We start from the raw sequence: 71,305 nt of genomic DNA, 5'->3' as shown, positions 1-71,305 counted from the left end.
GAGAATTTTGTCCCATTCCTCCTGACAGAGTTGATGTAACTGAGTCAGGTTTGTAGGCCTCCTTGCTCGCACACGCTTTTTAAGTTCTGCCCACAAATTTTCTATAGGATTGAGATCAGGACTTTGTGATGGCCACTCCAATACCTTGACTTTGTTGTCCTTAACTTTGGAAGTATGCTTGTCATTGTGCATTTGGAAGACCAATTTGAGACCAAGCTTTAACTTCTTGACTAATGTTGCTTCAATATATCCACATAATTTTCCTCCCTCATGATGCCATCTATTTTGTGAAGTGCACCAGCCCTCCTGCAGCAAAGCATCCCCACAACATGATGCTGCCACCCTCGTGCTTCACGGTTGGGATGCTGTTCTTTGGCTTGCAAGCCTCCCCCTTTTTCCATTATGGCCAAACAGTTCTATTTTTGTTTCATCAGATCATATGGACATTTCTCCAAAAAGTACAATCTTTGTCCCCATGTGCTGTTCCAAACTGTAGTCTGGCTGTTTTATGGCGGTTTTGGAGCAGTGGCTTCTTCCTTGCTGAGCGGCACTTCAGGTTATGTCGATATACTGTAGGACTTTTGTACCCATTTTCTCCAGCATCTTAATAAGGTCCTTTGCTGTTGTTCTGGGATTGATTTGCACTTTTCACACCAAAGTACGTTCATCTCTCGGAGACAGAACACGTCTCCTTCTTGAGCGGTATGGCGGCTGCATGGTCCCATGGTGTTTATACTTGCGTACAATTGTTTGTTCAGATGAACGTGGTACCTTCAGGCATTTGGAAATTGCTCCCAAGGATGAATTAGACTTGTGGAGGTCTACCATTTTTTTTCTGAGGCCTTGGCTGATTTCTTTTGATTTTCCCATGATGTCAAGCAGAGAGGCACTGAGTTTGAAGGTAGGCCTTGAAATACATTCACAGGTACACCTCCAATTGACTGAAATTATGTCAATTAGCCTATCAGAAGCTTCTAAAGCCATGACATAATTTTCTGTAATTTTCCAAGCTTTTTAAAGGCCCAGTCAACTTAGTGTATGTAAACTTCTGACCCACTGGAATTGTGATACAGTGAATTATACGTGAAATAATATGTCTGTAAACAATTGTTGGACAAATGACTTGTGTCATGCACAAAGTAGATGTCCTAACATTTGTTAACAAGAAATGTGTGGAGTGGTTGAAAAACGAGTTTTAATGACTCCAACATAAGTGTATGTAAACTTCTGTCTTCAACTGTATTTAGCAGTCTTATGGCTTGGGAATAGATGTTGTTCAGGAGTTTATTGGTGTCAGACTTGATGCACCGGTACTGCTTGCCATGTGGAAGCAGAGAGAACAGTCTACGGCTTGGGTGGCTGGAGTCTTTAACATTCATCCACTCACACACAACAAGTGAGGTAGACTCAATCATGTACACTTTTACTGACAGTTACTGCTTTGTGTGATGCATTGTTGTCTCTACCTTCTTGTCCTTTGTGCTGTTGACTGTGCCCAATAATGTTTGTACCATGTTTTGTGCTGCTACCATGTTGTGTTTCTACCATGTTGTTGTTATGTTGTGCTGCTACCATGTTGTGTTTCTACCATGTTGTTGTTATGTTGTGTTGCTACCATGCTGTGTGTCATGTGTTACTGCCTTGCTATGTTGTTGTCTTAGGTCACTCTTTATTTAGTGGTGTCTCTCTTGTTGTAATGTGTGTTTTGATCTATATATATATATTGTATTAATTTGTATTTTATTTTTTATCCCAGGCCCCCGTCCCCGCAGGAGGCCTTTTGCCTTTTGGTAGGCCGTCAATGTAAATAAGAATTTGTTCTGAACTGACTTGCCTAGTTAAATAAAGTTTACATTTTTTTTATTTTTATAAAGGGTAGAGAGCCATGGCGTGCTGAACAACACATACTATCTATACTCTCTCCCACTAAGAGGAGGGATCAGGGACCAGTGTCCCACGCTGCTACTGTGTTATATAATAAGTCATGGCCCTAACCCAACCCTCTCCTGCCTGGGGTCATAGGTGTGATTCTAGGAAAACCACAGTAGCAAATACTTCACACAGAACATGGGTGGAGATCACAGGAGGCTGCTAAGGGGAGGATAGCTCATAATAATGGCTGGAACGGAGCAAATGGATGGAATCATACAACTGGAGATCATGTGTTTGATGTATTTGATACCATTACACAGATTCTGCTCTAGCCACTACCACTAGCCCGTCCTCTCCTATTAAGGTGCCACCAACCTCCTGTGGTAGAGATGGGGCCTACACGTGAACACTCCCTGTATTGATGACCCAACCTCCTGTGGTAGAGATGGGGCCTACACGTGAACACTCCCTGTATTGATGACCCAACCTCCTGTGGTAGAGATGGGGCCTACACGTGGACATTCCCAGAGTCTGTATTGATGACCCAACATTCCTGCATGGGCCATACAGCATGCTGAATGGCTGAATATGTTCATCACAACATCACCCGGTCAATATGTTTATCAGTCTGTTAATATGTTTGTCTGGCTGTAATAACTGATAACAGTGCTGTTGTCAATAACTGTTCACACAGTTGAAAGACGATTATTCACAAAGTACTGTTATGTTTGCAATTCAAATTCTAATCGGGTCCATGGAAACGTTGACACATTAAAGAGATGGGATTAGTGCGAAGATATTTTATTTTATGAGAATAGCAGGTGAATCAATATCTCAAGATAGACATGCACTACTACAACTGTGTGGAGTCCATTCAATAAATAGGCACTGCCCTCTAGTGGTTCAAAACAGGTGTCAGTTATGTTTATTTCCTGTTGATGTACTATTATACCATAACTACTGATATTGCGATCACTCATTATATTTGCAATGAGGCACATTATGACTGAATGTCGGGTTATACAGGAAATTCTATCGTTTCAGTTTTGATTTCATTGACTGATATCCACCAATAGTTTCTGATGCAAGACTTGTGCAAGCAGAAAGTATATCGAATCTGACCTTTACGTTTCACCCTTTTGGTAGGCCATCAGATCAGGGCTTTGTGATGGCCACACAAAGCCCTGTGGTATGCGAGAGAAAATTTGATTGTGTGTCTGTCTGTTGGTGTGACGTACCCTGACAGTATACCAGCAGTTTGGTCAGCTTTCAACCCAACTGGGCTGAATTGAAGTGATCTTATGCCACTTCACACACATAAACACATGTGCATGGACACACACACACACACACACAAACAGCTGTGACTTGCAGTTCAGAGAAAAGGGATGGTGTTCTCCTAAAGGTGTGGCATGACCACAACACATGCAGCATGCACCCATAGACAATGATAGAGGACTCTAGTGGGCAAAAGGCCATTTTTAGCATGGGGTGCACCATTGAGGGCTTCCACCATGCTTCCTCCATTTTAAAGTGGTCAACTGGGTGGGGATTCCTATGGATTGTAGCCTCAATTGCACTGCCCATGCTGTCACAGATATAAAGATGAGTCCTCTATCTATTTCTATGCGTGCAGACATCTCTATGCGTGCACCCTGCAGTTGTTGAGAGAGCAACTAGAATCTAAACCAATTGAATCACAGGTAAGAAAACTATCAAATCACAAGGAAACAGTATCTCTTCGGGTAGATTTCCTTAAGGTGAGAGGGTGGAGCCAAGAAACGCTTCAATATTTACAACAACTCTTCAGAGATTTCTCTCTGTGTGTGTCTACATGTAAACACATACCAAGATGGATTTGTACAGCAGTGAACCTGATACCCTCCGGACAACCGCTATGAAAAACAATGGAGACCGGGTAGAGGAGGGAGGGGGAGGAGGGGGGGGGGGAGGGAGGGGGAGGAGGAGAGGGGGAGGAGGAGGAGGAGGGAGGAGGAGGGAGGGGGAGGAGGGAGGAGGAGGTTGTTTGTTGTAGCTTTCCTCTTCTAACCACTGGTCTCAAGATATATTCATCTGATTACTGGTGGTGCCTTTTGGCAGTGTCTAACCATAGTATCATACGAGCAAAACATTGGTAAGATTTAGGTCAGATTGGTAAGATTTAGGTCAGATTGGTAAAATTTAGGTCGTGCCTTTTGGCAGTGTCTAACCATAGTATCATACGAGCAAAACATTGGTAAGATTTAGGTCAGATTGGTAAGATTTAGGTCAGATTGGTAAAATTTAGGATACCATGTGTAACATGTCAACATGTTCACTTTAATATATGATTGTTTTTAGTTTTCTGTTCCACACGTCACAAAATAGCAGATGATTAGATATGAATATGTTGTGTAACACTTTATTATTGGGGCCACTGGATAGGGGCTGTGTACAGTTCTGTCCATTGCATTTTTTTTTTAAATCTTGAATGTTCTACCGTTGTTAAGGAGACCAGCAGAGCGCCATGTGGCAACAAGCAGAGAGAAAAAGAAGGGGGAGGTGTAGGTGGGAGAGTTTCTAGAAAAACAGAAAATGTCTGCCCTCGTCCCGACACGTCCTACACAATAAAGCTTTCGCTGTTTGTGCTCCGCTTCAGAGTCTGTTTGGACTCAGTTCCATAACCTTTAGTCAGACAACATGGTGGGCATCAGTCACCAGGCACTTTCCAATCTGTGCTAAAGGTGCTCTTCAGCAGAATACAGTGGCCATGATAGATTTATGTACCAAGAAGCGCTGTCATAACTCACAGCCCTGTGGGTCTAAAACTGGGTGACGCTTGACCCATCCCACCGGCCCCACGGCCATATTGTTGAAAATGTCTCACTCAAGCCAGCTGTGTACCAATGGCTATACTTAGAAAAAAAGAGCCCAGACGGTCGAACGACTGAAATAGCCTCGAACCAGGGTCCCCTATTTCAAAACAGATGGCTCTATTTACTCTGAGGTTCAATGCCACTTCTCTCCTTGTTGGGCCTGTTTGTTTGGGTGATGGGTCATGTTTGCCTGATGTGTTTTCCTACAGAGACAACATGGAGGTTTGGACCAGTGTATTCGAGGAACAAACTGTTTCCTCTGGCAATGGTCAGCATGATCTTACTGAGTGTGGGCCCCAATCCAACTTCAATGCTAGGTGTAGACAGAAAGCTCATAGATAACAACAGCCATTCCTAAGGTAGCATTCTCCTCTCACTGCTGCCCTTTGTACTGGGGTGAGGCCAGAGAGAGAGAGAGAAACTGTGTGACAGTTAGATAATAAGATATGGTGAAGAAGCAGGACAGAGTGAAAGCAGGAGCAGGACTGGAGGGTGGAGACTCTCCACAGAGTAAACATAGCCAATTGGCAGCGGGCCAGCATCAGAGGGTAATCAGTACATTCACTGAAACACGTGCTCCTGCTGGCCAACAACATAAACCTGGCCTTCACTACAACATGGGGGCCTGGGAAAGGGTGGGAGGGGAGAGAGGGCAAAGGGAGGGGGAGATTCTTAGAAATAGTAAATGAGTGTGACAAGTGTGGCCCGCCAAAAACAAATGTGCAAAACAAAGCAATGGCCATAGCAGGAATGGGCATCAGTCCCATATCAGAGATGGCGCCGGAGAAGAAGGCTGCCATTTTACGTGTTCCTATCCAATTGTGTTTTTTTTATTTGTTCCTTTGCGTAGTTTGTAACTTATTTTTGTACTTATTTTGTGCATAATGTTGCTGCTACCGTCTCTTATGACCAAAAATAACTTCTGGACATAAGAACTGCGATTACTCACCACGAACTGGCAGAATCCTTTTTTCCCCTTTAATGATTCGGACGAGCCCGACGTGAATGACATACTGCTTTCTCGGGAACAGGCCCAGATTCCCGTCATTTGTGTGAAGTGAAGGCGGAGAAAAGGGGACTGGAGGGCCGGCTGTCTTCTGAGAATTCGTAGGCTATCGAATAAACCCCCACTGCCTTCCATTCTGCTAGCAAACGTGCCATCATTGGAAAATAAAATCGATGACCTACGCGGAAGACTAAACTACGACCGGGACATGTAATATCTTATGCTTCATGGAGTCGTGGCTGAACGACGACATTATCAACATACAGCTGGCTGGTTATACGCTGTATCGGCAGGATAGAACAGCGGCGTCTGGTAAGACAAGGGGAGGCGGACTATGTATTTTTGTAAATAACAGCTGGTGCACGATATTTAAGGAAGTCTAGAGGTTTTGCTCACCTGAGGTAGAGTATCTCATGATAAGCTGTAGACCACACTATCTACCTAGAGATTTTTCATCTGTATTTTTTGTAGCTGTCTACATACCACCACAGACTAGCTGTCTGCATACCACCTATATCCATCCTGCCCTGCCTTTCTAAAATCTTTGAAAGCCAAGTTAATAAACAGATCACCGATCATTTAAAATCCCACCGTACCTTCTCCACTATGCAATCTGGTTTCCGAGCTGGTCATGGGTGCACCTCAGCCAAGCTCAAGGTCCTAAACGATATCATAACCGCCATTGATAAAAGACAGTACTGTGCAGCCGTCTTCATCGACCTGGCCAAGGCTTTTGACTCTGTCAATCACTGCATTCTTATCAGCAACCTCAATAGGTTCTCAAATGACTGCCTCGACTGGTTCACTAACTACTTCTCAGATAGAGTTCAGTGTGTCAAATCGGAGGGCCTGTTGTCCGGACCTCTGGCAGTCTCTATGGAGGTGCCACAGGGTTCAATTCTCGGGCAGACTCTTTTCTCTGTATACATCAATGATGTTGCTCTTGCTGCTGGTGATTCTCTGATCCACCTCTACGCAGACGACACCATTCAGTAATCATCTGGCCCTTCTTTGGACACTGTGTTAACAAACCTCCAAACAAACTTCAACGCCATTCAACACTTCTTCCGTGGCCTCCAACTGCTTTTAAATGCTAGTAAAACTAAGTGCATGCTCTTCAAACGATTGCTCTCCGCACCCTCCCGCCCGACTAGCATCACTACTCTGGACGGTTCTGACCTAGAATATGTGAAGAACTACAAATACCTAGGTGTCTGGTTAGACCGTAAACTCTCCTTCCAGACTCACATTAAGCATCTCCAATCCAAAATTAAATCTAGAATCGGCATACTATTTCGCAACAAGGCCTCCTTCGCTCATGCCGCCATTATTAATTATTTAGCTCGTCTGGTAGGCTCGTGTCTATGGGTTGTGCTTCCTTTTGTAGTCTGTAATAGTTTGCAAGCCCTGCCACATCCGATGAGCATCGGAGCCGGTGTAGTACGATTCGATCTTAGTCCTGTATTGACGCTTTTCCTGTTTGATGGTTCGTCGGAGGGCATATCGGGATTTCTTAGAAGCTTCCGGGTTAGAATCCTGCTCCTTTAAAGTGGCAGCTCTAACTTTAGCTCAGTGTGAATGTTGCCTGTAATCCATGGCTTCTGGTTGGGGTATGTACACTACCGTTCAAAAGTTTGGGGTCACTTAGAAATGTCCTTGTTTTCCATGATAAAATACATGAAATTAGTTGCAAAATGATTAGGAAATATAGTCAAGACGTTGACAAGGTTACAAATAATGATTTTTAATTGAAATAATAATTGTGTCCTTCAAACTTTGCTTTCATCAAAGATTTCTCCATTTGCAGCAGCTACAGCCTTGCAGACCTTTGGCATTCTAGTTGCCAATTTGTTGAGGTAATCTGAAAAGATTTTACCCCATGCTTCCTGAAGCACCTCCCACAAGTTGGATTGGCTTGATGGACAATTCTTACGTACCATACGGTCAAGATGCTCCCACAACAGCTCAATAGGGTTGCGATTCGGTGAATCTGCCACTCCATTATAGAGAGAATACAAGCTGACTGCTTCTTACCTAAATAAATCATGCATAGTTTAGAGCTGTTCTTTGGGTCATTGTCCTGTTGAAGGAAATTGGCTCCAATTTAGGGCCATCCACAGGGTATGGAATAGCGTTGTAAAATTGACGATAGCCTTGCTTCCCCTGTCCAAATCTCCCACTTTACCAACCCCAAAGCACCCCCAGGCCATTACATTGCCTCCACCATGCTTGACAGATGACGTCAAGCCATCCTCCAGTATCTTTTCATTTTTTCTGCGTCTCACAAATGTTCTTCTTTGTGATCCAAACACCTCAAACTTAGATCCGTCTGTCCATAACACTTTTCTTCCAATCTTCCTCTGTCCAGTGTCTGTGTTCTTTTGCTCATCTTAGTCTTTTATTTTTATTGGCCAGTCTGAGATATGGCTTTTTCTTTGCAACTCTGCCTAGAAGGCCAGCATCCCGAAGTCACCTCCTCACTTGACACTTGACATTCAGACTGGTGTTTTGTGGGTACTATTTAAAGAAGCTGCCAGTTGAGGACTTGTGAGGCGTCTGTTTCTCAAACTAGACAATCTAATGTACTTGTGCTCTTGCTCAGTTGTGCACTGGGGCCGCCCACTCTTCTTTCTATTCTGGTTAGGGCCAGTTTGTGTTGTTCTGTGAAGGGAGTAGTACACAGCATTGTACCAGATCTTCAGTTTATTGGCAATTTTTCGCATGGAATAGCCTTCATTTCTCAGAACAAGAATAGGCTGATGAGTTTCAGGAGAAAAGTCTTTGTTTTTGGACATTTTGAGCCTGTAATCGAACCCACAAATGCTGATGCTCCAGATACTCAACTAGTCTAAAGAAGGCCAGTTTAATTGCTTCTTTAATCAACACAACAGTTTTCAGGTGTGCTAACATAATTTCAAAAGGGTTCTCTAATGATCAGTTAGCCTTTTAAAATGCTAAACTTGGATTAGCTAACACAACGTGCCTAGGAGTGATGATTGCTGATAATGGGTCTCTGTATGCCTATGTAGATATTCCATATAGAATCTGCCGTTTCCAGCTACAATAGACATTTACAACATTGGGGCGGCAGGTAGCCTAGTGGTTAGAGTGTTGAACTAGTAACCGGAAGGTTGAAAAATCAAATCCCCGAGCTGACATGGTAGAAATCTGTCCTTCAACAAGGTAGTTAACCCACTGTTCCTAGGCCAGGCAAGTCAGTTAAGAACAAATCTTATTTTCAATGACGGCCTAGGAACAGTGGGTTAACTGCCTGTTCAGGGGCAGAACGACAGATTAGTACCTTGTCAGCTCGGGGGTTTGAACTTGCAACCTTCCGGTTCCTAGTCCAACTCTCTAACCACTAGGCTAACCTGCCGCCCCTGTGGAGTAAAGGTGGTCTAGAATTTTTTTTCTCTCTGGTTGCACATTTAACATGCTGATAGAAATTAGGTAAAAGTGATTTAAGTTTCCCTGCATTAAAGTCCCCAGCCACCAGGAGCGCCGCCTCTGGATGAGCGTTTTCCTGTTTGCTTATGGCGGTATACAGCTCATTGAGTGTGGTTTTAGTACCAGCATTGGTCTGTGGTGGTATGTAGACAGCTATGAAAAATACAGATGAAAACTCTCTAGGTAGATAGTGTGGTCTACAGCTTATCATGAGACTTCCTTAGGTATCGTGCACCAGCTGTTGTTTACATATATGCATAGGCCCCCGCCCTGTGTCTTACCAGAGGCTGTTGTTCTATACTGCCGAAAAAGTGTTTAACTCGACATATGTATGTTCTTAATGTCATCATTCAGCCACGACTCGGTGAAACATCAGATATTACAGTTTTTAATGTCCTGTTGGTAAGATATACATGCTTTCAGTTAGTCCCATTTATTTTTCCAGCGATTTAACATTAGTTAGCAGAATGGAAGGCAAAGGACAGATTAGCCACTCGTCGCCTGATCCTCACAAGGCAACCTGATCTTTTCCTGTAAAATCTCTGTTTCCTTCTCTAGTGAATGATGGGGATCTGGGCCTAGTCGGTGTCTGTAGTACAGTATATATCCCGCCCAACTCATTGAAGAAAAACTATTTGTCTAATCTGAGGTGAGTAATGGCAGTTCTGATGTCCAGAAGCTCAAGTTATGAACAACGCAAAAAAAATAAAAAAATAGCATGGTTGGTTAAGAGTCAATAAGACGGCAGCCATCCCCTCCGGCGCCATTATACTTTTCAATCACTTTTTGACAGCATCCCTTTTGATTTAAACTAAACTTTACATACATGCTTGCCCATGGAAGAAGAGGTCAGAAAGGGAATTTTTGGACGTGAATCCCAAAACATTCAGGAGATAACGGTGCTCAAACTTGATATACTTTTAAATGACTAAAACCAAATCGAAATTGTGTAGAAATGATAATGGTCCTACATTCATACAGTTTATTGGCCGTGTTCAGCTCACACATTTACTGAAATGAAAGCTAGACAGTCAGGAAGCATAGAAAATGAAAAATAACATGGAAAGAGGACTATTTTTATCATATGTTGACAGCGAGGAAATAACACATTTTCAGTGCAGCCCTCCGGACCTCAGTGAAGACTGAATTGCTGCGCCAGGGATTTTTGTTGTTGTTGACACCCTTGACTTAAATGGTCAAGTCTATTCTATGATCTATATTTCTATGATTTCAATAGGTTTTCTATGGAGGATTAACAGTATAATTTAAAACAACAGATATTCCCATTCAAGTCAAAATTATCTGATTATATGATATGTGGACCTCCAACCATTTTTGTGGTACCATTTGAATGTTGACATTGCTATTTTATTCACATTTTAGTACATGTATTAGCCAAAACATGATACCCACCCTGTATTCAAGAGCATGTTGTGTTTCAACCGATGGCGGGCACAACACAAACACCTCAGATTATTTTTTTCTATAAATTATAAAATAGTTTGACAACCCTGTTTGTAAGCTTTTAAATTGTATAACCATTTATCTTTTCCAGTGATTAAGACATGGATGTCTCATGGTATGATGGGGTATACAAAAGGCGTCTACTTCGAGCACTTTTATCTCTTGAATGTTTTGGCATTCAGGTCCAAAAAGTAACTTTGAGCAAACATGTATGGAAGGTTTCATTCAAATTAAAAGGGGTGATGTCAAAAACAGATTGAATTCAAATGGATTTACCCTATGACACACACAGACACAAACAGCAGCTCTCACAAACACCCCTGGAATTGATACTAAATTAATCTCCTAATGTGTTGTTGTTTCATAGCAACTAGAAACCCCTCCTGTGACCCTGATCCACTGATCTGAGAGCCTGATTAAACATGCAAACATACAAACCCCCCCCCCCCCCCCACACACACACACACACGTACTGTTGATGCACAAACACCCTGCATAAAAACAAAATGAACACAAATACACAGGGATTATGCTTGCTCCAGTGTGAAGCATTGGGAGGTCAATAAAAACAGTAAACGCTATGCAGGCATTTAAATAGCAAACCCATGTGGTTGGTTCACTATCTCCATATCCCCCATGTTGGCCAGAGTAGGCAGAGTTACATCCTCGAATAGGCTTGTTCTAACAAGATGTCTTCTTGATCACTGTGCTCAAGGTTTTCCAACCCCCTGGCTGCATCTAAATTGGCTTAAAGTGCATTGTTTCCTTATCTGCTTTCCTTCATGATGACCACTTCTCCAAAGCAGCAGGAGGAAATATGTGAAAACAATAATGGAAACATATCCAACTAATCCATCAATCAATGGGACAAAAGGAAAGTAGAGAAATAGATGAATTCAATCACAGTATTAGAGCACAGGTCTGTTGTCCTTGGGAGTTGGGAAGAGCAGATTGGGCCATTTTTTTGATAATCTTTTGAGGAAGAGTTGTTAGAATCAGTTTAAGTTTTCAATTCTCTACTTTCAAATCCTTAATCCATATGCATATAAATTCTATGGAATACCCCTATATTCAGTTCCTGTAAAATTGAAATGATTACATACGCAGAATTAAGAGGATAGGACTACGAATCTACACTCACAGGAACTCTCACACACTCTCCCTATGTTTACAAGTTTACTGTGAAGCACAAGGATTATTGCCTAGATTACTTGGCAGTAGAATGCATTGTGCTTTGACAACAATGAAAGAAAAAAAGGAATTGATGAAGTATTCTAAATGAAAGGGAAAGGGGGATACCTAGTCACTTGTACAACTGAATGCCTTCAACTGAAATGTGTGGTAAAGGCTCTTAACCTTTATACAATAACCCTTCTCAAATCCTTATCTCACACTTTGAAGTAGATTATTTTACCGCAGCCAAAAACATTCTGGAATATGACCCTCAAAGCCCTTTATTTCTATGTTTAGTCTATGTATTTTATATCTGTTCTATAAATACAGCATATTCTGGTATGTTCTAATCTAATTCATGTTCTAATCTACCATTCTCCTCTTTCTCTGTTTATAGAATGTTTGAGTGGCATGTATGAACCTTGTTTTATACTTCAGTTTTACTTGTGTTATTATTACTAACATTTGTAGTAGTAGTAGCAGTAGCAGTAGTATTAGTGCTATAGTGCTTGTGTTGACCTCTTGCTCCTTTGTAGCATTTCAAAATAAACCTGTCCATGCCCAAACCTGTCCATGCATTTCAGAGCAGGCCCCTCCCAAATGTCTCTTACTGTACTTTCACCTTACATGACTTTGAAAGGCAGAAATCCAAAGGCAGACGGTTTACAGAACTCTCAGTGGTACAGGATGTACAGTACAAACCTGTATGGGGTCATTTGGTGGTGCTGTGTATTGAATATTATGCAAAGGGAAGAAATGGTAAGGTCCAACAATGCTCTCTGTTTACTTTAATACAGATCTTTACACCAATAGCAGTAGAGCAAGGTCTGACATACAACTAAAACATATGTTTTAGATGTCATACCCACAGTATATCATTAGAATGGTTTAATGCAAAGTAATGGAAGAAGCAGGAGCTCTGTAAGAATGCTCCAAATAGTATGCCTAAATTAAATCAAAGTAACTTCAAACCAAGTTTTATGGCAACGCAATATTGTGCTAATTACCCATAATATTAGGTAGCCTACATTTGTCAGTTGGTTGAACTGTCCTTTTAAAGGTAGGCCCATGTGGTCACTTAAATGTCAATGTTCTTAAATAGTTTTCTGACATTGAAAGTTGGCTGTAGTTCCGTGCCTGCAATAGCTAACTTTAGTCTAAATTACTAAGAGTTCATAGACCTGGAATTAGCTACTACTATTAGCATGCTATTTCAGTGTCAGTCATTTAAGATCCACATAGTTTCCCCCAATCATTCTGTGGACATCTTTCGGGGTAAGAAACTGTTTAAAGTATTTTTTAAATATTGTGAATTACAACACTTTGTAATTAAGTAGTGACTCATTGTTAATCCCTTCCTTCAATCACATCTAATTTCAATGACCACCTATCTAGTACAAGCATCATCCATCCCAATTACTGCCACACATCTATATGCATTACTGAGTCATCAACTGATGAAGTTATGTTAGCACACAGGGTCTCAGATTTTGTCCAACACTCTGTCTGTTTCTCCATGGAGCAGGTTCCAAGAACTGACTCTCTACGGGGACCCAGTTGATGGTTGCACCATGGAGCAACAGCATGCTAAGCAAACTATCCACCGCCTCTGAGCAGGATCCCTTAATCACCGACACAGCGCATGCATTCTCCCTAACCAAATTAGATATGACATTTCAGGACCTAAATGAAGGGTGGAAAACCAGCTACGCTGTTTATAGGCAAAAGTGGGACTTAGTGTTTGGCTGTCTTTTTGGGCAAACTGGTAGTTCAGGTTGAGGTGATGGTACTCACAGCACTGACTAATGAATGTGAAATTGACTCTGACACTCCCTCCTCCTCATCAGAGTTAGAATACCCACTGATAGCCATTTGAGATAAAACATGAATAGTACTTCAGAACTTGGGTGTGTATTATGATACATTTTTGAATGGCCTTCAATATTAAGGGTGTGCCATTATTTCTAATCAGACAAAAGGGTGTGGTAAATAAAAGGTGCCTGGACTACAACTGTGAACAGAAGTTGTGCGGCACTGAAATGTACAGCCAGGAATCTACTACCACAACCCCTTAGTATTATGAGGCTGTTATGTGACTCTTGACACTGATGTAACTCTTGACAGATTGATAGCCTGTAAATTACAGGAACATCAGGTGAATTAAGGTCACTATGCTCCTGAAAAGTTTATGGGCTGACAGTATGTCATCTTTGTTGATCAATCTCATATGGTGAGAGAGCTTTATGATTGGCTGGCAGATGCAGAGCGTTGCTTTCTCTCAAGTAACAGCATGCACTGCAGCTCTGCCAAGTGAGTCCTACAGCCAAATGCATTCACTGCATCATGTTCACCATGCAAACATTGCCATGTGATAGGGAGCCGGATAGCCAATTGCACTTTAGATGAAGTCATAGATGAAGTTCAGTTCATGGTAAACCCACCAGAGGGTCAAATTATTCCTTGAAAAAATGGTATATTAGTTAACAGTAGAGGATGAACTATGTTCTCTTTTTCTGACTCAAAGATATATATGATAACGGTCAATTATTCTAATACAAGATCTCTGAGAGCATCACATTACATATCCATCAAGTTCAACTCTACCAAATATTTAGTGAAGTCAACTACATATTTTTGCTGAGTTTCAGCCCAAATCAGACACATTACAAAGGGCTCTGTCTGTTATGTAATCTCTGAACTGTATGTCAAATCAAATTTAAAATCAAATGTATTTATATAGCCCTTCTACATCAGCTGATATCTCAAAGTGCTGTACAGAAACCCAGCCTAAACCCCCAAACAGCAAGCAATGCAGGTGTAGAAGCACGGTGGCTAGGAAAAACTCCCTAGAAAGGCCAAAACCTAGGAAGAAACCTAGAGAGGAACCAGGCTATGAGGGGTGGCCAGTCCACTTCTGGCTGTGCCAGGTGGAGATTATAACAGAACATGGCCAAGATGTTCAAATGTTCATAAATAGGACAGGATCTCATTGTCAAACTCGGATGAGTAACTTGACTGTTAGCTCAGGGTTTATTTACATTGAACAATGTAATAATTATTTTACTGTTTTTCAGTGGATGCAATACTCGGAAGAGCCTTATATGGTGTCAGCACATACTCAATGGAAGGAAGAAACCAAATGACCCCCAGCTTTGGCAGAGCTCCAAGTCCTATCAAAGTCAAAAGAATAGACATGGTACACTCAATACACTGTTTCCCCAGTTCCCCTCCCCTCTGCGACAAGGATAGAGTCATACTAGTAAAATGGGAACATCCCTGCAACAGGAACACAACCAGCTGCTAGTACAGACCATAGTACAGACCACAGACAAACAGGAATTGTTGTTGATCAGCCAGCCGTTTACTGCATGGAAGAGAAAGAGGAAATCGGTATTGTACTCCGAACCTAATAAACATCTTTCACATATAAATGAAATCCATTCCCTATAATGACTTTATTTTAAGCCCTGTGATGTGTTAAGGAAATATACCACGTACTCGAATGACCTGAAAATACAACGCAGCAGCAGGTCTAGGAACAGGCTGTAGTACAGACACGCACCACGTGAACACGATAGTCTCCCCTTATATGGTCATGAGGGCGCTCTTTGACTGGAGCGTCCGAGTTCAGTACGATTCAGAGAAATCAGAAATGTACTCCATGTGCTAACCACTGATTTTGCGCATAATAGATCGTGCATTCTGATGCATTGACATGTACATCTGCACATATAATGCTTAAAACAAATATCATCGTTTATTACCATAATGTAATAATTGTTATTTATGTAATCCGAAAATGAATCAATTATGGTTATTTCAACAATCCAGCAAATCTTTGTCAAACATTTGAAATATGCAGCATTTTAGAGTGGAGGGATGATATTGAAAATAATATTGCATGAAAACAATTGAATGATAGCTAATTGAGATAAAATACCTCTCAGTCAAAGGTTTTTGATTTCATGGGTTGTGGAATATAGCAGAGATGTATGACAATTTGGTGTTATTGTAAAAACATAGTTTATTTGACCTACATAATATAGCTAGACAGTTACGAGTTATGTATTATGTCCAGTTGGCTAGATGTGCCAAGACTGAATAAAATCAGGGGAATCGTCCAGGTCTGTCTTTAAATATGATATGAATAGTCAGAGTTGTGTTCAGAAAATATGTCATACATAATAAGGAATTATATAATGAAATAAATAAATATATAGAAATGAAATAATAGAAATGATGATTCTCACTATTTGAAATAATTTGAATTATGTTCGCACCCACATTGGAAATGGTACATTCCGGATCCTACGTCATCTATTGTTTACAAAATATCGAGAGGGTTCGTTGCTTACTTGCTTTTCTGCCAAGCAACGTGGTGAGAGGAAGGAACTGAGCTACGCTCCCATTCATTTCGAAACTACAGCCAAGAAACACAAAATACAACAAAATGCCTTGTCGAAAGGAGAACTACATCCTCTTGGAGCAGTCTGTTACCGTCGATTCAAAAGAAGTGGACGCTTTGGTCACGAAAATCGGTGAGGCGCTGCAGCTTCACAACAATAGTGCTAATCAAAAGACGATGTCATGTCTCCACGGTCTCACCAGCAACTGCAGCAGTAGCAACATCAAACAAGCTAACAACAACAACAATGGTGTGGCCCTGCAAAAACGTACCGGGTGCTGCATACGGCTTCGAAACCGGAGGCAACGTAATAACAGAACTAGTCCGTACAGCTTCCCTGGCTCAGGTAACCAGGAGTGGGACCATTTCAAACGTTGGGACCGAAAGGGGATCAACGCAGCTGTCGAGGACGACCCACATCAGTTACTTCAGGAATTAATATTGTCTGGGAATCTAATCAAAGAAGCGGTCAGGCGGCTGCAGTTCTCTACGACGGAGTGTGGAGATCTTTCGGACAAGCTGCAGTGCTGATGATGCGGACAATGTATTCATTAATGATATGTTACCGACAACGTAAACTATTTTGCTGACATAGCTAGCTATAACGTTAGTCTACATGTTGAACGATTAAATGTCATGGTGGTAACGTCGTTAGCATGTCTACTTTGTGACCGTTAATTTCGGTTTTTCATTTACCCAATGCGTTAGCTAGCTAGTTAACGTTAACCATGTTTGTTTGCAACTCCAACTTGATGGTTAGTTAGATTTGTTTATGGGTGGGCACTCTCCTTTAAACACTTCGTTGGCTTAGTTAGTAGCTAGTTATGTAAACCAAGTGAAAGCTTTACGTTGACATTGTTTACAAATCGAATCTCAGGCCGCCAGCATTGCCTGTTTTGGTCCGTTAGTTTGAATCGGGTCGATTCAAATCAAAGGTTTTACGTTACTAGTTAGCAAGCTAGGCTAGCGCCACACTCATGCCTGGGTGGATTCATACCCCCCGGCAAGGCAGCACTGTGACTGCTTCGATACCAGCTTTGTATTTCCTTTACACAGAAGGAACGGGATCGCCAACCAGCTACCAAACCGTGTAAGAGACGGAGACGGGCGACATTTCAAATGGTTCTGACTAAATGTCTCTTCGACTGGCTGGGGGCGGTGTATTTTTTTTTCCCATTTTTTTTCTTCATAATGGGATGCGGATGTTTCATTTTCCCATTGTCTGTGTCAAGTGATTTGTCATGACCACTTCGCAACGAAGTATTTTATAATGTTCCTGAGTATTCAGGCCTTTGTCTTAAATAAACACGGTGTTTTTTTTTCTTCAATTTTGTGTGTATGTGTATGCTTTTCGCACTCAGATAAAGGTTCTAATAAAATATAGCAAGTAACTACAGTATTTGGGAAGCCTGTCGACATACTATACCAAACGTTGCCGTATGTACACTGAACAAAAATATAAACATGCAACAATTTCATATTTTACTGCGTTCATAAGGTAATCAGTACATTTGAAAAAAAATCATGGTTCCAATCTATGGATTTCACATATGCATTTGTTGGTCACCTATACCTTAAAATAATTAGGGGAGTGGATCACAATACCAGTCAGTATCTGGTATGATCACAATTTGACTCATGGAACGCGACATCTCCTTCGCATTGGGATGATTGTGTCCTGTGGAATTTTTGCTCCTCTTCAATGGCTGTGCGAAGTCGGTGGATATTGGCGGGAACTGGAACAAGCTGTTGTACACGTCAAGTCAGAGCATCCCAAATTATCGATTGGTGATATATCTGGTGAGTATGCAGGCCATGAAAGAATTTTAAGCTTCCAGGAACCACGTACAGATCCTTGCGACAAGGAACCATGCATTGTCATGCTGAAACATGATGCGATGGCGGCGGACGAATGGCATGACAAGGTGCCTCTGGAGTTCGTCACCGTATCTCAGTGCATTCAAATTGTCATCGATAAAATGCAATAGTGTTCGTTTTCGGTAGTTTATGCCTGCCCATACCATAACCCCACTGCCACCATGGGGCACTCTGTTCACAATGTTGATATCAGCAAACCGATCGCATACACTACGCCATACACGCTGATATCTGCTACGTGCAGTTGAAACCCGGATTCATCCGTGAAGAGCACACTTCTCCAGCGTGTCAGTGGCCATCGAAGGTGTTTGCCCACTGAATTCGGTTACGACTCTAAACTATCGCCAGGTGAAAACCCTTGTGAGGACAAAGAGCACACAGGCGAGCTTCCCTGAGATTGTTTCCGACAGTTTGCAGAAATTATTAGGTTGCGCAAACCCACAGCTTCGTCAGGGTGGCTGGTCTCAGATAATCCTGGATGTGAAGGTCCTGGGCTGGCATGGTTATACATGGTCTGCAGTTTTGAGGCTGGTTGGATGTACTGCCAAATTCTCTAAACAACGTTGGAGGTGGCTTATAGTATATCAATTAACATTACAATCTCTGGCAACAGCTCTTGTGGGCATTCCTGCAGTCAGCATGCCAACTGCAGTTCCCTCAATTTGAGACATCTGTGACATTGTGTTGTGTAACAAAACTGCACATGTTAGTGGCCTTTCATTGTCCCCAGCGCAATGTGCGTCTGTGTAATGATCATGCTGTTTAATCAGCTTCTTTATATGCCACAACTGTCAGGTGGATGGATTATCTTGGCAAAATGAGAAATTCTCACTAACAGGGATGTAAACATGTGTGCAATTTTTGGGGGGAGAAATATACTTTTCATGAGTGGAATATTTCCGCAATCTTTTATTTCAGCTCAAACAACATGGGATCAACACTTTACATGTTGTGTTTATATTTTTGTTCAGTGTAGTTTCATAGCTGATTATGTAACGGATGTGAAACAGCTTGCTAGTTAGCGGTGGTGCGCGCCAGCGTTTCAATCGGTGACGTCACTTGCTCTGAGACCTTGAAGTAGTGGTTCCCGGCTTTTGTGGAGCGATGGGTAAGGATGCTTCATGGGTGACTGTTGTTGATGTGTGCAGAGGGTCCCTAGTTCGCGCCCGTGTATGGGCAAGGGGATGGTCTAAAGTTATACTGTTACATTGGTGCTGTGACCCGGATCACTGGTTGTTGCGGAAAAAGGAGGAGGTCAAAAGGGGGTGAGTGAAACGGCTAGCTAGTTAGCGGTGGTGCGTGCTAAATAGCGTTTCAATCGGTGACATCACTTGCTCTGAGACCTTGAAGTAGTGGTTCCGGTCTAAAGTTATACTGTTACAATGACACTTTCCCCATTTTAAATGTTATACTTTATTTATTCCATCAATTAATGCTCAAAAACATTTAACCCCTGTTCAATATGTTTTTCGGGGAAATGTTGGGCCCTGCCTGTGTGTGGTGTAGCTGAACATCCAGTATGTTGGAAAGGACAGATGTCCATTTTCTACAGTGTTATGTTCCTGGGTTTGCCCCCAGTGGCCTACGCTACACTGGTTGACGAGAGTTTGTGGAAAACTTGTTTTGCCTCTTCTCTTTACTATATAGCCAGTGTGAGGGCCAATAAATAGTTGAAACGTCTTCTTCCCCATTCATTTTATACTGGATGTTCAGCTACACCTCTATCATTTATGGTCACAATAACAGATGTTCATGCAAATAAAGAATAGATGGTATCATGTTTTGGTTGTATTTCACTGGGGAACATTCTCACAATTGATTATCCAGAAATCACACCCTGTTATGTCAAAGTGAATCTCCATAGATGTTTAGGGATCAAAAGATGGCAACATATGAAATGAAGATGAGAACCACCCAAATCCGTATTACTTTCTATATGACACAATAGAGTTTGTTCTGCAGTAGGCTACATTAGGAAAATGTTGCAATATTCCCTCTTTCTAGACTATGGTGCGACCCAAATCAGATCCATGTCCACACCTACAGTTGAAGTCGGAAGTTTACATACACTTAGGTTGGAGTCATTCAAACTCATTTTTCAACCACTCCACAAATTTCTTGTTATCAAACTATAGTTTTGGCAAGTCTGTTAGGACATCTACCTTGTGCATGACACAAGTACATTTTTCCAACAATTGTTTACAGACAGAGTATTTCACTTATCATTCACTGTATCACAATTCCAGTGGGTCAGAAGTTTACATACACTAACTTGACTATGCCTTTAAACAGCTTGGAAAATTCCAGAAAATTTTGTCATGGCTTTAGAAGCTTCTGATAGGCTAATTTATATATTTTGAGTCAATTGGAGGTGTACCTGTAGATGTATTTCAAGGCCTACCTTCAAACTCGGTTCCTCTTTGCTTGACATCATGCGAAAATCGAAAGAAATCAGTTAAAAACCTCTCTGGGATATGTGGGACGGTAGCGTCCCACCTTGCCAACAGCCAGTGAAAGTGCAGGGCGCCAAATTCAAAACAACAAAAATCTCATAATTAAAATTCCTCAAGCATACAAGTATTTTACACAATTTTAAAGATAAAAATTCTCATTAATCCAGCCACAGTGTCTGATTTCAAAAATGCTTTACAGCGAAAGCTCCACAAACGATTATGTTTGGTCACCACCAAGTCACAGAAAAACCCAGCCATTTTTCCATCCAAAGAGAGTCACAAAAAGCACAAATAGAGATAAAATGAATCACTAACCTTTGATGATCTTCATCAGATGACACTCATAGGACTTCATGTTGCACAATACATGTATGTTTTGTTCGCTAAAGTGCATATAAAAAAAATTCAGTATACATTGGCGCGTTACGTTCAGTAGTTCTAAAACATCCAGTGATTTTGCAGAGAGCCACATAAATTTACAGAAATACTCATCATAAATGTTGATGAAAATACAAGTGTTATACATGGAATTAGAGATATACTTCTCCTTAATGCAACCACTGTGTCAGATCTTTAAACTTGCAATACCATGCAATAATCTTAGTACAGCATTCAGACAACAAAGCAGCCAAAAAGATATACGCCATATTGTGTAGTCAACATTAGTCAGAAATAGCATTATAAATATTCAATTACCTTTGATGATCTTCATCAGAATGCACTCCCAAGAATCCCATTTCCACAATAAATGTTTGATTTGTTCGATAAAGTTCATAATTTATGTCCAAATAGCTTCTTTTGTTATGGCGTTTGGTAAACAAATCCAAACGCGTGTTCAGGTCCAGCTGAACGTCGGACAAAAAGTTCAAAAAGTTCAGTTACAGCCCGTAGAAACTTGTCAAACTAAATATAGAATCAATCTTTAGGATGTTTTTATCATAAATGTTCAATAATGTTCCAACCGGAGAATTCCTATGTCTGTAGAAAAGCAATGGAACGAGAGCTAACTCTCATGACAGCGCGATACGAGCCTGTGGCACTCTGCCAGATACCTGGCTCATTCCCCTCTCATTCTGCCCCACTTCATAATAGAAGCCTCAAACAAAGTTCTAAAGACTGTTGACATCTAGTGGAAGCCTTAGGAAGTGCAACATAACCAATATCCCACTGTATCTACAATAGGGGCTAAAAAACCACAAGCCTCAGATTTCCCACAGATGTCCCTGGTTGGATTTTTCTCAGGTTTTCGCGTGCCATATGAGCTCTGTTATACTCACAGACATCATTCAAACCGTTTTAGAAACTTCAGAGTGTTTTCTATCCAATACTACTAATGATATGCATATATTAGCATCTGGGACAGAGTAGCAGGCAGTTTACTCTGGGAACCTTATTCATCCAAACTACTCAATACTGCCCCCCTGTCACCAAGAAGTTAAGACCTCAGAAAATATTTGTAGACCTCCACAAGTCTGGTTCATCCTTGGGAGCAATTTCCAAATGCCTGAAGGTACCACGTTCATCTGTACAAACAATAGTAGGCAAGTATAAACAACATGGAATCACGCAGCCATCATACCGCTCAGGAAAGAGACGCGTTCTGTCTCCTAGAGATTAACGTACTTTGGTGCGAAAAGTGCAAATCAATCCCTGAACAGCAGCAAAGGACCGTGTGAAGATTTTGGAGGAAACTGGTACAAAAGTATCTACATCCAGAGTAAAACGAGTCCTATATCAACATAACCTGAAAGGCTGCTCAGCAAGGAAGAAGCCACTGTTCCAAAACTGCCAAAAAACAGCCAGACTACGGTTTGCAACTGCACATGGGGACAAAGATCGTTTGGCCATAATGACCATTGTTACATTTGGAGGAAAGAGGTGGAGGCTTGCAAGCCGAAGAACACTATCCCAACCGTGAAGCACTGGGGTGGCAGTATCATGTTGTGGGGATGCTTTTCTGCAGGTGGGACTGGTGCACTTCACAAAATAGATGGCATCATGAGGTAGGAAAAGTATGTGGATATATTGAAGCAGCATCTCAAGACATCAGTTAAAGCTTGGTCGCAAATGGGTCTTCCAAATGGACAATGACCCCAAGCATACTTCCAAAGTTGTGGCAAAATGGCTTAAGGACAAGAAAGTCAAGGTATTGGAGTGGCCATCACAAAGCCCTGACCTCAATCCTATAGAAAATGTGTGGGCAGAACTGAAAAAGCGTGTGCGAGCAAGGGGCCTATAAACCTGACTCAGTTACACCAGCTCTGTCAGGAGGAATGGGCCAAAATGCACCCAACTTAATGTGGGAAGCTTGTGGAAGGCTACCCAAAACGTTTGACCCAAGTTAAGCAATTTAAAGGCAATGCTACCAAATACAAATGGAGTGTATGTAAACGTCTGACCCACTGGGAATGTGATGAAAGAAATAAAAGCTGAAATAATCAATCTCTCTACTATTATTCTGACATTTCATATTCTTACAATAAAGTGGTGATGCTAACTGACCTAAGTGATCCAAGACAGGGAATTTTTACTAGGATTAAATGTCAGGAATTGTGAAAAACTGAGTTTAAATGTATTTGGCGATGGTGTACAGTGGGGCAAAAAAGTATTTAGTCAGCCACCAATTGTGCAAGTTCTCCCACTTAAAAAGATGAGAGAGGCCTGTAATTTTCATCATAGGTACACTTCAACTATGACAGACAAAATGAGAAAAGAAATCCAGAAAATCACATTGTAGGATTTTTTATGAATTTATTTGCAAATTATGGTGGAAAATAAGTATTTGGTCACCTACAAACAAGCAAGATTTCTGGCTCTCACAGACCTGTAACTTCTTCTTTAAGAGGCTCCTCTGTCCTCCACACGTTACCTGTATTAATGGAACCTGTTTGAACTTGTTATCAGTATAAAAGACACCTGTCTTCGCTGGCCATGGCAGAACACTGACATTCCTGTCTGGCAGGAAATCACACACAGAACAAGCAGTTTGGCTGGTGGCATTGTCATGCTGGAGGATCATGTCAGGATGACACAACCTCAAACAGTCACACTCCAAACTCCACTATGGCCAAGACCAAAGAGCTGTCAAAGGACACCAGAAACAAAATTGTAGACCTGCACCAAGCTGGGAAGACTGAATCTGCAATAGGTAAGCAGCTTGGTTTGAAGAAATCAAGTGTGGGAGCAATTATTAGGAAAGGGAAGACATACAAGATAACTGATAATCTCCCTCGATCTGGGGCTCCAAACAAGATCTCACCTCGTGGGGTCAAAATGATCACAAGAACGGTGAGCACACAAAGTGTGCTACTGAGGTAAACACACCAGATGGCAGTATACCACTAGGATGTGGAAAACATCAAATAACTTCTTTTTTTTTGCCTGTGAATATTTGAGTCGTTTTGGCTTCCAAATAAATCAATAACCTCAAAGAATAAGATTATGTAAACAAATGAGTTCCGTATACACATATGGGAATTCACAGCTAGTGTAAACGGCTATGAAGTTAACATTTCCACCAATTTCAACCACAAACAATACTATAAATAATTTGTCATATAGATAAGTTTAATTTCAAACCTTCGTAGAGCCGTAACATTTTAAAAGATGTGTATCAAGAGAAAACCAAGTGTGCCAGTGCCAGTCCCTCAGGATATGCCAGATCCTGGAAACCTTGCTGCTGCTATTGCTTTCAATGTCACAAACATTGAATCCTAGATCATTTTATACATAAGGACAAGCTCCTTGTCCTATATTCTTCCCTACAATTACCAAATCAAATCAGAGAGGGTTAGAAGAGTGGGGCTGAAGTCATTTAAATGGCATCCAATCTCTTTTAAGATAATGGTAGGTTACACTTTTACCTATTGTACCTTAACCCTTATTTGGAAGGTGCTTTCAGGACAGAAATACCCTCACCTAATCAGGTGCCATTGTGATGTGCCACCCATCTCTCCTCTTGCCCTGATCAGGTACCAGCTTGGCATATGGAAGGAAAACGTTAGAACACACCTGCATGTGTTACTGGAACAAGCAGCAACAAAACGTTGGTTTAACGTTCTGATAACAGACAGGGTTCATTAACCTCATTACCATGTCTCACCTGGAGAAGTGCCCCAGCAAAACAACAGCTGGGAGAGAAAAGGCTTCATAGGATATCTATTAATATTTGATTGGTATGATTGTTGTATAGTGACATCGTTCTAGACACAGACAGCCATTGGTTTGTTATGCAGCCCTGTCTGAGCCTTACTGTATGACACGTGTCAAACTCATTCTTCGGAGGGCCGCGTGTCTGAGGGTTTTTGCTCTGCCCTTGATCTTGATTGATGAATTAAGGTCACTAATTAGTAAGGAACTCCCTTCATCTGGTTGTCTAGGTCTTAATTGAAAGGAAAAAACAAAAACCTGCAGACACTTGTCTCTCTCTTTCTCGCTCTCTATCTTTCTTTCGTTCTCCCTTTCTCTCCAACTCTACTCACTCAGAATGAAGAGTGGAGTGACGTCTGTGTATCTTTACCTAGCCTCGCACGGCCATCCTGATTTGAGAGCTTAAACAGAATGTACGCTGGCTAGATATGGATGGTCGAACAAGGCTAGTCCTTACCAGTCAATGTTGAAATTTGAACAGAAAACCAGTGAAATCCATAGGCGTACAAAGTTAACAAAAGCTGACTTGTAGCCCCTAGAAATCTTTTTGGTGTCAGATTAAATATATATTTAGCATTTAAGCTAGCTATTTGGCATTCAATACCCTTGCAACATCGCTTAAGCATGGAAAGATATTCATGCCATCTCTTTGACGTACGTATGTTTAGCCCTTCAGCTAACTCTGGCACTGGATAAATATGAACATTTAGCTTAAGTACAAGACTGAGTCGGCAATTCATATGATGTTGGATTAAAATCAGGGTGTGAGTCATTCCTTCAGACTACAATGTGTCGTAGTCATTTTGCTTCTCTCTCTCTCTCTCTCTTTAGTCTTTTTAGCATGGGACTGCTTCGCCAAGTGTGCAAATCCCTTCCCAAAATGTGTGGGCCCTAGAGGCTCACAGCAAAATATTTTGGATGATATTTAAAATCCAGTTGTCACTTTGAAGAAAATGTTTCACGCGATAACTAATTAGTGTCACTTACGTTGGAAGCTGCTTTTCTCAGGCTGACATTTTCAATGTAGTCTTATGTTTGTCATATATATTCAGACATAAAAAATGTGGAAGTCACTGAACAACTGGAAAAGAGAGAAGGACAAGCAAACATGGAGAGGGAAGAAGTTGCCCCTAGTTGGACAGTAAAGGTCTGTTTAGCATTTACCCTCGATTATGGTTAGGATTTGAAGAGGGTAAGCTAATTCTAGAAATGTACAGGTTGGATGTGTCAATGCATACATTGTGAGGATTAATCAACAGAGACACACTCTAAACTGACAATTTGTTTTGTATTATGATGCTGTTGGAGTGTGGAGATGACGCCTGGTGACACTCATTCAGACATCAGGTGATCAATGCAATGTTTCCACAAGGAATAATCCTACCTCTGACTGGTTCACCATGACTTGAATGTTTGAATACTACATACAGTGCCCTCTGATTTTATTCAAACCCCTGACAATGATTCATTATTTATACATTTTTAAACACATTTTTTTAAATCCCAGCCCCCATCCCCGTAGGAAGCCTTTTGCCTTTTGGTAGGCCGTCATTGTAAGTAAGAATTTGTTCTTAACTGACTTGCCTAGTTAAATAAATGTTAAATAAAAATAAAATGATACTTGGGAAAAGTATGAGTACTATACTGGCATTTTCTGGTCATACATGACTGGGGAACATTGTCATAACTGATTATCCAGAAATCACACCATGTTGACATTTTTTTATTCAATGCATACTGGAGTGAATCTCCATTGAGGTCTAGGGATCAAAAGATGCCAAAACACGAAATGGAGTGACACTCATTCATACATCAGGTGATCAAAGACAAAGAATAATCCTACCTGATTGGTTCACCATGACTAGTTTGAAAGGATTTAAAAAAATAAAATTGTGTTTTTTCTTTGTCATTATGGGGTATTGTGTGTTGATTGATGACAAAAAAAAATGTTAAATCCATTTTAGAATAAGGCTGGAACAAAATGTGGAAAAGGTGAAGGGGTCTGAATACTTTCTGAATGCACTGTATATCAATATCAAAAGGCAACTTAATCCAAAATGATCTATCAAATAAACAGTGTTTTTAATCTGCTCTCATTTTAAATATCAACTGGCAGTCTATCCAGCCCACTTGTGTTTTAGAGATTTCCACTGACATGGTCATAGATGGATTACATATTCCACCCACTGACACAGAAAGGAGAAACTGTTTGCTGAGCGCTCACTCAAGCTCCAAGTGGCACTCTCATGCCTTTTTCCTACACCACACTTTAGTTCAACCAAGAGTGCTGCTCTAGTATTGAGACATAAAGTATCATAAGAGCCCTTAATATGTGTGTTTTAATCGCTCACATCTTGACTTGTGTCAGTTTTTAGTCCTCCCAACTGGACTGAAAACATCGCCTCCGCACTTGTAAATTAAAGCGTTAAAAGTAGTGTTACTCAACCCAATGTATTCTGAACAAAAATATAAACACAACAAGTAAAGTGTTGGTCCCATGTTTCATGAGGTGAAATAAAAGATGCCAGAATTTTTCTATATGCACATAAAGCTTATTTCTTTCCAATTTTGTGTAGTTATTTGTTTATATCCCTGTTAGTGTGCATTTCTCCTTTGCCAAGATAATCCATCCACCCAACAGGTGTGGCATATCAAGAAGCTGATTAAACAGCATGATCCTTGCACAGGTGCACCTTGTGCTGGGGACACTAAAAGGCCACTCTAAAATATGCAGTTTTGTCACACAACACAATGCCAAAGAAGTCTCAGGTTTTGAGGGAGCGTGCAATTGGCATGCTGACTGCATGCATGTCCACCAGAGCTATTGCTAGAGAATTGAATATTAATTTCTCTACCATAATCCTCCTCCAATGTCATTTTAGAGAATTTGGCAGTACGACCAACCGGCCTCACAACCGCAGACCAGGTGTAACCATGGACCACCACATCCGTCATCTTCACCTGCGGGATCGTCTGAGACCAGCCACCTGGAAAGCTGATGAAACTGAGGACTATTTCTATCTGTAATAAATCCCTTTTGTGGGGAAAGATGAAGTCTGATTGGCTAGGCCTCCCAATCGTTGAAATTGTTGCATGTGGCTTTTATATTTTTGTTCAGTATAATTACATAATTTGTCTGCGTACAGTTGAAGTCGGAAGTTCAGATACACTTTAGCCAAATACATTTAAACTCAGTTTTTCACAATTCCTGACATTTAATCGTAGTAAAGATTCCCTGCCTTAGGTCAGTTAAGATCACCACTTTATTTTAAGAATGTGAAATGTCTGAATAATAGTAGAGAGAATTATTTATTTCAGCTTTTATTTATTTCATCACATTCCCAGTGGGTCAGAAGTTTACATACACTCAATTAGTATTTGGTAGCATTGCCTTTAAATTGTTTAACTTTGGTCAAACATTTCAGCTAACCTTCCACAAGCTTCCCACAATAAGTTGATGAATTTTGGCCCATTCCTCCTGACAGAGCTGATGTAACTGAGTCAGGTTTATAGGCCTCCTTGCTCGCACACGCTTTTTCAGTTCTGCCCACAAATTGTATATAGGATTTAGGTCAGGGCTTTGTGATGGCCACTCCAATACCTTGACTTTGTTGTCCTTAAGCCATTTTTCCACAACTTTAGAAGTATGCTTGGGATCATTGTCCATTTGGAAGACCCATTTGCGACCCAGATTTAACTTCCTGACTGATGTCTTGAGATGTTACTTCAATATATCCACATAATTTTCCTACCTCATGATGCCATCTATTTTGTGAAGTGCACCAGTCCCTCCTGCAGGAAAGCACGCCCACAACATGATAATGCCACCCCCGTGCTTCACGGTTGGGATGGTGTTCTTCGGCTTGCAAGCCTCCTCCCTTTTCTTCCAAACATAACCATGGTCATTATGGACAAACAGTTATATTTTTGTTTCATCAGACCAGAGGACTTTTCTCCAAAAAGTACGATCTTTGCCCCTATATGCAGTTGCAAACTGTAGTCTGGCTTTTTTAGCAGTGGCTTCTTCCTCGCTGAACAGCATTTCAGGTTATGTCGATATTGTTATTGTTTTACTATAGATGTAGATACTTTTGTACCTGTTTCCTCCAACATCTTCACAAGGTCCTTTGCTGTTGTTCTGGGATTGATTTGCACTTTTCGCACCAAAGTACGTTAATCTCTAGGAGACAGAACGCATCTCCTTCCTGAGCGGTATGAGGGCTGCGTGGTCCCATGGTGTTTATACTTGCGTACTATTGTTTGTACAGATGAACGTGGTACCTTCAGGCATTTGGAAATTGCTCCCAAGGATGAACCAGACTTGTGGAGGTCTACAATTTTTTTTCTGAGGTCTTGGCTGATTTCTTTTGATTTTCCTACGATGTCAAGCAGAGAGGCACTGAGTTTATTTGACCTTTATTTATACAGGTTTTTCTCATTGAGACAACATCTCTTTTCCAAGAGAGACCTGGTCCAATAGCAGCAGGGGGAACAACGTTTTAGACAAAACAACTTACTAACATACACTAATACAATATTAAACAAAACTATAAACACACATACAGTACAACAAAAACATTTTATGTAAAAAACACGAAAGTCTTGACTAAAAACATCTGTCCTAAAGACAATTACACTCTTCTGTGATATATACATCGATCAAGTGTTTAAACTCCACCACCGAAACTAGATCATCAAATTATTAAATATTCAGGAGAGAATTCCAGGACCACAGAGCTAAGTAACTAAAACTATTTCTACCATGACCTGTTCTAGTTTTTGGTACTGTTAGAAGCAAATGAGAATGGGACCGTAATTGATATTTATTTACCAACCTGACTAAAAAAGAACAAAGATAAAATGGCATTTTACCCTATATGGCCATATAATTCAGTGTATACCAGTGTTTAAGCCTACGCAAGGTCAATGACGACCAGCCAACAGCGCTGTAGAGATCACAGTGATGTGTTAGATGTTTATGATTTGTAATGAACCTGGGGGCTGCATGATACACTGATTCAAGTGCTCTCAGGGTAGTGGTTGAGGCCTGCATATATATATATATATATATATATATCATCACTAAAATCTAAAACCGCTAGTTATGTACATCGTACCAGCTCCTTCCTGACCAAACCAATCAAGTTCTCTACATCAACCCACACACCCAAATATTTGTACACTTTAACTTGCTCTATAGTATGACCAGCCAATGTAGCAATGACATGATTAGTAACATGCCTGGTATTTGAAAATACCATGCTTTTTGTTTTACCCGAATTTAACACCAGCTTTAAATCCTACAAATTCTGTTGTTTGATGTTAAATGCTCTTTGGTCATTTTCAAAAGCTAAATATTAATTACTACCACTTGAATAAAGAACAATATCATCTGCATAAAAATGAACATTGCTGTTTCAATAAGATCCCCAATGTTGTTGATATATAAAATTAACAACAGTGGGCCCAAAATAGAACCTTGCAGAACACCTCTATGGATTCAGATTTACAACCATCCGCCATTACACATTGAATACAATTTGATAGGTAATTTATAAACCAATCTAGAGCATGACCAGTAATTCCACAACATTTTATCCTTTGCACTGACACAGCATGGTCCACGGTGTCAAAAGCCTTTGATAAATCAATAAAGACAGACACACAATGTAACTTCTTATCAAGAGCACAGTGGATGTCATTTAAAACCTTCAATGTTGCTGAAACAGTGCTGTGGCCAGACCTAAAACCTGATTGCATTCCATTTAAGATGTTTTTTTCTTAGAAGTAGGCCTTTAGCTGCCTACTAACTAAGGACTCCAGTAACTTAGACTGTACAGAAAATCTTGCTATGGGCCGATAGTTGTCAAGTAGCGAAGGATCTCCACCTTTCAGAAGGCAGTACAAAAGCAGATTTCCATAACTTGAGGATTTCCTTAACATCAAGCATGAGGTTAAAAATACATGTTAATTGAGGGGAAATACATCCACAGGTCACCTCCAATTAACTTATGTCAATTAAGCCTATCAGAAGCTTCTAAAGCCATGACATAAGCTGTTTAAAGGCACAGTCAACTTAGTGTATGTAATTTTCTGACCCACTGGAATTGTGATACAGTGAATTAGAAGTGAAATAATCTGTCTGTAAACAATTGTTGGAAAAAGTACTTGTGTCATGCACAAAGTAGATGTCCTAACCGACTTGCCAAAACTATAGTTTGTTAACAAGAAAATTGTGGAGTTGTTGGAAAACGAGTTTAATGACTCCAACCTAAGTGTGTTAACTTCCGACTTCAACTGTAGGTGGTCACTACATTTACATTGGAACCAGGAAATATAAAAGAAATGAACCAAACAGAAACATTGCAAATGAACAATAACCACCCCATGAATAATAGACCAGAAGTCTAAAGCAAACACTGCGCCAGTGATATCACACCAATTTAGTCTAATTTGAGAGTTACTGTAGGCTATGTTAGGGGAAATGGGGGATGTATATAATTCCAGGTGCTAGTGTTCACAGCTCATTAACCCAGTTGCATTAGACAGGAAGGGTGTATTCTTTCAAGGACGAAGCAAAGGATATTCCCTGTTGGGTTCAGAGGTCAGACAGGTGGGTGGAGCTTGAGGAGAATGCACTAATGCTGCATGCCTTTCTCTCCGTGCACCACGTCAATGTAGACCACTACTTAAAACCTCAGTACTGAATAGCAGTTAACTCATTCTAAGAATACTTATAATTGACTGTTGTAATAGCACCCCCCCCCCCAAAAAGAAAATCCATGCAGCTTTAGTCAGACAGCTTCCAAATGGTTAAACACTGATTATAACAGTCAGAGGTCATCATCTTAACAAGCCTTTTGCTTATAATTTATAGAGCATGGCCCTGGAACTTCACTACTAAAGACTTACCATGAGAGTTAACTGCCGATCCTAATGAACTATGGGACCCTGGAAAGCAAACGGGGGATCGATTCTCTATTCTGCTTCCAAAATGGGCACTGTGCTTCCTTGAGGACTGTGTGACGTAAGGGTTTAATGAGACTACGTTTGAAGTTTGGGATGAAAGGCTTGTGCTCAGGGCCTCAGCGATGGGGGGAGGACCAGATATCTACGCACACGAGACACTTGAAATACCCCCAGCAACAAACAACATGCTCGGTATTGGGGCGGCAGGTAGCCTAGTGGTTAGAGTGTTGGACTAGTAACCGGAAGGTTGCGAGATTGAATCCCCGAGCTGACATAGTAAAAATCTGCCGTTCTGCTCCTGAACAAGGCAGTTAACCCACTCTTCCTAGGCCGTCATTGAAAATAAGAATTTGTCCATAACTGCCTTGCCTAGTTAAATAAAGGTAAAAAACAGAGCTGGGTTCTGCAAGTCCATTCTTTTCTAACCATACGATTAGAACGTGAGGATAGTTTTGAAGCTATAGCAGGACGTTTCTCCATAACTTTCAGTGATCTTGGCCCGGTGTTCTCTCCCTGAGTGTCCCAGCAGTGTTTTTGCCTCATGGCGTGTTTTGTTCTCTCTCTGCCCTGGGAAAGCCTGGCCCTCATTTTGACTTCTGCACCATCCTGCTTCAGATTGAGGCTCTGTACTAGCCATGAAGTTGCAATCCCGATTCGCTTCAAATTACATTGATTAAACAGTTGGTTGCCAATGTCAACAATGTTCATAAACGACAACAGAGGTCATAAACAACGGTGTAACAAAGCCCTTTTTCTTTAGCATTGGTACTTTACTCACCTACAGTAGATTGTGTGTCCTATTTCCGACAGGGCTTTAGTACAGCAAAATGAGAGATGATTGGGAGGGAGGAAATGGGGGAACATGTGGTAAAACATAAATATCCTATTGATCTCACACACACTGAATACTCACATCTGTCCTCTGCTACTCTGACCTATTTGTGAAATACTACCAGAAATTACAGGTCAATCTCTTCTCATGTCTCTTTCTCCCCATACCCCTAAAAGAAGATGTACTACATAGCCCAGCCCATGTCCTTCTGCCTGTCCAAACAACAATATCCCTCCTTGAACCACTCTACGGTCATCTTAAAATAGTAAGAACGAGTGAGAGAGAAGATGCCAGAGATATACAGGGAAAGTAAAAGCAGAGAAGGCAGGGTTGTTTATCAAATAGATTTTTTTGAAATAGAAACTTAAACATCTTGACATACATTTCACATACATTTTAACAAGAAAGTATGATATTGTGATCAGTAATGTAAACTATATTCAGTATCAGTGTCTCCTGACTAAACCTGCTGAATGTTAAACAGCTGCAGGGCTGCAGGATGTCTCACCTTTTCTCTCGGGCAGAAAGATTTACCCCAGGGAAAGAACTGTTAATCAAGTCAATCTGCTTCCAGAGCCATGAAATAGGAATTGAGTTTGGGGTCCAAGTACTGAGACACAACTAGCTTTCAAACTAAAACAGTTTATACTCTCCTCTCTATTACCATCCTGTATGAGAAACAAAACAGTAGCTATTGGCTATGTTCGATAGTTACTCTTTTAAAAGGTAACATCGGTTGAGTATTGTATGTCCGTTTAGTGTCAGTAACTTGTACTGGGGCTGCTTGTAAAACCAAAGAGATTTATCCTCTAAAAAGAATCCAGGAAAAGGATGCAGTAAAATAAACAGTTCAACCCATAAAGCATCTGAAGGAAAAACTGTTATGACATGCCTGGTCTGGGTGGTGTCTGATCACAGTCAACACACACTCTCTCTTTCTCACACACACACCCACAGTTTTGTTTTGCTATCCTTGTGGGGACCAAATAATTGATTCTAATCCCAAATCTTATTTTCCCTAAACTTAACCCTTAACCTAACCATAACACTAACCTTAAACCTAAAACTAACCTTAACCGCAAACCCCTAACCCTAAAACTATACTTAACGCTAACCCTAACCTTAATTCTAACCCTAACCCAAATTGTAACACTATCTCTAAACCTAACTCCTAAGCCTAAAATAGCATTTTTCCTCATGGAGCCAACAAGGATAGTTCAACAAAAACAAAACAACAAAAAACAAACACACAACTAATTAGCTTGCCTGACTGTGTGTGTGTTTTTTTCCCCAGAGGGTTGGAAGTACTTGTCCAGCTGGGACATGGATAGTGCTCTCATCCCTGTAGATCAAACACATGCTAATTAATTATATTCCAATAGCCTCACCAGAGAGCATGCTGATTGGTGCGCTCTGTCTGATTGACTCCCTTATTATTTGAGTTTCATGTGTGTTTTATGAAAACTCACAGGGCCTGTTCAAACGGGACTCATCTGATGCAGCATCAAAAGGACTATTATCACTCTCATGTTGATTACTTTCCTGCCAACACAAAACGTTTTCCTGGGGTTGATGCCAACTGTATTTGTCATTTATTCCCCAAATACAAATACAGAGGATAGAACATTGTATAAATGATACAATTCTTCCAATAATATTGAATGAGTGTACTGACATGCACTCTGGAGATGGACATGGATTATTGTCCTTGATTCTCTTGTCTAGACAGGTGGTTCTCAACCCGTGTACCACAGCACACTGGTGTGCCTCCAGGAACTCTCAGATGTGCCTCCAGGAACTCTCAGATGTGCCTCCAGGAACTCTCAGATGTGCCTTGAAACCTTTCCTAATATTGAAAAAAATGTAACAGTCAATTATAGGCTAAACATGACATGTGGAATGCACATGGGATTTTGACTTAGGAGCACTAGTGCCAGTCAGATAATACATGAAATGGGATCTGTATCCTAACTTGTTTCTCAGGCTGTTTGAGGGGTGCGCATCACAAGCAAAGTCATTGGTATAATTTTGCTTCATCTGGGAAAAACATTAGCACAGGCAAGTCTGATATTTATTATGGCTGTGTGCTTAGCTATACCACAGCCTCTGCCATAAAAATAAACGGAGCATGGCTTTATGTCCGTGGTTGCACATTTGCCATGCAGAAAACCACTCATCTGTAGCCCAAACCATTCTAAACTAAATTAACCATCATAAGAAAGGAATGATCAAAACTACAAAAATATTTCAAATAAACCCTATTTAACCTACATATTTATATATTTATTTTTTTATGTCACAGAAAATAGATGATTTGCAGTATGGCTCAGATGAGATGCAAGTCATTACTACTAAATAAATTAAAAGGGAAATTTTAGGTGTGCCAAAGAATTTTACATCCCATCAATGTGTGATAAGGTTTAAAAAAGGTTGGGAACCACTGGTCTAGACAAATAAGTAGGCCAGAGGTCCCTTGTGGTAAAACAAGGTGTCATAATGAAAATATAAAAAATGTGTTCTGCCAAGTGAGAACTACTGCTGTGAACTACCGCTATTATGTTTGTTTGGCCAGAAATGGTAGGAAAAGGGTTCACTATACATCCATTTTCTTCTGCATCTTATCTCAAAATGGCTGCCATACCATGTAGATTTACAATATGCATGCAATCCACTTAATGAAAACATTCATCACTACTTCAGTGCTGTATGCCCAATGTCTCAGACTGCTAATTAATATTTAGACTGTCCTCATATGTGGACCGGCCCATAATGCATTGACATCTGTGCAGGTTGGCCATAACATCAGGGCCAAGAGATAAGGGGCTGGCCCAGTGGCCCAATAGCCATGTAAGGGAATCTGACTGTCAGGAGTAAAAACAATACTTTCTTGAGAATGGTTGGGGAAAGCATTGAAGCGGAGGTCTGGAACAGGCTAAAAAAGCCTATGGTCTGGAAATCTTTTTCCTACATGCTTAAATACAGTATAATCCCTATGTATGTACAGTATATCATTTACAGTATTTATAGGTGACTGCAGGGGAGAAATGTGGGGAAAAACATTTTGTTTTAGTGCTACATGGAGAAAATATTCTACTCTGAAAGCAAGTTGTATTGTGTTGTACTGTGCTTTCAACCCTTTAAAAGCACAACAAAGTTCAAATGGGAATACAAGGGTAGATATTTTGTGTTTTCATTTATACAACAACTTAATGTGTTATCAATGTGCTTCACATACTAACACAACCAAATGACCTGGATTGCAATTGAGATTATTTAAGTACATGGTGCAAGTGGTCAGAGCTGTTTGAGATTCTGAACAGATTATTACAGCAATTGTGAAGATCTCCACAGACCTGAATCCAATATATATTATTATCAAAATTCCATCACGTGTTGTCAATTTTTTGTTTAAACAGCGGTTGATGACTTCCCAAATGCTATACAGGCCTCAATAGTATCACTGATGTTCTATAATTGATAAAGTATGGTCACATTTCATTTGCTCCATTAAACCTACCCTTTGGAATGACTTTGATAGCAACAGTGAATCTATTAAGTGGCGATTTATCAACAATCATTCTCATGATAGCACATTGGTAATAGTCAGTGACAAATATCAGCGCTAAGCAGGGCTTGGTAAAAAGAAACTTGGATGGGAGACCAAAATGATAGCTGTAGATAGAGCAACTCTCCAGTAGGAGGTTATGCCCAGCCTATTGTTTATTTTCTTATAGTGGTTATTATGTTGAAGACCTGACATTGTTTCAAAAGGTACATATTCAACATCTTTTTTTGTCTATGTTGAAAATTGGTTACCATGATAACGTAATCCTGTTGTGGACATTACAAACCTTTTACCCTCAACCAACAATTTATTTTTGATTACTTTTTTCAAATCCAATGTATTTTCCACATAATTTGTCAACGTATTATAACGTATCTATTTTTGAAAAAGGTTGATTTAACCAGTTTGTGCCCTGTGGATTGTCAGTCACGACCTCTCCTCTTACCAACAAAATCACTTACACTGGCACACCATTTTCCTGACATCACACTTTAAGTGCCATTTGGGAATACATTGGCTGTGTCAAAGCACAACTCCACATCTCAAGTGACTGTAAATGAGCTGGATGATCTCTCTGCATTTGACACAATAGAAAGGCTGAAGGGAGGGAAGGAGAGAGTACTTGAACTCCTGTGGTGATAGAAGCAGAAGTACCTGACCGTTCTTTCCACAGGTGGGCTAGACTTGGAAAAGTCTCGCCACCAAACTTGGAGCTCTGCTGAGAGAGTTTGTCATATTTGGCTTTTGAATTATGTTTTGCCACTAAAAACCATAAAACACTGACAACTAAAATGTTATGCTGATTAATAATAATGGGGGGGGGGGGTAACCCCAGAAGGTTATTTGAGGAACCATTAGAAGGGGTTTCTTTGAAGAAGCCTTTTAAAGGGTTATTTTAAGAACTAATAGAGGTTCCCCCACAGTTTCAATTTGAAGAACCCCTAAAAGTTCTTCCATTAACCTTTTCTTTTTAGAGCGCGATTATATTTCCTAGAACCGCCAAGGTTAGGGTCTGCTGCAGCAGTGCATGTTTTAACCAGTTCAGGATATTCATGTGCGTGTGCTCTGCATACAGGCTGTCGTGACTCAGAGACTCCTCCTCCCAGAGCCCTTTTGGTGTTTCACTGTGACCCTGCAGGAAACAGAGACAGGGGTGAAGGCAGATCTGCTCTCCAATTAAATCATGTTGTGCTGTTCGATACACCACAACATACTGCATCTTTCAATAAGTGTTTTAATATCAAACACAATATAATTCAGTTTATACTTTACATCTTGTCTATGTGACACATACAGAGGAGACAGAACATGCAATAGTTGTCAGAACACAACACTGAAAAAGGTTAGCCATGAAAGTTGTCCCCTCATCATCCTTTAGATATGTCCTATACATTGTACACATTGTCATATTCTGATGATGTTCTTAAAGCTGAAATCCTTAAATGGTGAAACAACCACGTCAGTTTGCACAGTTTTTCCCCTCTGACATCATTGCACGTGTGATAAAAGAGCACAGTATGAACCTATTTGCCATGCTTCGCGACGCTCCTCAGCTCGGAAACAAAAATAATAACTGTGGTGGGGCAGCCAGTGGTGTTTCCCCCTACTGCGGATTCCATCTTTAACCTAATTGACTTAACTTTTCCATAGCTTTTTCTCCACAGCCGCTCGTGCTCCATCTTCCACACTACCACCAGAGCTCACCCCCTCCACTACTCCGTGTGCTGGCCCTCTCCCTCCCTTTCAGCCTCAGCATCTCCATCACACTCCTGGCATAAACATCCCTCAGGTTCACCCCTCTTCCCCTTGCTGCCCCACCCACCTCCGAGTCACCCAGCGAACCCCGTGCCAGCCTCTTGAGGGCCTCCCTGTGCCGCAGCGCCGCCTCCTTCATCTTGAGAGTGAAGTAGCAGGCAGAGAAGCGGTCGTTGATGATAGCGATGGGCAGTGCCAAGATCAGGATGCCAGACAAGATGCAGAGAAAGGCCAGCACCTTGCCCAGGGTGGTGTCGGGGCGGATGTCTCCGTAGCCCACCGTGGTCATGGAGGTGGTGGCCCACCACCAGGCACAGGGCACGCTGCTGAAGGCGGTGCCGGGGATGTCATGCTCCAGGGCGAACTCCACCGTGGCGAAGATGGAGATGCCCACGGAGAGGAAGAGGAGCAAGAGACCCACCTCCTCGTAGCACTGGGTGATGGTCAGGCCCAGGGACTTGAGGCCTGGGAGACACAGGGATACAGAGGGCTGGGGTAAATTATATATCAGTTCAGGAGATTAAATGACAGATTACTTATTCAGGTCGTACACCTGAAAGTGCATTGTCTAACGTCAGAGTCTTACGGCTGTCTGCACTGATGCGTTAGAATGATGCCATCTTGTTGGAAGACCATTCTGAAAAGTGTATACTCTTTGATGGTACGCAAATCTTAGAGTGTGGCAGGTGCACACTTTCAAGTGTAGAATAATTAACTGAATAATAAACTCTTAAAACCAGTCTTAATACATTTTCACTTGCCTAACATGAAGGTACTATACTGCATCTATTCAAATTATACACTGTATTCCACAAACAGCTAAAGTAAACAATGATGATGTGCGAAACTCATGACTGACAATTTAGTGGGGAAAATTTAACAGCAAGCTGGCAGTTAAAATAAGTGCAAAACTCTAAATATGCACAACTGCGCAGGTGGTAGGACTATTCACACACGGATATTGCTTGTAAGCTCTCCAAACTCTTCATGTAGAAAATAAATATTTGGTTAAGTTTGCCAAGTAAGTATACTTTTTAATGTTATTTTTTGTGTACTGAAACACTATATGGGATCAAAATGAGACCTAGCTAGTACATTTGGTTCTTTGGAAGTTGTCTATAAACCAAACAGTAAAGCAAACACATCTTTGTTTAGAAAATGATACAGTTATCGGGATGCACCTTTGTTCAGGATATTGTCAGACAGACATATTGTAACACACATGGCAAGAACACGCCTGCCTTTATATTTTCAAGTAATTTTAGTCAGACCATGGGACTTAAAACTGAGCAAATGTCATAGACTCCTCAGGGATATCAAGATATACCAGCATGTAGACAAAGTGGAGAACATGCCCTGTAAATCTGCAATTTTCCCCTAAAATAATCTATTTTATTAACAGCTATCACCCAGAGTGAGAAATCTATTTCTCTCTTTTCCTGACGCAACATGACATACTTACCAATTTGTTGAAGTAGCATACTAGAGGGAATATGGTACAATTGCAGTCAAAAGATTTGTAATACATCCCATAATTCTAGAAAAGTGTAATGATGGCCTAGTGTGTCAGTGCATCCTAGATCAAAGACAAAGTTGACCTCTCATCGCCTTGTATTTTTTCTTCATTGAAAAGGACAAGATGTGACATGCTGGCTTTGTATCTGTCACAGTCTCTGGTCTACTTCCTCCTCTCTTATCTTCTCTTTTGGTGTGGTAACATCATCTCCCTTCATTCTGCATGGCCTCACAGCCTACATCCCAAACCAAGGCTCTCATCCCTCGCCAAAATCAGCAACATCCAAGCCATTCACGTGCACGGATGTAAACGTACACAGACACACACAAATGGACTCAGGAACATTCTCTCATCTGTCAGGCCCCCTTCCTCAATCTCCTGAGGAAATATGAATTAATATATTTTCTCCTTCTCCTAGCCCGTCTCGTTCCCTTCCTCACTCTTGCTATTTAGTTCTATCCCAGGCTTTTTATTACCCTGAAAAATCTTACAACTCCAAGAGACTTCACAGTATAATCTCTCCTGGGTCAGAAGCTAGTTTAATTGGATTGGATTACAACCTCATATATATCACATACACAGTTGAAGTTGGAAGTTTAGATACACCTTAGCCAAATACATTTAAACTCAGTTTCACAATTCTTGACATTTAATCCTAGTAAAAATTCCCTCTCTTAGGATCACCACTTTATTTTAAGAGTGTGAAATGTCAGAATAATAGTAGAGATAATGATTTATTTCAGCTTTGTGTCTTTCACATTCCCAGTGGGTCAGAAGTTTATACATACTGAATTAGTATTTGGTAGCATTGCTATTAAATTGTTTAAACTTGGGTCAAATGTTTCAGGTAGCCTTCCACAAGCTTGCCTCAATAATTGGGTGCATTTTGGCCCATTCCTCCTGACAGAGCTGGTGTAACTGAGTCAGGTTTGTAGGCCTCCTTGCTCGCACATGCTTTTTTAGTTCTGTCCACACATTTTCTATGGGATTGAGGTCAGGGCTTTGTGATGGCCACTCCAATACCTTGACTTTCTTGTCCTTAAGCTATTTTGCCACAACTTTGGAAATATGCTTGGGATCATTGTCCATTTGGAAGACCCATTTGCGACCCAGCTTTAACTTCCTGACTGATGTCTTGAGATGTTACCTCAAAACATCCACATTATTTCCCCTCCTCATGATGCCATCTATTTTGTGAAGTGCACCAGTCCCTCCTGCAGCAAAGCACCCCCACAACATGATGCTTCCACCCCCGTGCTTCACGGTTGGGATGGTGTTCTTCAGCTTGCAAGCCTCCCCCTTTTTCCTCCAAACATTGCGATGGTCATTATGGCCAAACAGTTCTATTTTTGTTTCATCAGACCAGAGGACATTTTTCAAAAAAATACGATCTTTGTACCCATGTGCAGTTGCAAACCGTAATCTGGCTTTTTTAAATGGTGGTTTTGGAGCAGAGGCATCTTCCTTGCACCAAAGTACGTTCATCTCTAGGAGACGCGTCTCCTTCCTGAGCGGTATGACGACTGCCTGGTCCCATGGTGTTTATACTTGCGTACTATTGTTTGTATACCTTCAGGCATTTGGAAATTGCTCTCAAGGATGAATCAGACTTGTGGAGGTCCATTTTTTTTGTGGTCTTGGCTGATTTCTTTTGATTTTCCCATGATGTCAAGCAAAGAGGCACCGAGTTTGAAAGTAGGACTTGAAATAAATCCACAGGTAACCTCCATTAAAGGTCTCTTCTTATTATTGGTGTCATTTAGTAGTGGTTTCTTTGCAGCAATTCGACCATGAAGGCCCTATTCACACAGTCTCCTCTAAACAGTTGATGTTGAGATGTGTCTGTTACTTGAACTCTGTGTTATTTGGGCTGCAATTTCTGAGGCTGGTAGCTATCATTAACTTATCCTCAGCAGTAGAGGTAACTCTACGTCTTCCTTTCCTGTGGCGGTCCTCCATCATAGCGCTTGATGGTTTTTGCAACTGCACTTGAAGTTCTTGAACTTTTCCGGATTGACTGACCTTCATGTCTTAAAGTAATGATGGACTGTCATTTTTCTTTGCTTATTTGAGCTGTTTTTGCCATAATATGGACTTGGTCAATATTATTCTACAATGTAGTCAATAGTAAAAAAATAATAGAAAATCCCTGGAATGAGTAGGTGTGTCCAAACTTTTGACTGGTACTGTGTATAGAATTTAATTGTATGTTTTTTGTAAAATATATTTTCCTTCTTTTATTATTTTCCCCCACCACCCCTCTCCTAATTGGAGTAAAATAATAGAAGACAATACGTAGGCTTCCACTTCCAGCTGAAGACACACTACTTACATTTCACAGACAGTACATTCTACATTAGTTATCTTTCTTTTTTTTTTTGTCCCAGCCTTCAGCTACCCTCAACCCCTCCCATCTATCTCTGAAGACCACCCAGTTCTGATTTCTAGCTGCCATGTATTTTTTCCACTGTGCTGTTTCACAAAAGTTCTGACTCTTTCTATTCTTATAGTTTCAGATTCTTCAGATTTTTTGGCCTTCAGACTACAATGACACTGTTGTACACGTAACACCAGCCATCTTGTCTGACTACCCTGCTGTACTTTTTACACAGATCTACAAATCACCTAATGAGTTGCTGGAAGAAAGAAATAAGTGATCTATCCTTTGAAAATAATGATGTATCTCAACTGGATTGATACCTTCAAAATCAACTTTGAGATCCTGGACAATCTGACATCCTGGACTACTGCAGCTTGGCGTGACAAATGATAGGTAACGGCATCAGGTTTAGGAATCATGACAGGATTAAAATGGCTGCGTATACTGTATGTTTGGATAGACGACTACATTACCTGTGGAGTGGCGTCCTAGTTTGAGCATGCGGAGGGACCTCATGAGCCTGAGCACCTGCACCACGCGGCCCATGTTCTCCAGCTCAGTAGAGCCACCGTGCAGACTCTCAACTGCCAGAGTCACATAGAAGGGCAGGATGGCTAGCAGGTCGATCACATTGGGAACGCTACGGGTGAAGCGGCACTTGTCGCGCACGGAGACAAAGCGCAACACCAGCTCGCCGGTGAACCACACCACGCACACATATTCCAGTGCGTCCACGAAGAAAGGTGTACCCCCGTCATTGCCCCCGCTCTCGTCACCGATCCCGTTCCCACCCACATTCCCCAGGTCCAGCGAGATGAGCACAATGTTGACAATGGACACCGCCACGAAGATGATGGACAGCGTGCCGAAGGCGCGTGCCGCTCGTGAAGACTCTGGCTTCTCCAGCAGGTCCCACAGGCGCCGCCGGAGATCTGGGCACGCGGCGCCGTTGAAGTCTTCGTCCTGGCTTTCGTCAGCCTCAGCCTCGTTCCGCACGTCCAGGCTCTCCTTGAGCTCCTTGCGGCGGTAGTAGCGTTCCCGGCAGCAGGGATCGATGCAGAGCTCGTCGATGCCCCAGTACTCAATCTCCTGGAGGAAGGAGAACACGCAAAGCTCCTCCCTGACATGCAGGTGGCCTGTGCGGTAGAAGTTTATCACATACTGGAAGGTCTGTGAGCTGCGGTCGAAGAAGAACTCATTCTCCAGCAAGTCAGCGTCATCACAGAGCTCCAGGGCAGAGTCCCGTGTGGACAGGGCCAGCTTGCCCAGACGGGTTTCTGGGTGAGATGCCAGCAGCTCCTGGGAGAGAACGTAGCGGCTGCCTCCCACGTTGATGGTGAAGAAGTCCAGTGGGTAGTCACAGACAGGAGGGGGCTCGCTGTAGAAGACGCTAGAGTCTATAGACAGGAGGGAGGTCCTGTCCCTGGAGAACTCAGCTGGGCTGGATGAGCTGCTCATCATGGCGGCCACAGGCCTGCCTGGGGTGGAGGGGAAAACCTGAAGTGGGACTAGGGGTGCAGTTGGGTATCAAGGAAAAGGTAAACAATGAGGTCAACATTTGTTCAGGTTCAAAATAGTGACTGGCACCAAATCCAATTAAGACCACCTAGCGAACAACTAACATGTAAGGTAGAATCTTCATACTAATTCCAAGAGGAATTCTCTACTCGGTCCCTGCTTGTTCCATCCCCTGTGTAGCCTATTAGCCATGTGGCAAGGGAATACATTGTACAGCTTAGCTAGAAGCAGCCATTAGTTATCCCTAATCCTCAGTTAAACTCCCTCTGCTCCACGAATGAAGGAATCCACATTTCCTTGGCTGCTCCTACCAAGAGCATCGTGTCAGACATCAGATGGGGGGGGGGGGGGGAGCGAGAGAGAAAGAGGGGAAGACAGGGAAAGAGCCTCTGGCCGTGTCCTGCTTCTTAAAGCTCTTTGTGGAGATTTAAATATTTTAGCTGGCCTACCTAATTAATAGAATTAATGTTCCTATTCCTGTAATCATTCATTCCCTTTGTTAAGTTTATCTGCTATCTAACAACGTCATGGTGTTAATTTTAAGTCGCACATATTTAAAAGTTACATCCTGAAAAATGGATATCAGAGCAGTTGATCTGTTGGCAAGAACATAGACACTGTCAAATGTGCTCAAATGTCATGATTGAAACGAACTACCATATACTGAAAACATGCCCTGTGTGTAAAAGTGGTGAAAGATGAGGATTTCCCTACATTTTACGTGAGAGGAGGACGATAATGCCCAAGCTACACCAATTGATATAATAACAATAACAAATCCAAAAGGTGCTAAATGTAAATTGCTATTTAAACCAAAAGCTTAATGGTCCTACCAAACAAGTTTCTGGGTATGGAGATATTCTGGTTGTGTTTACACTACATGTTTCTAATCTCTCTAAATGGCTGTGTGAATTCAGAAGTTTACATAAACTAGTTAATGACTCAACCTAAGTGTTTCAACCACTCAGCAAATTTCTTGTTAACAAACTATAGTTTTGGCAAATCGGTTAGGACATCTACTTTGTGCATTACACAAGTAATTTTTCCAACAATTGTTTACAGACAGATTATTTCACTTAGTTCACTGTATCACAATTCCAGTGGGTCAGAAAATTACATACACTAAGTTGACTGTGCCTTTAAACAGCTTATGTCATGGCTTTAGAAGCTTCTGATAGGCTAATTGACATCATTTGAGTCAATTGGAGGTGTACCTGTGGATGTATTTCAAGGCCTAACTTCAAACTCGGTGCCTCTTTGCTTGACATCATGGGAAAATCAAAAGAATTCAGCCAAGACCTCAGAAAAAAAAATGGTAGACCTCCACAAGTCTGGTTTATCCTTGAGAGCAATTTCCAAGCGCCTGAAGGTACCACGTTCATCTGTACAAACAATAGTATGCAAGTATAAACACCATGGGGCCACGCAGCCGTCATACCGCTCAGGAAGGAGACGCGTTCCATCTCCAAAAGGTGAAGGTACTTGTGCGAAAAGTGCAAATCAATCCCAGAACAACAGCAAAGGACCTTGTGAAGATTCTGGAGGAAATAGGTACAAAAGTATCTATACCCACAGTAAAACGAGTCCTATATTGACATATACCGTTATTTATTTAACTAGGAATTTAACTAGGAACTGTAGGTTAACTGCCTGTTCAGGGGCAGAACGACAGATTTGTACCTTGTCAGCTCGGGGGTTTGAACTTGCAACCATTTCAATTTACAAGTCCAACGCTCTAACCACTAGGCTACCCTGCCACCCCATAACCTGAAAGGCCGCTCAGCAAAGAAGACGCCACTGCTCCAAAACCTCCATAAAAAAGCCAGACTACAGTTTGCTGCACATGGGGACAAAGATCATACTTTTTTGAGAAATGTCCTCTGGTTTGATGAAACAAAAATAGAACTGTTTGACCATAATGACCTTCGTTATGTTTGGAGGAAAAAGGGGGATGCTGCAAGCTGAAGAACACCATCCCAACCGTGAAGCACGGGGGTGGCAGCATCATGTTCAGGGGGTGCTTTGCTGCAGGAGGGACTGGTGCACTTCACAAAATAGATGGCATCATGAGGTAGGAAAATGTGGCTATATTGAAGCAACATCTCAAGACATCAGTCAGGAAGTTAAAGCTTGGTCACAAATGGGCCTTCCACATGGACAATGACCCCAAGCATATTTCCAAAGTTGTAGCAAAATGGCTTAAGGACAACAAAGTCAAGGTATTGGAGTGGCCATCACAAAGCCCTGACCTCAATCCTATAGAAAATGTGTGGGCAGAACTGAAAAAGCGTGTGTGAGCAAGGAGGCCTACAAACCTGACTCAGTTACACCAGCTCTGTCGGGAGGAATGGGCCAAAATTCACCCAACTTATTGTGGGAAGCTTGTGGAAGGTTACCCGAAACGTTTGACCCAAGTTAAACAATTTAAAGGCAATGCTACCAAATACTAATTGAGTGTATGTAAACGTCTGACCCACTGGGAACGTGATGAAATAAATCAAATCTGAAATAAATAATTCTCTCTACTATTATTCTGACATTTCACATTCTTAAAATAAAGTGGTGATCCTAACTGACCTAAAACAGGGCATTTTTTCTAGGATTAAATGTCAGGAATTGTGAAAAACTGAGTTTAAATGTATTTGGCTAAGGTGTATGTAAACTTCCAACTTCAACTGTATTATGAGAAAAGAAAGACTGTAGAATTGAGTAAATTGGATTTTCATGCAGGCAATCACATGAATGAATTAGTCAATCAATGGTCATTGCAGAAGATATTTGATGAGCATAAATGCAGAATAAATGGGGGCGTCTAGACATTGTAAACTGGCATCCTATTACACAATAACTACATAACAATATTATATTACTGGCACAACATCATAATGAAAACGAAATGTATTCATGGTTTTAATTTCACTCGCAAATAAAATAACTACCTACATTTTGTAAGTCTAGGAGGTGAGCAGTTTGGATTATGTAATAACAGAGCAACACACGTGTTTCGAATGAAAAATAGCTGTAGATATTCTGGTTATTATATGAATCATGAATAAATATACAAGTTGCTGTCAAATATTTATTAGATTGAAATAAATATGTTTTGCATTAAATAGTTTTGTTAGTAGGTTACTGGAATGAACCATCTTTGAAAGATTAGCCTGTACCAAAAAACTACAGTAATAGCCACGAAACTAGCCCAAATAATATAACTTAGCCAATTTAACATAACAAGGGGGAAAAGATTGGTCTTACCTGGCTATATATTGAGAGTTTCACTCTTGATAAAAGGGATAGTTGAGTTTTCCATCCTCTCCATTAGCCAAGTTCCTTTTAATATTCTGCGTAAAACAGCCAGTTATGTGTTTTGACACTAATGTTGATCATGATTATTATCTTCTTGCGAGCATAAGTGAAAAAGAGCTCCAGTTATTCGAAGAAAACATGACAAAACTCCGTGCGTTTCAGACAGCTCTAAGACCTCAGATGCGCACAGCACCGTGCACTAGACCCTCTTGACTCTGTCCTTGCTATCTTGGATCCTTTGGACGTCACTACCCCGTTAAAGTTGAAATAAAAAATGGTTAGGGTTAATGGTAGGGGATAAAGTTATGGTATGGACGTCCCAAGGATTCCGGATTGTACTAACCCTCTTGGCTCGCGGTGCCGTTTAAAAATGTTGAGTAGCAACGAGCACTCGCAAGGAAGGGCGTTTTTCTGAATATAGCGCTTGCAAATGTATTATGGGTCCAATTTACCTTATATTAGAAACCATGAAAATAAATATTTCATATGAAAGTTTTGAACGCTGGCTTATCAATGATATTACGTTATGCAGATTGATATTTCCAGAGAGATGGCATTGTAGACAATTTCACTAAATTGTTCCATCAAAATGTGTCCCATCTCAAAGGTTTTCTAACTGCAAACACATTTTTGTCCATTCAAACATGTCTCTGAAAAAGGGCTCATCTACATGCACATGTTCTCAGCTCATTTGTATTTGCAAAAATCCCAACCATATGCTTTGAATCAGACAAGGTCAAGGGTCCTCAATTGACATTTTTACCTGCCATTTCAGTTCTGTAATGAGATTTATTTTCCTTCCTTGTTCAATGAGAGGAAAGCCAAGGCAGGGGAGAAACGTCAAAGTACTTTTTTATTAGGATTTTGGTTCTTAAAATATCCACATTTATTTGTACAGATCCAGGACACTATTTGTAAATGGTAGGTATCCTGAATTCCCATTACGTTTTTACTTGTCACAGTTCACCTTCCGTTGACCCCAGAGCCATCGGATCTTTTCTTCACTTCCCATGGCAATTATAGAAGCGTTGAGACAGGCTTGGTCTGCCGTAACTGCACATCCACAGCTCTCCAGACATGCAATTACTGTCCATCTATATGTGGCATTTCTCACACTGTTCACCCATGTGCATGGAAAGAATATGTATAACATAGGATACAATGGGTCCTATGTGACATGCAGGACATCAGGATCCAGGTTTATCTGTAAAGTGTCTAAGACAAATGATAGTTTCAACTTCATATGGCTACAGAGTTATTATATCAATAGTATACTACTGTTCGATTGAGACTTTTTCATTTATCTGCAGTCCCACTAACATGTATCTAAGCAATTTGGTGGCAGTTTCCAGAGGCACTGTAATATCTGTACCATTTCTCCCATTGATAAGTTACTTGGCACCATCTTCTGTTCATGAGAGGTATCACCAAGATCAATATTGTGATGGGTCCGTTTTATTTTATCACCAAGATCAATATTGTGATGGTGATAAAATAAAACGGACCCATCCGGTTTGGATGGGTTCATGAGAGTTATAAACAATATTCAAATTGTGATGGGTCCGTTTTATTTTATGCACAACATGAATCATTTTGTATTATTCATTCATTTAAAAAAAATATCAGTCCCAAAAGGTGGTATCATTTACAAAAAATAAGAGATATTTTAGAGTAATAACTAACTCACACCTCCAGAGAGTATGGACCAGACAGTGATCAGAATTTTGAGCTCCTCAATTCAGGTGGTTTCTCCTCATCGAGTCAGTTTTCAATAGTCACACTCTCTGATGTTCTAACAGCAACAAGTAAAAATCCATAAGTATGGTGCTTGATTCAATTCACATATTTCACAATTCAAATATACACAGCTAAAATGTATAAAACAGAGAGGTTACCCACATTGTCTTCTCCTCGAGTGGGTCTATGTAGTCTTGGAGCTCAGTGTTGAGGGTCTCTGGCAGTAGAATGCACAGACCCCCGCCGATGAAGGGCAGGAGGCCACAGATGAGCATGGACAGGGCCTGGTGGTACACATCTATCAGATGCATCAGAGGGGCCAGGATGCCCACCCCAAAGGCACAGATGGAGATAAGACCCACACCATGCTGTCTGCAAGGATGACATGAAGAAGGACATGGCACTAAATGTATCCAAAAGTGGACGAGGAGAAAATTTGACACACACAGTATGAAGAATGAGGATATTATTCTGCTGTAATAAACAGTATACATTGGGAATTTAACTAACCTTACAATGGTGGGATAGAGTTCAGCAGTATATACATAGACAATAGTGAAGGAGGCTGCTATAGCAAACTTTCCAGTCACTGCAATGACTGTCACCAATACTGGAAGGTCTAAGGGTCAAAATAAGACAGAAATAAGTACCACCAACAGGTATGTTTCGGAATATAAAACGCCAACTACACCAAGTTCAGGGAAATTGGGGGGGTTGTGGGAGTGGTCTCAAATGGTTGAGGGACAGCTATTGGGGAACTGTGGGGGGGTTCAACGTGCCCTTGAGCAGGGCATCGACCCTGGATGCTTCTTTCTGTGTGTCGCTCTGAATGGAAGTCTGTTGGATGACTGGTATGATGTAGTTGTTGAGCGGCTTCACTGCAAGTATATTGTATGTTTCGGATATTCAATAAAAAAAACTAATAAAAATTCAGGGAAAGACGCCAAAGATAAAACTAGACAGTATAAATGCTACACAGTATAAACACAGATTGGCTAGGTGTTGGCTAGGTGTTTGAGCATTTGCATAACTGGAAACAGTCTTCGGAAGTGTACTGGTCCACTCAGCCCCTTCAAAATAGGAAAATAACAATCACACACTACAAAAGGTTTGTGGCTGTCAGCTCTCTCAATAGTCAAACACTGTTTGATGATTGTAGACAGTACAATGTGTTATATTTTAGCTAATTGAGATTAGAGATTGGAGTTTGTGGTAAGAGACAACCTTGGAGTATTGCCCCACCTAGCACAAATGTGTTCATAGCATTGCCTGATATTGTCATGCCGACCACGAACCGAAGGCCAATGTAGACATAGATGTCGGGGGAGAAGGCAGCAGGCAACTCCAAACATCAACTGGATATGCAGGGAAACGAGGATGGCGAAGCGACAACCAAACCTCCGGGGGTATTTCACATTTTTAGGGTGACCTCTTCACTAAACTCGTGATAATTTATAAGTGGATTGTGTGTTTTACCTGTGTGCCATAGGACCAAACACCGGGGACCCTATTAGGAGGCCGGTCATGTAGATGGACTGTGATGCCTCACTCACACCTTTGCTTTCACACACCAGGTTAAACTGATGAGGAGGAAAGGAAAGAATTTAGTTGCCTTTGATAATCAGGAAATGGATTGCTTCTTTTCATTTTCCAAATCATGTCCAAATCAATTGAATTTACCACAGGTGGAGTCCAATCAAGTTGTAGAAAAATCTCAAGGATGATAAATGGAAACCGGATGCATCGGAGCTCAATTTCAAGTCTCATAGCAAAGGCTGTGAATACTTACCTAAATAAGGTATGCAAAAGGTGCAGTTTGTGATTAGATCAGGTAGATCTGCCACTGACATGGCCTTTCTTCTGAGGCAGCTATTTGTTGTAATCCTGGGATTTTGCAAGTTTCAGGGCAAAGGATCTGCAGAGATGGGTGCGACCGGACCCATCCAAGCCCAGGTCATTGTATGCAGGAGGTGTAGGTGGTGCCCATGATGATTTTGGTTGAATGTCGTTGGATCTTCTCAAGTTGGTTGTGTTGGTGGGCTGTGAGACCTGGGTGCCATACTGGAGTGGCGTGCTCTAGCACTAGATGGACAAAGCAGGTGTAGAATGTCAGAAGGTCTTCGTGGGGGTTGACTTGGCGTAGATGGTTCTTCATGAAGAGACTTTGGTTCCCTTTGGTGGTGATGTGTGTGTCCCCTTTCAAGTTGTCTTGGAGTGTCACACCAAGCTCTTTGGCGCTGGACACCACCTCGGGTGTGTGGCCGGAGATGAGTAATGGCAGAGGGTGGATCAGGATTGTGACTGAAACAGGTGTACATGACATTGCACTTTATTGGTTGAGATTCATCTTGTTTTGTTCTGACCAGTCGGTTAGTTGGTAGAGGCCCTGATGTATTTTGGAAGTGTCACGTGTCTTGATTCTATGAGGTTCAAGTCATCCACAAAGGCCCAGGAGTTGTATAGGGTACCCTCTGATTTTTATTTAACTAAGCAAGTCAGTTAAGAACAAATTCTTAATTACAATGGCAGCTTACCAAAAGCAAAAGGCCTTCTGCGGGGACGGGGGCTGGGATTAAAAATAAAAACAAATGTAGGACAAAACACATCATGACAAGAGAGACAACACTACATAAAGAGAGACCTAAGACAACATAGCAAGGCAGCAACACAACATGACAACATGGTAGCAACCCAACATGGTAGCAGCACAAAACATGGTACAAACATTGGGCGCAGACAACAGCACAAAGGGCAAGAAGGGACAACAATACATCATGCAAAGCAGCCACAACTGTCAGTAAGAGTGTCCATAATTTAGTATTTGAATGAAGAGATTGAGATAAAACTGTCCAGTTTGAGTGTTTGTTGCAGCTCGTTCCAGTCGCTAGCTGCAACGAACTGAAAAGAGGAGCGACCCAGGGATGTGTGTGCTTTGGGGACAGGTGTTGTATGTGGAGGATGAGGCCTGCAGTAGATATCTCAGATAGGGGGGAGTGAGGCTAAGAGGGTTTTATAAATAAGCATCAACCAGTGGGTCTTGCGACGGGTATACAGAGGTGACCAGTGTACAGAAGAGTATAGAGTCCAGTGATGTGTCCTATAAGGAGCAATGGTGAAAAATCTGATGGCCCGAATGGTAAAGAACATCTAGCCGCTCGAGAGCACCCTTACCTGCGCCATTGACATGAGCCACAAATACATCTGGACCAAGCCGTGCGCCCTGGGGGAGGCCACAGGAATGTTCTTGAGGCCTGGGATAGAGTCTCATGGGATCTTGTAACCTGGCTACAGGCCAGAATGGAAGTTTAAAATTCATGGCATGGTCTCTGGTCGGACAGATAATTGCAAAAGGTGTTTCATTGTAATGGTGTGATCCACAAGATCGAAGGCCGTGCTGTAGTCCATCAGGACCAATGTGCTGGAGGTGCCTCTGGTGTTTGCTGTTCTGTACAGGCAGTGGGTGGTTGAGTGTCCCTTGAGGCAGCCAAACTGTTGTTGCCCATTCAACAACAACAACCTTCACACACCTTTACCAGAAGGGGTGTGAGCAAGGTTGGTCAATGCTCACAGGATTACTCTTCAGCAGTGAATCTGCCACTGATGAAGGGGATTTTCTGGTTGGAACGGAGAGTAGTCTCCTGTGCATTTCCCATGGTTCAACAGTAGGGAGTGGCATAGCTGGCAAACATCTAGGTAGGTCTGACAGGTGTAGTGTAGGTAATGATGTGGTGACAGATGAAAACTTGGCATCTATAGCATTGGCAATGGCAGAGTGGTTGTCTTTTTACTCCTGGTCAGAGATGTATTTTGATGGTACCATGTGGTACACCTGCTTTTTGCTAACTGTAAAGAATGCTACTGCTATGCTATCTTGGCCAGGTCGCAGTTGCAAATGAAAACTTGTTCTCAACTAGCCTACCTGGTTAAATAAAGGTTAAATAAAAAAATAAATAAAAAAAATGTAGCACACAAATCATAAAGAGTGCACCGTGCATCAAAAATGCAGATTTTTTTTTAAAGGTTAAATATTTGATTTCCAGTCACATAAATTAACCTATATTTTAAGCCCAGAAAGCAACCCGTCCTTTCCATAATACACTCAGCCTAGTGTGGGATAGAATGAAAAAATCCCATTCTGAAAAAGCACTAATATTGTGAAATAGCCCAAATGCAACAGTCGCCTCATTAGTTTTAGGCCTACCTTTACCAGGTGAGTCTTTTGTCCCCGCTGTTTTCCTGCACAACACGGTGGTAGCAACAGAAAGTACTGTACAGCGTATCCCGTTGATCGGTTTCTACTGATTAATTGACACGCCAAAATGTTAACTCTTGAGGGAGTTATATTAACCTGAGCCGCGTTGCACCGGTCAATGGCTTTAAACTCCTCCCACCGGGGTAACTCGAGACAGATAATCGAATCCCCTCATGTAGTGTATTATCCAATCGACCAATAAAACCAGGGAAATACGACGTTGGACGTTAGATTAGTCCTAATTGGCTCATTTCTAATATTGTGTGGTTTAGTTAGTCATGATTGACTAATTTCTAATGTTGTGTTGACGTCATCTAAATGATTGCCCATTGACGCCCACACTGCAACAACCCCGCCATTTGGCACCTAATCCAATTCTGTTTTGGTGACAAGGTAAAGTATTGAATTTATTGGCATACTGCAATAGCTGGCTATAGATTTCGAATGAGCCAGAATGGTCATATTAAGTATAATTATAGCGATGAAACAAATAAATGTTCGGCTTTTAGGTGCATTCAGTAGCTAAAAAGAGCTGCCTGACTGGATGCAACGTTGACAAGAAGACTGAGCTAACCGCGGTAACGTTAGCTAGCCAAGTCAGGCAGCATCAGCGGGAATGTATTGACTAGTTAGCTATCCCGTAGATCGGTTTCTACTTAAACACCATTGTCAATTCAACAGGTTAGCAAATATCGAGATAGTTTTCAGTCTGCGTGGTTGTGAACTTTGGCACATGGCGTATTGTACGTAACGTTAGTTGACTAGCTGGCTAACGTTAGCTCTATGTTGTGTTCAAAACAAACCTGCGCGCCAAATCATGTCTCCGGGCGCCACACCGCAAAAAATTAAACTCCATAAGATTGAATGTACTGTTGTAGCTGGCTAGCTATGTATACTAATAATGACAACTATCTGGTGATGGGTAAATTGTGATTGATTGTGAATTTAACTAACTAGGTAACGTTAGATGGCTATTTTCAGATAAGTGGTTAGTAAGCACAAAAAATGCAATTGAACAAAAACTATCTAGCTAACAATGTTCTCGGACATGATAAGTGCGATGGAAAGTTGTTGATTAGCTAACGTTAGCTTAATGTTGTAGTTAATATTATTCGCATAAAAAGTAGGGACTATAGTCAGGTGCTTCTCCAGGGATATCTGGCTAAACTGATGGTGGAACTACTTTCTTCCCAAAACAGGGCAGCAGATGTTACAAAGTGCACTGACATAACTGAAACAATGGATGAAAAGATGGAGGTTTGCCCCCTGTCGGATGAGATGGAGAAAGAACAAAAGGTTGAAGACCTGTCCGACTCACCATATAAGGCCCGGAAACCACGGAATGAAATGAGTAGAGACATAAGTATGATAAGTCAATGATGTTTATTAACCCGTTTTGCTCTATAGGCCTACACTGTTAATTTATAGTTCAGTACAGGTATCTAGCTAGGTATCATCCCTCCTTTACCTTCCTCAGCTTTGCATGAGTCCAACTTGTTAGTTATTGCATGCACAGAGGCCTGGTTTGCTACAGTTGATGAAGCCAGCAGCACTGAATTCTATTTGACCTGTTATGTTCTTCTTGCAGCTCTATCTCAAATAGTTGAAGGGAAGAGGGAGAAAAAGACGGTGCAAAGACTTGATTTCCAGGTTGCGAAACCTGCGAAGGTGCTGAAAGTTGAAAATGGTAAGATGGAGCATCCTCGGACATGTCTATCACCAAAGGCTATAGATGAGCGCAGAGAACGTTTCCAAAGTTTTGTCGACATGAGACAGAATGAAGCCTGTAAATAAGTTCTCATCAGTCTCGTAGTCTATGTATTGGGATGCAACTGTATCATGTACCAGCCCCGCTGGGATCCCATATCATGCTCCCACCACCATGTTGCCCTCTGTAGTCAGCTCATTATTTAACAGTACAAACCTAATTTCCACTCCCTCTCAGGTGGCGGAGATAAATTAGGAGACATTGCGAGAGTGAACCACCACCTCGGAAAGCTGAAGGTTCCAGATCTGAAACCGCTTCATACAATTCTCTTTGATATGCCAGGTAAGGTAAGTGTATCTTACACTTTTTTTAAAGGCTGAGTAATGTCACAATGGACACCCCTGTGTGGGTAAAACAACTCTAGAGTTGTTGTTCTTAGTCGGTTGTCATTGTTGATGGTTCCCTCCTCAGATTGCCACAATGAGGAAAAACATGCGGCTGTTCAATGGCTTCCCGTTCGAGGTTGACAGTGATCCCTATATAAAGAAGAAGGAGAGGATGATGAGGTAAGAAGGAGAGGGGGTTGCTCAATTAGGACTTATGAAACAACAGTAGTAGCATGTGTGTGCATACATGCATGCATACATACAGTACCAGACATACATACAGTACCAGTCATACAGTACCAGTCAAGAGTTTGGACACACCTAATCATTCAAGGTTTGTCTTTATTTGTACTATTTTCTACATTGTAAAATGACACATGGAATAATGTAGTAACCAAAAAAGTGTTAAACAAAACTAAATATATTTGAGATTCTTTAAAGTAGCCACCCTTTGCCTTGATGAAAGCTTTGCACACTCTTGGCATTCTCTCAACCAGCTTCACGAGGTAGTCACCTGGAATGCATTTCAATTAACAGGTGTGCCTTGTTAAGGAAATTTGTGAAATGTATTTCCTTCCTGCATTTGAGCCAATCAGTTGTGTTGTGGCAAGGTAGTGGTGGTATACAGAAGATAGCCCTATTTGGTAAAAGACCAAGTCCATATTATGGCAAGAACAGCTCAAATAAACAAAGAGAAAAGACAGTCCATCATTACTTTTAAGAGTTTGAAACTTTCTTCAAGTGCAGTCGCAAAACCCATCAAGCGCTATCATGAAACTGGCTCCCAAGAGGACCGCAACAGGAAAGGAAGATCCAGAGTTGGCTCTGTTGCAGAGGATAAGTTTGTTAGTTAACTACACCTCAGAAATTGCAGTCCAAATAAATGCTTCAGAATTCAAGTAACAGACACACCTCAACTGTGTGAATCAGGCTTTCATGGTCCCAATTGCTGCAAAGAAACCACTACTAAAGGACACCAATAAGAAGTGACTTGCTTGGGCCAAGAAACATGAGCAATGGACATTAGACCAGTGGAAATCTGTCCTTTGGTCTGATGAGTCAACACCACCGTGTCTTTGTGAGATGCAGAGTAGGTGAATGGATAATCTCTTTATGGTGTGGTTCCCACTGTGAAGCATGGAGGTGGTGTGGGGGTGCTCTGCTGGTGACACTGTCTGTGATTTTATTCAGAATTCAAGGCACACTTAACCAGCATAGCTACCACAGCGTTCTGCAGCGATACACCATCCAATCTGGTTTGGGCTTAGTCCCACTATCATTTGTTTTTCAACAGGACAATAACCTCCAGGCTGTGTAAGGGCTATTTGACCAATAAGGAGAGTGATGGGGTGCTGCATCAGATGACCTAACCTCCACAATCACTTGACCTCAACCCAATTGGGATGAGTTGGACCACAGAGTGAAGAAAAAGCAGCAAACAAGTGCTTAGCATATGTGGGATCTCCTTCAGGACTGTTGGAAAAGCATTCCAGGTGAAGCTGGTTGAGAGAATGCCAAGAGTGCAAAACTGTCAAGGCAAAGGGTGGCTACTTTGAAGAATCTCAAATGATTTAAAAAAAAAATGTTTAATGCTTCTTTTTTTTGGTTACATGATTCCATATGTGTTATTTCATAGTTTTGATGTCTTCAATATTATTCTACAATGTAGAAAATAGTACAAATAAAGAAAAACCCTTGAATGAGTAGGTGTCAACTTTTGATTGGTACTGTATATTTTTCACCTTATTTTATCAGGGAGTCGTACTGAGATCAAGGTCTCTTACAGATGAGCCCCGAATTACATAAATTACAGAAGACGGACACACCCATCAAAATATAATGCAAAATGCAACCAGAAAGAAAAACCAAAGAAATGAACACATTCATCAGTAAAAAGGTCCTCCAATCAGCTTTCTGAATATCCCTAGAGGCACCAACACATCCAATTTTAGGGATTTTAAGATTGTTCCACATAAGGTGCTTCTAACAGCTTTAACGAAGAAACATGTTTAAACATGATCAGAAATATTGTTGTGATTGTGGATCAAACTTACTCTGTTATTATAATTATAATTAATGACTAGTAATTGTGTGCACTGATTCAGGATAACATGTGTAAGGTTGAGGACCATCTGTAAAGTGTTGGACCTAGAGAAGGGTGGAAACCAGTCAGTCCTCATCGATAGGATCATGACTTTCCTCATTAGTCCCAGAATATCAGGAAAGGTGAGTTACAGGTCTTCTCTTTATTTTTCAAATAAACTGTCCTGAACAACAGTCGTTTTCATGTGAGTGACTGGTCTTTGTTCTTTAGCTAGGTACACATTTCTTGAGTTTGATCTTGTCAAATAGAATAGAAAACTGAACTGTGTTCACCAATGAGGTCTTCAAAAAGGTATAGGCCCTACCTATAATTCTATCCTTCCCATCTGCAGCCTGTGATTTCAAAGAGAAAGAAGAAGTCGAAGAAGAATATCTCAACCAAAGACTCTAAGAGCAAGACCAAGGCTAAGGCCAGGAGTACATCCAGCAGCCCCCGGAAGGTCAAAGCAGAGAGCAAGTCCAAAGCTATCGTCACTGATTCTAGCAGTGATGAGGATGAAGAGCTAGGAGTCACAGTCGAACAAGACGAGTCGGACGCTGAAAAGAAGAGCGGGAAATCGGGAAAGAGGGAAAAGGTGACGACCGATGAAGATACCGATGATTCTGAAGACGATGAGGTGAGAAACTGAAATGTTGTAATGTAAACTGATAGGTATTGTCCATTGGAAATTGATATTTCCCTTATTTGGTCTTGGATGATACTAGTAACACTATATAAATGTTCTAGAACTGTAAAAGGGAACTGTCAGCCTGTTCTGTCACTCAAAGATTAAACACAGATGTCCCTTCTCTCCTACCAATCAGGATCCCAAGTCAAATCCACCAGCCAAGGGCAAGAGAACACCTTCCAGGAAGCGCGCGCAACCAGCAAAGAAGGCAGCTCCTGCCAAAAAGAAAACAAAAGTGGAAGACTCCGACCTGTCTGAGTCTGATTCAGACAAGGATGATTCAGACAAGGATGATGAAGATGAGGATGAGGAAGACGGCGAGAGTGAAGTTGAGAAGGTGAGACTCTTCTGTCAATCTGTCTCAGATTTTGGATTTGCTAAACTCACAGCAATTCTTGTGAATACAAAAGTCAACAGTTTGGGTTTGTGTCCATATTTTTATGTAACCGATCACGTCTATAATATCTGGATAGGGTTTTTACCCATTTGTCTTTTTATCTTGAACTAATAGATTGATTTGTCCTCAGCCAAAAAAGAAACCGGCAGCTAAGAGGGCAGCACCGGCCAAACCAGCAGCTAAGACCAAGAAAGCAGACAGCAGCAGTAACAAACAGAAAAATACTGCCAGCAAGGGCAATGGTAAGAATGTAGATTTACTTTTATAGCACGTTTCATACGTCATTGGCAACCTGTAACCTAATGCATATTGTTATGTTTTTCTCTGCTTGTTTTCCTAAATAACAGCACTCGACAGCTCGGACGACGATGAGCCGTTGATCAAGATGATCAAGAAGCCTCCGACAGATGAGCAGCTGAAGGAGACGGTGAAGAGGCTGCTGAAAGATGCCAACCTGGAGGAGATGACCATGAAGAAGATCTGCCAGAAGGTATGTTTGCTTCTCAAACATCTCTGATTTTATATCACAATGATGGTTGGCTTACCTGTAAAAGTCTAAGGCAACAACTTCTCTGCCCCAGGTGTATGACACATACCCAGACTATGACCTGACCAGCAGAAAGGACTATGTCAAGCAGACAGTAAAAACGGTGAGTAACCTGTCCTCCCTTGGTGTTCTGGAATAGCAGCACTGTGCTTCTAGACTACTAAAGTCTAAGTCATTCCCCACACAAAATTGTGTGAATGCTTTTCAATTGTTTTATCTGTTGTCAGACTGATTTCTTTGTTTTTTTGCAGCTGATTTCCTAAAGGACATGAAAACGGTCCTTGTGACAAATAACTGTGTGAACGGTCCAATGCTGGAAAAGGATAATCAAAAGAATGTGCCTACCTTAGAACTGCTCAAACCAGAGTTTTACTTCATGTGTTTGTTTTTATTTGAATCAAAATGTTTTTGTGTCTGTATTATGTCATTTCCAACTTGACTGCATACTTCTCTTAGGTCATATGTAACATGCTACTTAAGGCTTATGCCTTTGAGTCATTGCTTGTTAATAATCTGTGCTTTGTTAATACACTTTACAGTTTTTCTACTGATCCCAAGCAAAGGGTATTTAGGCTAAACGAACCGTGTTTAGAGATTCAAGGTTGGTCACTGTAAATGGAAACATGTCCTCAGGCAATGCATGAATTCACACATGGTTGATTTTAAATGTATTTCTTGACTTGACCAGTCAAAATAGAATAAGGCCCCTCACCATAGGTATCCACTGCCTTTGTCTTCTGTGGAGGATTTCAACTCTTTCCCTCTGTGGTTTAGATGTCCATGTAACAGCTTTATTGCAACAAGGCAGTGGTATGTATGCTGGGGTGTATTCACTAGAACCAAACGGGGAGGGACCTACAGGAATTTGAACAATAAACTTTCTGTTTTTAGTAAACGGTTTCTGTTGCAAAACATTTTGGACTAATGATGCCACCCCTTTTCCCTTCCCCCTAGGCATTTTGTGTAAAATGGATTTGCATGGCGAGCTGTTCAATTGAGTTTTGAAAAGTATTGTCACGGTCAAGTCTTCAAACATAATCCTTGATTGCATTTATAAGACTTCATGTTTTTATATGTAAATGTGTACATTTGTGAATCATTTACTTTTGAGCTCCTGTTTTAGTCCTTATTTTGTCTCTGTATGCAGTACAGGATGATCTATGTAGTTGTTACCTTGCTCAATGAAGAGTTTGATATTTTTTTTTGTCAATATACCTTTGACAAAGTAAGTGTCATTGAATGAAATTGTCTTCCAATGTTATGCATATAAATTAAATCAGATTTTTGAATGAACACTTGTCTATCTAGTGTTTTACTAAAGCAAAGACACTCGTTACTAAGGTGGTAAACAGTTAAGATATTGGCCCTATTACGGCGCATCAAAACCTTGATGTCATGTAAATTGTGACGGCCTGACTAAGCTACAAACAATATTGGTCAGTACGATCTGGAATCCTTGGGACGTTCCTACCTTAAAAATTTTACATTTAAACTTCAATGGGGTTTAGGGATGTCCCAAGGATCCCAGGTAGCAGGGACTAAATAATTATGGTTGCATTCAAGAGCATCAAAACAGTATTATAAACTGGGTGGTTCAAACCCTAAATGCTGATTGGCTGACAGCTGTGGTATATCAGACTGAATAGGGGTATGACTTTTTTACTGCTCTAATTATGTTGGTAATCAGTTGATAATAGCAATAACCACCTCAGGGTTTGTGGAATATTGCCAATATACACTGCTCAAAAAAATAAAGGGAACACTTAAACAACACAATGCAACTCCAAGTCAATCACACTTCTGTGAAGTCAAACTGTCTAGTGGTAGCATGAGACGGAGTCTACAACCCACACAAGTGGCTCAGGTAGTGCAGCTCATCCAGGATGGTACATCAATTTAATTTTAACTTTATTTAACTAGGCAAGTCAGTTAAGAACAAATTCTTATTTTCAATGACGGCCTAGGAACAGTGGGTTAACTGCCTGTTCAGGGGCAGAACGACAGATTTGTACCTTGTCAGCTCTGGGATTTGAACTTGCAACCTTCCGGTTACTAGTCCAACACTAACCACTAGGCTACCCTGCCCCCCAGGGGAGGCAGGGATGTGGCAAGAAGCGGGATGTGGCAAGAAGCGAGATGTGGCAAGAAGGTTTGCTGTGTCTGTCAGCGTAGTGTCCAGAGCATGGAGGCGCTACCAGGCGACAGGCCAGTACATCAGGAGACGTGGAGGAGGCCGTAGGAGGGCAACAACCCAGCAGCAGGACCGCTACCTCTGCCTTTGTGCAAGGAGGAGCAGGAGGAGCACTGCCAGAGCCCTGCAAAATAACCTCCAGCAGGCCAGAAATGTGCATGTGTCTGCTCAAACGGTCAGAAACAGACTCCATGAGGGTGGTATGAGGGCCCGACATCTACAGGTGGGGGTTGTGCTTTACAGCCCAACACCGTGCAGGACGTTTGGCATTTGCCAGAGAACCAAGATTGGCAAATTCGCCACTGGCACCCTGTGCTCTTCACAGATGAAAGCAGGTTCACACTGAGCACGTGACAGTCTGGAGACGCCATGGAGAACGTTCTGCTGCCTGCAACATCCTCCAGCATGACCTGTTTGGTGATGGGTCAGTCATGGTGTGGGGTGGCATTTCTTTGGGGGGCTGCACAGCCCTCCATGTGCTCGCCAGAGGTAGCCTGACTGCCATTAGGTACCGAGATGAGATCCTCAGACCCCTTGTGAGACCATATGCTGGTGCGGTTGGCCCTGGGTTCCTCCTAATGCAAGAAAATGCTAGACCTCATGTGGCTGGAATGTGTCAGCAGTTCCTGCAAGAGGAAGGCATTGATGCTATGGACTGGCCCGCCCGTTCCCCAGACCTGAATCCAATTGAGCACATCTGGGACATCATGTCTCGCTCCATCCACCAACGCCACGTTGCACCACAGACTGTCCAGGAGTTGGCGGATGCTTTAGTCCAGGTCTGGGAGGAGATCCCTCAGGAGACCATCCGCCACCTCATCAGGAGCATGCCCAGGCATTGTAGGGAGGTCATACAGGCACGTGGAGGCCACACACACTACTGAGCCTCATTTTGACTTGTTTTAAGGACATTACATCAAAGTTGGATCAGCCTGTAGTGTGGTTTTCCACTTAAATTTTGAGTGTGACTCCAAATCCAGACCACCATGTGTTGATAAATTTGATTTCCATTGATAATTTTTGTGTGATTTTGTTGTCAGCACATTCAACTATGTAAAGAAAAAAGTATTTAATAAGAATATTTCATTCATTCAGATCTAGGATGTGTTATTTTAGTGTTCCCTTTATTTTTTTGAGCAGTGGCACTCCGCCTTGTGTCCCCTTATTGCTTAATTATAAACGGGGTGGTTCGAGCCCAGAATCCTGATTGGCTGACATATTTAAGCAATAAGGCCGAGGAGGTGTGGTATAGGTCAAAATACCACAGCGAAGGGCTGTTCTTATCCGAAGTGCCTGGACACAGCCCTTAGCCCTGGTATATTGGCCATATCACAAACCCCTGAGAAGCCTTATTGCTATTATAAACGGGTTATTAACATAATTAGAGCATTAAAAATACATGTTTTGTCATATCCGTGGTATACGGTCGTACAGCCAATCAGAATTCAGGGCTCAAATCACCCAGTTTATAAAAGACTGTATACCACAGCTATGACAAAACATGCATTTTTACTGCTCTAATTACGTTGGTAACCAGTTTATAATAGCAATAAGGCTCCTCGGGGATTTGTGATATGGCCAATATACCAAGGCTAATGGCTGTATCCAGGCGCTGCTGGGTCATGCATAAGAACAGCCCTTAGTCGTGGTATATTGATCGGGCCTTATTGCTTAAATGTATCATTGGTAAATTGTGGCTGTCTGATTATTAATAACGAGTCATTATTTATGATGCAAGGTGATTTGTAGATCATTAGTCGTCAGTCTGCTGAAATGTCGAACAAGCCCATTGGGTAGCTGATGCAATGTGATTTATAGATTAGTCAGTTTAGCCTTTAAAGTCGACTTAAGACTGAAAGGACTGAACTTTGACAGATGTAAGACTACTAATGATGCAATGCACACATGCCTACATTTCAGGGAAGCTGGTTATAGTTTGCTGGCTCTTATTGGACGCAAGATAAGATATCCAAGCGCGTGGATTGGTCAGCTAAACATCAATGGCGGTGGGAAAGGCAGACGATGTAACAAACTATTTATCGATACATTCGCTTATTTCACAACTATAACTAGCCTAGTATCTTAGATACTGTATTTGCATTGTAACGTATTGTAGCACTTGCAGTCAATACAAATAATACATGTATGTACCTTACACATTTTGCTGCTTTCGATAATGCCATTTGTGTTACAATGTATCTATTTTGAGCGAAGGGGCACACGAATTACGGTTTAACTTAGTCAGTAATGTATTGTGTGTGTGCATGATCACGTGTTTAAATCGACCGCCTTCAAGACTAGTTCAAACGCGTATCTATCCACGGAGACAACCTTATTCAAATTCACCAGTCACTGCAGCAGTTTTTCTTTGACTGACCGAGCGAGACAGCATTCCACTTGAAACCTCTTGTGGACAAAGCTATTCTCCTGCTATGGGTAGTTTCTGCCACCTAAGAAGTCGGTGTCTCCTCAGCCAGTTCGGCCTACCATTTGTCATGCATCGACAATACAGCCTCGACATTTCTGCTCAGCTTCTCCGAACGCAGGGCTATGTGAACGGGCAATGGATCAATGCTCCCTCTACCTTCCCAGTGCTGGACCCAGCGACGGGTGAAGAGATTGCGAACGTCGCAGACTGCGGTCCAGCAGAAGCTAAACTAGCTGTCGACGCAGCCTATAAGGCATTCTACTCCTGGAAACATCACACAGTGAAAGTAGGCCTCTACTTTAATTATGCTGAAAGACAGTTTACTTCACGATCCACAAACCTGACAGTTCACGATCCACAATTCTGACAGTTCACGATCCACAATTCTGTGAATAGCATATTGATATTGTTTTCCTTCTTCATCAGCACCACCGCTTTCCCCACATTTCCTAGTTGCATGAAATCAACAGTGTGACAGCTGCTTTCCTTAACTCTTGTGACTGACATGCACGTTAGGCAGAATATAATAACCAAATAGAGACAATCATAGTGCACAATGTCATCTATTACAAGCATCATAGCCTATCTCACAGGGTTCATTGTTTTGGTGCCTGTACTGCAGTATACGCTCTATAATAGCCTTGCCAAAGAACTACTTGGCCCGCAAAGTAGCCACTCCAGGTTGCAGGCGTGTTTTTGTTTTACTGTCCATTATAGAGGTCAACCGATTATGATTTTTCAACGCAGATACCGATTATTGGGGCACGAAAAAGGCGATACAGATTAATCGGCCGGTTTATATATATATATATATATATATATATATATATAATATATATTTGTAATAATGACAATTACAACAATACTAGATAAACACTTATTTTAACTTAATATAATACAGAAATAAAATCAATTTAGTCTCAAATAAATAAGGAACCAGGTTCAATTTGGTTTCCTAACTGATGTCTTGAGATGTTGCTTCAATAAATCCACATAATTTTCCCTCCATGATGCCATCTATTTTGTGACGTGTACTAGTCCCTCCTGCAGCAATGCACCGACTTTCCAACCCTATAGTTTGTTAACAAGAAATATGTGGAGTGGTTGAAAAATTAGTTTTAATGACTCCAACCTAAGTGTATGTAAACTTCCGACTTCAACTGTACCTTTGACTATTGGATGTTTTTATAGGCACTATAGTATTGCCAGCCTAATCTCGGGAGTTGATAGGCTTGAAGTCATTAACAGAGCTGTGCTTCAAGCATTGCGAAGAGCTGCTGGCAAACGCAGGAAAGTGCTGTTTGAATGAATGCTTACGAGCCTGCTGCTGCCTACCACCGCTCAGTCAGACTGCTCTATCAAATCATAGACTTAATTATAATATAATAAACACAGAAATACGAGCCTTTGGTCATTAATATGGTCAAATCCAGCAACTATCATTTTGAAAACAAAATGTTTATTCTTTCAGTAAAATATGGAACTGTTCTGTATTTTATCGAATGTGTGGCAACCCTAAGTCTCAATATTGCTGTTACATTGCACAACCTTTAATTAATGTTACGTCATAATTATGTAAAATTCTAGCAAATTAATGATGGTCTTTGTTCGGAAGAAATGGTCTTCACATAGTTCGCAACGAGCCAGCTGGCCCAAACTGCTGCAGGTGGCCCTGACTCTGCTTACACTGAATGCAAGAGCAGTGACACAATTTCCCTAGTTAATATTGCCAGATTATCTGAATTTCTTTTAACTAAATATGCAGGTTTAAAAAATATATACTTGTGTATTGATTTTAAGAAAGGTATTGATGTTTATGTTTAGGTACATTGGTGCTACGATTGTGCTTTTCTCGCGAATGCGCTTGTTAAATCATCACCCGTTTGGCGAAGTAGGCTGTGATTCGATGATAAATGAACAGGCACCGCATTGATTATATACAACGCAGGACAACCATGTGTAGTTAACTAGTGATTGTGTTCAGATTGATTGTTTTTTATAAGATAAGTTTAATGCTAGCTAGCAACTTTCCATTGGCTCCTTGCTGCACTCGCGTAACAGGTGGTCAGACTGCCACGCAGTCTCCTCGTGGATTGCATTGTAATCGGCCATAATAGGTGTCCAAAAATGCCGATTACTGATTGTTATGAAAACTTAATCGGTCGATCTCTAGTCCATGAGTGATTATGCAATTATTAAGCGCGACTCACTCACTGCCATATTAATACATCACTCAGTGAGAGAATATCAAAGTCTGACTCCAACATCTTATACTGTAGCTTGGGGAGAATCCTGTTCACTCCAGTTTTGTCTTTGATCTGGTAAAGATAGACTCATTGTACTGGTTTTCTTCTGTCCATGCAGCCAATAACCCCCCCCCCCCTTGTCTTTTTATCCATCCTCCCTTTTCTGACTCTCTGTCCAATTTTCATCATGCAAATAAATGCTCTGCTGCCATGCATGTGAAGCAATGCTTCAGAGCAGGAGAGACTGAGTGAGTGGAAAGGCTACAGCCAGAGTCGCCACTCACCATCAACACCTCATACACTCTTAATACACAGCACACATTGTTGCATCAAGTTCCATCTCTGTTATCAGGAGCTGCTAGTTTCAGGGAGCGCTAATAAGACCAGATGGAGTCTTCCAGATTCTTGTGGATCATGCAACTTACTGATTCCATGATCTGATTTAATGTTTTCTTCCTTAGGAAAGAAGTGTCCTTCTACGGAAATGGTATGATCTGTTGACGTTGAACAAGAAGGACCTTGCTAAGCTGATCACCTTTGAGTGTGTGAGTATTGTCTTGCTAGATGCAACAGGGGTGCTGTCCTTGTAATGATTTGTATTTCGTTCTGAGTTGTAAACCACTTGTGTGTTCTGACCCTCTTAGGGCAAGCCCATGAAGGAGTCCCTGGGGGAGATTGCTTACGCTGCTGGCTTCCTGGAATGGTTCTCTGAGGAGGCGCGCCGTGTCTACGGGGATGTTGTGCCCTCAGCTGCCAAGGACCGTAAGATCCTTCTGCTCAAACAGCCTGTGGGCGTGGCCTCAATCATCACTCCGGTGAGCCGTAATGCTTCATCCATCTACTATATGTCAGGGATGTCTGTCTTAGGTCCTGGAGAGCTACCTCCGTAATGTTTTTCACTTCCTGCGTAACACCTAGCCTATCCTCCTCCCCCCTCCCCCCACACACACAGTGGAACTTCCCCAGTGCTATGATCACCAGGAAAGTGGGTGCTGCCCTGGCCGCGGGCTGCACCGTCGTGGTGAAACCTGCCGAGGACACACCCCTCTCTGCCCTGGCGCTCGCTGAGGTCAGTGCTTCCGTTCCCACAACAACACTCACTGTGTACTGTGGCTGGGTCCCCAATAGTAAGACACTTCATTTGTCTAATTAATATGTTTACTTTTTGTGTGTGAAAAGCTGGCGAGTCAGGCCGGGATCCCAGCGGGGGTGTTTAACGTGGTGCCCTGCTCCAGAGAGAAGACCCCCTCCGTTGGGACAGTCCTCTGCACAGACCCCCTGGTGGGGAAGGTCTCCTTCACTGGGTCCACTGCCACTGGAAAGGTATGGACACTGATCTAGAATGGCTTCAGAGTTAGCTTAATCAATCCTGAAAATGCAATATACATTTCATGTTCCTCTTAAATCTTGTAGGTGGATAATATTTCAATGTAAAGGCCTGTGATCTTCCTGATAACTCCTCGCTCATCCTCAGATTCTCTTGAAGCACGCCGCCGACACCGTCAAGAGGGTTTCAATGGAGCTGGGTGGCCATGCCCCCTTCATTGTGTTTGACAGTGCAGATGTGGACAAGGCTGTGACGGGAGCCATGAACTCCAAGTTCAGGAACTCGGGACAGGTACTGGAATAGGAGTTATCTCAAAACAAATCATTTTGTGTCTACTGTGCTGTTCAAACTGTGAAGTACACCATATCGAAATGTTGCCTGTCATTCTAAAATGGGGTGTGGGGTGTCTGAAGTCGTGGTCTAACCTCCATGTCCCTCAATGTGCCCTTTGACCATCGTAGACATGTGTCTGCTCCAACCGCTTCCTGGTCCAGAGTAGGATCCACGATCACTTCATAGAGAAGTTGGGGAAAGCCATGGACGCAGAGCTCCGTCTGGGCCATGGCTCTGACCCAAACACCACCCAGGGACCCCTCATCAACGTCCGTGCCTCTGAGAAGGTAACCTGGTTCCTACTGTCAAGAGGGTGTTTGTATTATAACTATACTATAACTGTATTATCTGCATGATGTTGTTTATATTCTGATATGTTACATAACCTTATGATATCCTATGTCTCTCCCAGGTGGAGCACCAGGTAATGGATGCAGTGTCGCGGGGGGCCAAGGTGCTAAGGGGGGGGAAGCGTCTGGATGGCTCGTTCCATCAGCCCACTCTGCTGGCTGATGTCACCACAGACATGCTGTGTACCAGAGAGGAAACCTTCGGTCCTCTCCTGCCTGTCATCAGGTCAGTGGAGCTAGGAGAGATCAGACAACTGAAGACTGGATGGATGCTAAATTGGGAGCTAACTCAAGGTGTTTATTCTCTTTTCCTTATGACAGGTTTAACACAGAGGAGGAAGCACTTGCCATTGCCAATGCATCTCATGTGGGTTTAGCAGGTGAACTAAACAGTATTGTATGCACCTTGCTGTCATGTCTGAAAAATGCTCAAACCTATAATAGAATAATTATTTGACAGAGCCAGTCTGATTTACTAATTATAGTGGGGAGAACAAGTATTTGGTACACTGCTGATTTTGCAGGTTTTCCTACTTACAAAGCATGTAGAGGTCTGTAATTTTTATCGTAGGTACACTTCAACTGTGTACGGAATTTAAAACAAAATCCAGAAACTCAACATTGTATCATTTTTAAGTAATTCATTTGCATTGTATTGCATGACATAAATATTTGATCACCTACCAACCAGTAAGAATTCAGGCTCTCACAAACCTGTTAGTTTTTCTTTAAGAAGCCCTCCTGTTCTCCACTCATTACCTATATTAACTGCACCTGTTTGAACTCGTTACCTGTATAAAAGACACCTGTCCACACACTCAATCAAACAGACTCCAACCTCTCCACAATGGCCAAGACCAGAGAGCTGTGTAAGGACATCAGGGATAAAATTGTAGACCTGCACAAGGCTGGAATGGGCTACAGGACAATAGGCAAGCAGCTTGGTGAGAAGTCAACAACTGTTGGCACAATTATTAGAAAATGGAAGAAGTTCAAGATGACTGTCAATCACCCTCGGTCTGGGGCTCCATGCAAGATCTCACCTCATGGGGCATCAATGATCATGAGGAAGGTGAGGGATCAGCCCAGAACTACATGGCAGGACCTGGTCAATGACCTGAAGAGAGCTGGGACCACAGTCTCAAAGAAAACCATCAATAACACACTACCCCGTCATGGATTAAAATCCTGCAGCGCACGCAAGGTCCCCCTGCTCAAGCCAGCGCATGTCCAGGCCCGTCTGAAGTTTGCCAATGACCATCTGGATGATCCAGAGGAGGAATGGGAGAAGGTCATGTGATCTGATGAGACAAAAATAGAGCTTTTTGGTCTAAACTCAACTCACCTTGTTTGGAGGAAGAAGAAGGATGAGTACAACCCCAAGAACACCATCCCAACTGTGAAGCATGGAGGTGGAAACATAATTCTTTGGGGATGCTTTTCTGCAAAGGGGACAGGACGACTGCACCGTATTGAGGGGAGGATGGATGGGGCCATGCATCGCGAGATCTTGGCCAAAAACCTCCTTCCCTCAGTAAGAGCATTGAAGATTCCAGCATGACAACGACCCGAAACACACAGCCAGGGCAACTAAGGAGTGGCTCCGTAAGAAGCATCTCAAGGTCCTGGAGTGGCCTAGCCAGTCTCCAGACCTGAACCCAATAGAACATCTTTGGAGGGAGCTGAAAGTCCGTATTGCCCAGCGACAGCCCCGAAACCTGAAGGATCTGGATAAGGTCTGTATGGAGGAGTGGGCCAAAATCCCTGCTGCAGTGTGTGCAAACCTGGTCAAGAACTACAGGAAATTAACTCAATATTTGGTACAGAAACCTTTGTTTGCAATGACAAAGTTCTGTTTTCCTGATGTATCAAATACGTATGTCATGCAATAAAATGCAAATTAATTAGTGTATCAAATACTTGTTCTCCCCACTGTATATTATTTTATGTCAATAGAAAGTCTATCTCAGAATCTGATTTGATGAGTTTCATTCAACTACGCTCTTCTCCACCCCCCACCCCCTCACAGGGTACTTATTTTCCCAGGACGTCAGTCAGATCTGGCGGGTGGCGGAGAATCTGGAGGTAGGCATGGTGGGGGTCAACGAGGGTCTCCTCTCCACCCCAGAGGCCTCCTTCGGCGGGGTCAAACAATCGGGCCTGGGCCGTGAGGGCTCCAAGTACGGCATCGAGGAGTACCTGGACGTCAAGTACATGTGCTTTGGAGGGCTAACCCTCTGAGGGTCCACTGCACCCCTGCCCCCCAAGTAGGAAGCGGTGACTTTGGGAAAAGGGAGGAATCTTAGGCTCTAGTAACAGTTACTTACTCATATTTCACATAAAAAACTACAATGGATTACAATAATCAAATATGATTCCTTCACAAATGATTGTGATTCTGATCCTCTGCATATGTTGTCATTGAGAGCCTTCATCTCTCAGATACAGGGAAAGAAATATTAACAAACATATGTTAATGCAGTACAACTTAACTGGGAGTCCTGCAGGCTGGTATGGAGTATAGGAAAACCTTTCATAGTATTGAAAATGCCATTGGTGGTTGCACTATTATCGCTAACGCCATGGTTCATAGATACAGTTGAAGTCGGAAGTTTACATACACTTAGGTTGGAGTCATTAAAAATAGTTTTTCAACCACTCCACACATTCCTTGTTAACAAACTATAGTTTTGTCAAGTCGGTCAGGACATCTACTAAGTCATTTTTCCAACAATTGTTTACAGACAGACTATTTCACTTATAATTCACTGTATCACAATTCCAGTGGGTCAGAAGTTTACATACACTAAGTTGACTGTGCCTTTATACAGCTTGGAAAATTCCAGAAAATTATGTCATGGCTTTAGAAGCTTCTGATAGGCTAATTGACATAATTGGAGTCAATTGGAGGTGTACCTGTGGATGTATTTCAAGGCCTACCTTCAAATTCAGTGCCTCTTTGCTTGACATCATGGGAAAATCAAAACAAATCAGCCAAGATTTCAGAAAAAAAAGTATAGTCCTCCACAAGTCTGGTTCATACTTGGGAGCAATTTCCAAATGCCTGAAGGTACCACGTTCATCTGTACAAACAATAGTACGCAAGTATAAACACCATGGGACCACGCAGCCGTCATACTGCTCAGGAAGGTGACGCGTTCTGTCTCCTAGAGATGAACGTACTTTGGCGCGAAAAGTGCAAATCAATCCCAGAACGACAGCAAAGGACCCTGTGAAGATGCTGGAGGAAATAGGTACAAAAGTATCTATATCCACAGTAAAACAAGTCCTATATCGACATAACCTGAAAGGCCGCTCAGCAAGGACGAAGCCACTGCTCCAAAACCGCCATAAAAAAGCCAAACTACGGTTTGCAACTGCACATGGGGACAAAGATCGTACTTTTTTGTGAAATGTCCTCTGGTCTGATGAAACAAAAATGTAACTGTTTGGCCATAATGACCATTATGTTTGGAGGGAAAGGGGAGGCTTGCAAGCCGAAGAACACCATCCCAACCGTGAAGCACGGGGGTGGCAGCATCATGTTGTGGGGGTTCTTTGCTGCAGGAGGGACTGGTGCACTTCACAAAATAGATGGCATCATGAGGTAGGAAAAGTATGTGGATATATTGAAGCAACATCTCAAGACATCAGTTAAAGCTTGGTTGCAAATGGGACTTCCAAATGGACATTGACCCCAAGCATACATCCAAAGTTGTGGCAAAATGGCTGAAGGACAACAAAGTCAAGGTATTGGAGTGGCCATCACAAAGCCCTGACTTCAGTCCCATAAAAAATATGTTGGCAGAACTGAAAAAGCATGTGCGAGCAAGGAGGCCTGCAAACCTGACAGTTACACCAGCTCTGTCAGAAGGAATGGACCAAAATTCACCCAACTTCTTGTGGAAGGCAACCTGAAACGTTTGACCCAAGTTAAACAATTTAAAAAGGCAATGCTACCAAATACTAATTGAGTGTATGTAAACTTCTGACCCACTGGGAATGTGATGAAAGAAATAAAAGCTGAAATGAATCACTCTGGTATTATACTGACATTTCACATTCTTAAAATAGTGGTAATCCTAACTG

At 41.7% G+C, this 71,305-nt stretch overlaps 4 protein-coding genes across 10 annotated transcripts; 3 read left to right on the top strand and 1 right to left on the bottom strand.

Moving 5' to 3' along the window:
* Positions 1-16,159: 16,159 nt before the first annotated feature.
* Positions 16,160-17,550, top strand: LOC109908161 (GSK-3-binding protein-like). Its single transcript, XM_020506694.2, has one exon. It carries the CDS (start codon positions 16,268-16,270, stop codon positions 16,751-16,753), a length of 486 nt encoding a protein of 161 aa, XP_020362283.1. The 5' UTR covers positions 16,160-16,267; the 3' UTR covers positions 16,754-17,550.
* A 19,735-nt stretch (positions 17,551-37,285) lies between these two features.
* Positions 37,286-53,247, bottom strand: LOC109903589 (potassium voltage-gated channel subfamily V member 1). Of its 3 annotated transcripts, XR_004202894.1 has the most exons (6): positions 52,482-53,247; positions 49,757-49,860; positions 48,791-48,899; positions 48,443-48,652; positions 48,233-48,335; positions 47,378-47,758 (listed from the first exon to the last, which is right to left on the bottom strand). XR_004202894.1 is itself a non-coding variant. In XM_031788869.1 (2 exons), exons 1-2 carry the CDS (start codon positions 43,178-43,180, stop codon positions 37,756-37,758), a joined length of 1,521 nt encoding a protein of 506 aa, XP_031644729.1. In that variant the 5' UTR covers positions 43,181-43,400; the 3' UTR covers positions 37,286-37,755. The 3 variants fall into 3 exon arrangements, 1 of the variants encoding a protein (XP_031644729.1); XR_004202893.1 differs by lacking the exons at positions 47,378-47,758; positions 48,233-48,335 and adding an exon at positions 37,286-38,288 and having other exon boundaries at positions 52,482-52,677; XM_031788869.1 differs by lacking the exons at positions 47,378-47,758; positions 48,233-48,335; positions 48,443-48,652; ... (1 more) ...; positions 49,757-49,860; positions 52,482-53,247 and adding exons at positions 37,286-38,288; positions 42,193-43,400.
* Positions 52,685-59,634, top strand: LOC109908150 (protein DEK-like). 3 transcript variants are annotated; one of them, XM_020506671.2, is made up of 12 exons: positions 52,685-52,925; positions 53,732-53,895; positions 54,121-54,219; positions 54,478-54,587; positions 54,712-54,806; positions 56,732-56,852; positions 57,062-57,346; positions 57,534-57,734; positions 57,925-58,036; positions 58,142-58,284; positions 58,376-58,444; positions 58,593-59,634. In XM_020506671.2, exons 2-12 carry the CDS (start codon positions 53,772-53,774, stop codon positions 58,602-58,604), a joined length of 1,371 nt encoding a protein of 456 aa, XP_020362260.1. In that variant the 5' UTR covers positions 52,685-52,925; positions 53,732-53,771; the 3' UTR covers positions 58,605-59,634. The 3 variants fall into 3 exon arrangements, with proteins under 3 accessions (XP_020362260.1, XP_020362269.1, XP_031644745.1); XM_020506680.2 differs by lacking the exon at positions 52,685-52,925 and adding an exon at positions 52,933-53,110 and having other exon boundaries at positions 58,593-58,657; XM_031788885.1 differs by lacking the exon at positions 52,685-52,925 and adding an exon at positions 52,956-53,213 and having other exon boundaries at positions 58,593-58,657.
* A 2,932-nt stretch (positions 59,635-62,566) lies between these two features.
* On the top strand, positions 62,567-69,906 carry LOC109908140 (succinate-semialdehyde dehydrogenase, mitochondrial-like). Of its 3 annotated transcripts, none has more exons than XM_031788858.1 (10): positions 62,570-63,246; positions 65,668-65,751; positions 65,851-66,021; positions 66,159-66,275; positions 66,386-66,529; positions 66,681-66,824; positions 66,995-67,153; positions 67,279-67,442; positions 67,538-67,583; positions 69,246-69,423. In XM_031788858.1, the coding sequence occupies exons 1-10, from the start codon at positions 62,965-62,967 to the stop codon at positions 69,303-69,305; spliced, it is 1,371 nt and encodes a 456-aa protein (XP_031644718.1). In that variant the 5' UTR covers positions 62,570-62,964; the 3' UTR covers positions 69,306-69,423. The 3 variants fall into 3 exon arrangements, with proteins under 3 accessions (XP_020362238.1, XP_031644718.1, XP_020362246.1); XM_020506657.2 differs by having other exon boundaries at positions 62,576-63,246; positions 67,538-67,596; positions 69,246-69,906; XM_020506649.2 differs by lacking the exon at positions 67,538-67,583 and having other exon boundaries at positions 62,567-63,246; positions 67,279-67,510; positions 69,246-69,906.
* The last annotated feature ends 1,399 nt before the right edge of the window (positions 69,907-71,305 follow it).

This window comes from Oncorhynchus kisutch, linkage group LG2 (genome assembly GCF_002021735.2).
Source record: "Oncorhynchus kisutch isolate 150728-3 linkage group LG2, Okis_V2, whole genome shotgun sequence".
NCBI lineage: Eukaryota > Metazoa > Chordata > Actinopteri > Salmoniformes > Salmonidae > Oncorhynchus > Oncorhynchus kisutch.
The sequence above is the reverse complement of the archived record's forward strand: the minus strand, read 5'-3'. Positions and strand labels throughout refer to the sequence as shown.

Excerpts from the sequence above, each read along its gene's own strand:
- LOC109908161 (XM_020506694.2), top strand. The coding sequence starts at position 16,268 with ATGCCTTGTCGAAAGGAGAACTACATCCTCTTGGAGCAGTCTGTTACC.
- LOC109903589 (XM_031788869.1), bottom strand. The coding sequence starts at position 43,180 with ATGATGAGCAGCTCATCCAGCCCAGCTGAGTTCTCCAGGGACAGGACC. Across the intron at positions 38,289-42,192 it reads ACTAGGACGCCACTCCACAG|GCCTCAAGTCCCTGGGCCTG; the intron begins GTAATGTAGTCG and ends TGTGTCTCCCAG.
- LOC109908150 (XM_020506671.2), top strand. The coding sequence starts at position 53,772 with ATGGATGAAAAGATGGAGGTTTGCCCCCTGTCGGATGAGATGGAGAAA. Across the intron at positions 53,896-54,120 it reads TGAAATGAGTAGAGACATAA|CTCTATCTCAAATAGTTGAA; the intron begins GTATGATAAGTC and ends TTCTTCTTGCAG. Across the intron at positions 58,037-58,141 it reads TACTGCCAGCAAGGGCAATG|CACTCGACAGCTCGGACGAC; the intron begins GTAAGAATGTAG and ends CCTAAATAACAG.
- LOC109908140 (XM_020506649.2), top strand. The coding sequence starts at position 62,965 with ATGGGTAGTTTCTGCCACCTAAGAAGTCGGTGTCTCCTCAGCCAGTTC. Across the intron at positions 66,530-66,680 it reads GGTCCACTGCCACTGGAAAG|ATTCTCTTGAAGCACGCCGC; the intron begins GTATGGACACTG and ends GCTCATCCTCAG. Across the intron at positions 67,154-67,278 it reads ACGTCCGTGCCTCTGAGAAG|GTGGAGCACCAGGTAATGGA; the intron begins GTAACCTGGTTC and ends TGTCTCTCCCAG.